At 34.2% G+C, this 72,089-nt stretch overlaps 3 protein-coding genes across 4 annotated transcripts; 2 read left to right on the top strand and 1 right to left on the bottom strand.

Moving 5' to 3' along the window:
* Positions 1-20,739: 20,739 nt before the first annotated feature.
* LOC106669000 (amyloid-beta-like protein) lies at positions 20,740-42,951 on the top strand. The gene is made up of 12 exons (XM_024228166.1): positions 20,740-20,914; positions 21,910-22,036; positions 30,441-30,656; positions 37,304-37,665; positions 37,727-37,824; positions 37,917-38,073; positions 38,131-38,321; positions 38,412-38,572; positions 38,625-38,878; positions 38,941-39,087; positions 40,211-40,322; positions 41,179-42,951. Coding segments are annotated over exons 1-12 (1,959 nt in total). The 5' UTR covers positions 20,740-20,782; the 3' UTR covers positions 41,181-42,951.
* A 1,678-nt stretch (positions 42,952-44,629) lies between these two features.
* On the bottom strand, positions 44,630-50,681 carry LOC106669016 (disks large-associated protein 5-like). 2 transcript variants are annotated; one of them, XM_014398263.2, is made up of 12 exons: positions 50,407-50,681; positions 46,869-46,999; positions 46,769-46,810; positions 46,658-46,702; positions 46,527-46,557; positions 46,080-46,454; positions 45,949-45,985; positions 45,650-45,887; positions 45,416-45,581; positions 45,262-45,354; positions 44,812-44,865; positions 44,630-44,752 (listed from the first exon to the last, which is right to left on the bottom strand). In XM_014398263.2, exons 1-12 carry the CDS (start codon positions 50,462-50,464, stop codon positions 44,646-44,648), a joined length of 1,377 nt encoding a protein of 458 aa, XP_014253749.1. In that variant the 5' UTR covers positions 50,465-50,681; the 3' UTR covers positions 44,630-44,645. The 2 variants fall into 2 exon arrangements, with proteins under 2 accessions (XP_014253749.1, XP_014253748.1); XM_014398262.2 differs by having other exon boundaries at positions 46,080-46,557.
* Positions 50,682-50,980: 299 nt separating this feature from the next.
* Positions 50,981-55,501, top strand: LOC106669017 (26S proteasome regulatory subunit 6B). The gene is made up of 8 exons (XM_014398264.2): positions 50,981-51,238; positions 51,374-51,466; positions 54,007-54,193; positions 54,252-54,398; positions 54,466-54,669; positions 54,731-54,975; positions 55,048-55,272; positions 55,335-55,501. Exons 1-8 carry the CDS (start codon positions 51,206-51,208, stop codon positions 55,446-55,448), a joined length of 1,248 nt encoding a protein of 415 aa, XP_014253750.1. The 5' UTR covers positions 50,981-51,205; the 3' UTR covers positions 55,449-55,501.
* The last annotated feature ends 16,588 nt before the right edge of the window (positions 55,502-72,089 follow it).

The following is a 72,089-nucleotide window of genomic DNA, read 5'->3' as shown; positions in this document are numbered from 1 at the left end:
TGTGTTTACAAAAGGCAAGGAATCGATTTTATGGAATAATCAAGTTATTATTAACATTTACGGTTCTTCTTTATCGTTTATTCACTAATTTCGTGGTCCGCTTGACCAATTACTATATTACAATTAATTAAGGTTTTTAGTTGAGATAAAAAAGAGAGTTTTTATTGAGATAAATTTATCGTTTATATTTAAAATTTGACCATGCGACAAAAGAGGAATTTATCGGACCCGAGCCTTCGGAATGAAAATGTCTCAAAGTGAATACGTTCATATTGGCATTTTAGGAATTCATGTTCATTCACGTGTCAAAATTGACCCGGTTACTAAATGACCAGTAGGCTGAACCGTAAAAAGAAGTCAACTCTATTGGAAATAATCCCTGGTAGATGACCTCATAACAGTTTTCTATTCTAGACGGACTAAGTAGAACGAAGTGGACCTAGGGAAAAGGGTAAATTGCCGTAAGAGCAGGTTATTAAGCCAACAATAAAAGCACGTTGAATATGGCGACGGCGAAAATGTAGAAAAGCCACAAAAGCAAAAGCCAGATCTGCTAATGTTATTAAGGCAATAAAAGCGGACGGGCTTTTCGCGAATTAATTATTGCACTTTTGCTAATCGAAGTGGATGGCAAGAAGCAGGCGTGTGGTGTCGGGCGGTGTTCTGTGCCAATTTTATTAACAGCACCAACCAAATGTGAAAGCATTTCATAACGTTTTTATTCCCCTAATCCGGACGTGGAAAATGAAAATTTATCTCCCTTTTCCATCTTGCTAATTGCTACCTCAAGGGTGTACTCAGTGGGCATGGCTTCCCTGCTTTTTTAAAAGCGAGAATTGAGCCGTCCAATTTGCAGTCGTTCCACAGCCAAGTGGGGATTTTTAAAAAACGTTCAAAAGATTTAATCTTTCGAAAATAATGACTCAACCAGAACTAACAAACGTTTTTTATACTTATTAGACGTTTCAACACCTTTTTCAAAGACATCTAAGGAAATGGTTTACGAAATAATTCTACTGAAAAATTTGGCTTTATTATATTCCTAAACTTAAAATTACGTTCTGAAAACCGTGAATTTTGGTTTCATTTTAATGTTATAAAGTTTAAATAAATAATGCTCTAACATGATTGAAACACACATATGTAATCCTAACGAGTTTTATTACTGATGTACAAAACGTTATGTACTCAGAGAATATAATGTAAAATATGAATATAAAAAAATGATATAAACAAATTATCTTCTGTTAATGTCACAATACCCTTTCGTGACACTTAAATTATGTAATCATAATATTCTAGCCAGTCATTCGACTCATTTTTCCACCACTAAAAATGGAAATACCTTTAGTAGGGCGAGTGTTTCATTTGCGTGCAGTGGGCCTAAACACGTAAAATATGGTGGGGCAGACGTATTGTGACTCTCCTGCTCTGTCTGATGGAAATCAATACCACATTGGATGAATGGGTCTTGCCCGTGAGTCACACGGGTCGATGCTCAGTTTAACAAATTAGAAGAAATGTTAGTTTATGTTGGTAAATGAACTGTCTTCGTTCCCTCAACGGGCTAAACAGGCACAGTTTATCTTCCATAACCGGTGGCACTTCCTACGGCATAGTTGGTAATTTAACTTAATAATTACAGCAGTTGAGTCGTAAACTCTGTGAGAAGTTTCGTCAGTTTCCCATTTACAAGAAAAAATGGGGCCATTTGCCTTCGCCAGATTTTAGGCCACGTGTTTAAGCACCTATACTCCTTTTTTATCTCTTTACTCTTTGTAGTGAAACTTCATATATGAGGATTAAGGGTCAAAATACAGTCAGGTACAGGTTGTAGAAACAATCGCTTTCTATCTTGAGCTGAAGCAGTAAGAGTTGATGAGTTTTGGTCTTCCTGTCGGTGAACTCATGTTGAATTGGGACATGCTTTCCCGTATACTCGGTTGTCCTAAAAAGTACTATGAGTATCTTAACGTCCGCACCTAGCTTATTCGGCCTTATCGGACGTTTTGATTCTCAAAATGAGAGCTGACGCACCTCCACATACTACAGAACGGTGTTACTGCGGCAGCATTGCTGTAGAGGCAGCTCAGCCCCGAAGGCGCAAGACAATCTCGCTTGCCCATTCCGAGAGGTCAGGTCTACATTAAGTATCAGACCGTATGCCGCGCGCATAGGGCTACCTAAGCCGAAATACATCAGCCTGGTCTCCCGCGCACTCCCTAGATATAGAGAAGGCCACTCTATCTCTCAGAGTATTGGGGCTTCTCTAGCGGATCCGCTCTGGCCGCGGTTTTGTTTAAAGTGGAATTGCTAACCACCTCCTAGAGGAGTACCGCCTACGGTAAAAGCCTCCAATCAAGCTCAGCCTATACCTATGTGCAAAGCATACATCTTCGAGTGAGGAACATCGCGACATCTTGAGTGAGGAACTAAGAAACGCGTTTGAATAACTAAAGAAAACAACCCGCGAGTGGAGACAAACCCAGAAGTGACCCTGTCCCAATTCAACATGAGTTCATTGACACGCAGACCAAAACCCATCAACAACCCTTACTGTTTCAGCTCAAGATAGAAAGAAATTGTTTCTACAACCTGTACCTGAGTCCTCACTGTATTTTGGCCCTTTATCCTCATGTATGAAGTTGGCATGAAACAGTATTGCCTGGGTCCTTTGTTTGATGTGACTCAAGCCTTTGATATGATTTGGCATCCGGGTTTGCTACAGCAGCTCAAGTGGATCCATCCTTTCACTCACTCATCGTCCGATCATACTAACTGAACTCTTCATTCAGGTCAGCCAGGGAAAATTCGTCCCTAACTTCTGTCCTGTGAAGGCAAGAATCCCACAAAGTAGTCATCATTGGTTCGATCCTGTATTCAACGTAAACCGCTGATCTACCGACAGATTCATCCAGATGATACCTCTATCCTCTCTTCCTATCTCGTGATCTCGCATCCGTCCCTATATGTTGACCTTAAAAATCTAAAACTTTGACTGAAAAAATGTAGTGTCACGACCTGTGAGGCAGTGAGAATAGCCCAGGGCAATCGCCGATGGTCGATTCTTCGCACTGTAGTTTATTTCATAATTTATTTTTTGAATTAACAGATATGTTTTATTTAATTTTTAAACTTGTACAAATCAACAATTTATAGTGTACTAAAATAGGTAGTACTGCTGTAAAAAAGGTAATATGAACCATTAACTGAATAGCCACAGCCAGCTTTTCGACCAGTTTTTCCTTAAGTTTTGTCGGTACTGCAGAACATCCAGCATGTTCGGGCATGTGTCGTCGCTTCTCTTAGCTTTTAAAATGTATTTATACTGTTTAAAATAAGAAACAAATTTCATGAAGGTGACGATTATGATGCGGAAACGTCGGAAATATTACGGAAGTATTGTTTTCTGAACAAGAACCTACCTCAATTTTTAATTGTTTTGCAGATGAGATTCACGTACTAAATAGGACGTTGCGAAGTCAGTTAGGTCAGACTTCAAAATTTAAATTTTCCCAATAATATTTGTATAATTTCCCTGCGAGATCCATCTTCATCCGATTGGCATATTGAATTAGGTAGTTGCCGTGGAGCTGAGCTGTCAGGTGGTATTTCAATGTAAATTTAGGTAAAGGAATGTTTGAGCTGATGTACCAGCGCGTAAGTGCCTCGGTAAATCTTAGGAGCTGGCAAATCCCTTTTAGACTGGAACGGAAGAGGGTTGTCGTGTCGATTAATGAGCTCGGCCTTCTCCGCTAAGAAGTAAGGGTGATAAAACAGTTAATATAATTGTCCAAATCTGCAGCTGAAGTGGATTAGTTTTAATTACTGCAACAGACATGTCCATCACTTTAGCCCTACGCGAAATCCACTTACCTGGGAGAGCCTTACCTTTCCAATTATGCGAATCAATTTCGACTTTTCGGGAGCAGCACTTTGCTAATTAGGACTTAATTATTCAGCCGTGAGGGGTACTTTCGGCGCTCGCTGAAATTATACGATTTGCTTTTAAAATGCATACCTTGTTTGATTTAGCCATGTCGGGTAGTCGAGGCCAAATCAATCAAGCTATGGGCAGTTTATTCGAAACAATCAAAATCTTTCTACAATTGTTTTAGCAGTAACAGTGGCAGCCCTAAACGAGTGGAGCAGTGTAAGGACAACAGAAAAAAGATCAACGCTGATCTTGGTGCTTTTCTGTTTTTAAAGAGTTATGCGTAATTCACACACGATTTTTTATATAAATCATTTTATTCCTTAATTTGAAAATTAGTTAAATCATTTTGTACAAAAGTGAAAAAGGGTTAAAGAATACACAGACCAACAAATGAAAAGTTACTCAAGTTATAAGGACGGAAAATTATGACTTATGTTTTGTTAATTGCATAGAAAATAAAGAGCTATTTTTTTATTTCTATTAATTATAAACTGATTGATACACGATAATTTGACTCGCGCAGAGAATAGACCCTGAAAAGTGTGAATAGTTCAACAACCACGGAAAACTTCACTAATGAGGATGTATAATAAAGCAAAGAATATATCTTATTTATTGCAGTTGAAGAAAATAAATTCGCAAAAAAGCCCTGTAACCGTGATAGTATTTAATATAACCGTAACTCTCCGCGAAAGGGGGATCGAGGAATGGCGTAAGCTCATGTAAAAGTATATTAGAGGCTCGTCATAAATTTCTTGTAAGACTGAAGTCGGTGTCGGGGATTCGCAGCAGGTGTTCCTGAGCACTCGGCATTCCCAGTGGGGGATGGGCAAAGGGGATGGCAAATATGAATACCACCCCCGACTGTGGCGTAAATTAACCACCTCTCAAAACCTCGGCCTAGAAGGACCATTGGGCATACAGTCGATATTAGCGGACTATCGCGATTTCTCAATTTATTTAAACGATTTCTTCCCCCCCCGAGACCTATGAAATTCGAAATTTCATTAAGATTATAATTTAGCCCTACGACGTCCGACTCGAAGTCCTCGAGCACTGCCATGTCTCTAATTGCATTCTCACTAGCCCTCCTTCACTCCCATTGCAGTGGCTTCAATGACTTGGGCCTTAATTTAGATTTTTCCATCGAGTTTAATTTCGTTTGCCCAACTTTTTCAATTTGCACTAGTGAAAAAGCGTCACTGAACTCAGTGAGAAGTTTTCTCGTAAAATATTTGTCCTGAACAAACTTCTAGAATATCCGATATTTTGAACTCAAAACAAATATTGTTGTTTGTTGAACTTATGATGCCGTATTAAAGTTTATGAATTTATTTATAAACGTCTGTGGTTTAGTGACGGTTAGTCAATGATTATTCGGATATCGTGGGATGCGGTCTGGTGTTACGTAGATTTTGGTTTAGTTTACATTTTCTTTATCAAAACAAACACTTTGAGCCCAGAAGATGATCTCAATAAAGATCGAAACGTTTGCACGATAAAGAAAATGTTTTTCTAAAACCTACGTCACACTAGACCGCACCTCACGATTTCCGAATAATTTTTATATACGCTATCGAAGTAGTTTTTTATCAATTAATTAAGGTTTTTAGTGGAGATAAAAAAGTCAGTGTCACGAGCGGGATTCGAACCCACGACCTTCGGATAGATACGACGCTACTCTACCACTTGAGCTATCATGACTTCGATCATCCCATCTGAACCCAACCTTTTGAATTTTCCCTCCTTTTTGCCATTTTTCGAATCCCGCTCGTGACACTCACTTTTTTATCCCAACTAAAAACCTTAATTAATTGAAAAATATTAATTGGTGAAGCGGACCACGAAAACTAGTGTATTTAGTAGTTTTTTATGTTCATTCCGTAGTTATAGCAGATTAAAAAACTATACTTGCTTTGGAAAAATCATGACGAAACTATTGTATGCAATAAACATTATTTTTTATTCGTTAGAAGATAATAAACGTGTTAAGTTTAGGTGTTATCTAATTTGGTCGTTCTCAGTCATTTTCCTCTGCGTATCCTCGCTGGTTTGGTCTGTTACGCGTCCTCATTCCGCCATATTTATTGTTGCGTCTGTGAGGTGATGAACCTGCCGAAAATATCCATACAAAACCCTACTGGAAAACGTTTGTTTTTGTCCAATAATTTTGGTCTACCTGTTTCTGCTGTTTTTCTTCCGGCAGATTGATTTCATCTTAGTTTCTTTTTTTATCTTCGGGGTCACTGCTGACCCACTGCGACCTAAAAAATATATTGTGTCTTTCTGACTCTTCTTTATTTCTTAACCTAGAAAAATCCAATATCATTAATTTCCGATATTCCTCTTCGCTTATTTCGTTATGCCTTAATATCACCTTTCGGAAGAAGATGTACCATTTCCGAACAATGCTTTGCACTCATTAGAACCTGTTCCGATGTAGGCATTTTGGTCTGCATTTTTCTGCCTTAATGTTTTCTTAATTCTTGCTTATTGAGAGAGAATCGGATTTTTGTTTACCTGGCAGAGATGTTGAGGAACTTCTTCGATCGTTTTGCACCTGGTGAATTCAGTGAGAGGCCATTTCTCCATCCATTTGCTCAGTTCCGCTTTAGCATGCTTTGGGGCGTGCCAATTCACGTTTCCGATGCAAAGGGTGACCTGCTTTTGCTAGTCTGTCAGGCTGTTTGTTACCTTCAACCCTCCGCCGTGTACGCACTCAGAGTTATTACGTTTTCCCAGGAGCTGGATAAAAAGGATATATTAGGCATTTCCAGATTAATTGAATGTGAAAGAGTTTAACAATTTGCTGTCTAGAATATCTGTACAACTTTTCATCCTTTGTTGAAGTATTTCTTGTGTACAAAATTCTATTACACGGATCTCAACTTGGGAAATTAATGGAAAAGCTTAATGGTTTTGCTAGGCCAAAAAAGTAACGGTACGATTTAATTTTATTTATTTATTTATTACATTTAGGCAACTTTAAGATTAAATACAATTTGGTTTGTTAAAATTGTCAATTTAATAAATTAGTTTTTGTTTCTGTTAATCACTAATATAAAATAGGACAAAATGCAATCTTGACACATGCCATTTTTTTTTGCCCCAATGTTTGACAGGGCCATGATAAAATCCCAAATGACACTGGACTTAACTAAGAATGATGTATTTAGTTCTTTAGTATCGACTTTTTTTAATATAGTTCCTACTCACTGTAAGGTTAATTTATAATAAATATTTAAGAGTTCTTGTTCACTGGCTAATTTTAAGTAAGTGGAGGTCGTATTATTAAGTGCGTTATAATCCATTAATGCTTTGACTAGCAAATTAATAGAAAAGATAAATGGTGGAGTGAGTGTGTTGTTCAATCTTCTTAAAAAGTTCACTAATTTCGTGGTCCGCTTGACCAATTAACATATTACAATTAATTAAGGTATTTAGTTGAGATAAAAAAGACAATGGCACGAGCGGGATTCGAACCCACGATCTTCGGCTAGATACGCCGCTGCTCTACCACTTGAGCTATCGTGACCTCGATCCACTCGTACACTAACTTCCCATCTCAATCCCACCCTTTGAATTTTCCCTCCTTTTGTCATTTTTCAAAAAAAAAAATATATATATATATACATATCTTTTTAAAAAGATATATATAAAAAGAAGAGTAAACAAGAACTCTTAAATCTTTTTATAAATTAAGCTTACTGAACTATATTTTGAAAAAGTTCTTTTCAATCAATTAAGGTTTTGGTTGAGATAAAAAAGTCAGCGTCACAAGCGGGATTCGAACCCACGACCTTCCCCTAAATATGCTCCTGCTCTACCACTTGAGCTATCGTGACTTCGATCTACTCGGACACTAACTTCCCATCTCACATTAACCATCCTTAACCACACCACCTTTTGAATTTTCCCTCCTTTTTGCCATTTTTCAAATGTCGTGTATTGTATTTGATTCTCGGCGACAAATGATGTATAATACATTTTACTTATTACATTTATTACGTTTCGTGGTCCGCTTGACCAAATAAATTCTTTTCAGATAATTAACGTTTTGGTTGAGTTAAAAAAGTCAGTCTCACAAGCGGGGTTCGAACCCACGACCTTCGGTTAAATTCACCGCTGCTCTACCCCTTGTGATGGGAAGTTGGTATCCAAATAGATCGAAGTCTCGATAGCTCAAGTGGTAGAGCAGCAGCGTATTTAGCCGAAGGTCGTGGGTTAGAATCACGCTTGTGACTCGACTTTTTATCTCAACCAAAACCTTAATTAATTGAAAAGAATTTATTTGATCAAGTGGACCACGAAACCTAATAAACTTGTTAAAAAGATTGAACAACATACTCACTCCATCTTTTCTATTCTTTTGCTAGTCAAAGCAGTAATGGATTAAAACGCAATTAATGATACTATATGCCAATCTTTGTAATTTCATTATTTGATCCTGTCTTGTTTTCTAAGGCTTCAAATGGGGCCAAAGGTTAAATCGTTGTCGTAGAAAACTAATAGGCTTTGGACCTAATTTAAGTTCATCGGTTCCGATTCGAGTCCAAGTGCCGCAGACCACATAGGGAAAAACGTATCACTCAATATCTCACAATACCTCGGTGACTCCTAAAAGTAAGGTATTTCCACACGTACAAAACCATTTTTCCATAATCACAAGGATTTTGGCTATTGTGCGATCACAATTCAATTTTGATGCTTTGAATTCGGCCCGTTTAAAAAAAATGAGTTTTGTAATAGGAAAAAGTAGGTTGGAGCCGAGATGAAACGACCGCAATGGCATTGGGGTTGACAACTCTTCTCATTAAGTTTTTTAATTTAGGATATCTCCGTCACCGCGTTGGGCTTGAACCCTTTTGATTTCTCCTGTAATAGAGTTGTGGGTTCTTTTTTCCGAGGGCGAAGGCAAAATGGATTTTTCCCCTAATAACACGCTTATTTCTTATTTTCAAAAAAAGACCTCAAAAACGATCAATTGCGTTCAAAGTAACCGTGGTGTTTTCAAAATTAGACTCCATTAATAACAGTGATAAGCATCGTTGTGAAAATTATAATAATATCATATTACACTTATTGTAACCAAGATTTGAAGTAGTACTGTTAAGATAATGGATACTTGTATTAACGCTTTATTTTCATAATAAATTTACATAAAAAATTATCCATTACAACTTGGCTTTTTTAAATCTTTCAAAATACATTGATGTCACAATGTTACAGTTCGTGATATCGTTAAAAGAAATGAATAGATTTATTTTTTTACCAACTATACCTGAAGAATGGAAGACGTTCGTTTTATTTATTCGGAGCTTAAGTCGCCCATGAGGTTGCCATTGCCCCGTTTTATAGTCTTTCCAAATGGCCTTTTTCTCGTCTTGTTCCTAAGACAATTCATTTCAGTTTCCTCAACTTTGCCCATCAAGGTAGGGAAAAATCGCTCCCTGAAGGGAAAATGATTCCATCATCTCAAAGCCCACCGTTCATGAAAGACTAAAAATAATATTTGCTGGGGCCAAATTAAAACAAAATAAGCCATCCACTCTCTGCTGGATAAATAATTTCAACGATTGTTTTCCTTCCTTGGCTATTAGAGAGGCGATTATTTTTTTTTTGTTTAGTTAAGCTTTGGAGATTACAACTAAACCTAATTAGTTTTAAAAAATGCTTTTAGTGTGGTATATATTAGATGGGTTAATCCTTTTAAACTGTACTTAAATGGGTTTAGACCTTTCGTTTTAAACCAGCCACCAGTCGAATACCGTCCTGTAGTTCATTAATTCTTATATCCCATAGACTTACAAATCGTGTACAAAAGAACATATCACAAAACAATAATAAAAAAATATTTTTGCACCTTTGAATCATTATCATACAATTTTTCATTACCACCAGACATGACGTTTTAAATCCAAAATACATTATTCTAACACGACTTACATTATTCTAACTTGGGCACTCTCAACACGACACATAAGAATGGCACAATTACACAGAAGACAAATACTTTGAGCCCTGAAGATGATCTCAATAAAAATCGAAACGTTGGCACGATAAAGAAAATGTTTTTCTGAAACCTACATCACACCAGACCGCATCTCACGATTTCTCAATAATTATTCTAACAAATAATGCTCTTGCTACCTATACACGTATAGGTATAACATTTCAATAATATACCAATTCAATAATATATTATTGATAATATAATATTTCAAAACTTTCCCTATCTAATAACCGCAAGCTGATAGAACTGCTAAGAAAACAAAAGTCTAGAAATATCCCAAGAGCGTGTTGTAAAAATTAACGTAACAAACTTAATTAAGAAAAACTTCGTTTCTTTGCAAGGATGGCTCTATTTTGAAACGTCAGAATTTTAAGTCACCTTTTTCATTTGTACGTACAACGCCATTCGTACCTCCCAGGACTTGTGCGCTTTTCTTGCTTTGCAGGGAAGGGGGTGCAGCTTTATCCATGGGTCTTACCATTCTTACCATTAATGAGGAGAAGGCCAAAATATAAGTTTGTAGGAAACCATTACTTGACCTACTTGAGAGATGGACGCCAAATTAGCTTTAACTTCTTTCAAATTTATATATAATCTCCAATTAATTCCTTAATATTAATTAATTAATTACTTCCTTTAATAACATCTCTTAAGAGATCAGCAGGAGAATCATAGTTGCTAATAGGAGTTAATTTTTCAAAATATATGAAATGCAGCTGAAAACTCCAGGAACACAAAAATCACGCTCCGTAAAGCCATCATCCGCCCATTTCACCATCCCCAAGACAGACGAAAAGAATCACCTGATCGTCGAAAGGTAGTGCCATAATGCGAACGTCGTAATAAGGTTTTCATAGCTGAGCTGGTCATGTTGTAAAGCTGGAGAAGGGGGGAATACCAGCAAACATAAATTGATAGACAACTGGGCACGAGCATAAAGTTGGAATGTGTGAGCTTAGTGACTTGATGGTGTACGCAACGGTGCGAATATTATTCCAGGAGCTCGAAACTAGAAGGCCGCCGCAAATAACTGTAAGTTGAGTTATAACTAAACGGGATAGCCAGGACCCGCAAAGAGTTGTAGCGTCCTTAAAATAAATAGGTAGATTATTTAAAAAATAAAAATAAAAAACTTTCAGCTTTGAAGTAAAGCCAAACAAATATTTCCATAAAATTATGCACAACGAAAAATGTTAAGGATAAATAAGACGTAATTATTCCGAAGCACCTTTTGTTCAGTTGTACACTTGTAAAAGTTTCATGATAGTAAGGGTAAACTTACACAAAAAGTTTGTAAAGGGTATTGAAATTAATGTCGTTCGTACATAATAATCATATCCATAGTGGCATTTTATTCGCTTGTATTAAAATGTTTATAAAAATTATGTGATAAATAATTGGCCGTATTTGGCCGGAAATTATACTAATGTTCGATCTCAACTTAAATGCCATATAAATCAAGAGGTCAAAATGCAAATCGAATCGGAAAACCAGGTTGTCCCGTAAAAATTCAAATAGGTCCGGGCGAAGGTTGGGATATCCTGATGCAGACGATGCCAATATGTGAACTACCCGTCATCTGCCAAAATGCCCAAAGGGGGAATAATTTTTTCTTTCCAATACTTTATAACTTTCAAGCGCGCTTGCGTATGCCTAATCTTCTGATATTCTGCCTTTTACAAGAATCCGGCTTTATACACAAACAGGCTTGTATTTAGCGCAGTTTTGTCTTTGTTCGTCGACTCTTGTTGTGAGGTACAGAACTGTAATACACTTTAAACAATGAACGATAATCTTTCATGCAGAAACAAATAAACTCTGTGTTACGCCGTTTACACTGCCCACCATGCTATCGAAGTTAACGATTATACAGCATAAGACTAAGATCCCTTCTGTACAATTCCCGAAAGTAAAAGTACTTGATGAAATAACTAATTAGGACAGAGACAGGAAAAAGACTCAGACAATAAAGTTAGTTAATTAAAATTTTTTTTATTACATAATGAGATACATACATTCTAAAAAGTAAAAGCAAGGGAAAATGCCTAGGGGCGTTACAATCCTAGTGGCAGAATGTGTGTATACTACAGAATGTATTTCGTTCGTGGTGCTTTAAAAATGGCTGCACTTGGTTTCATATGTACAAATCATCGTTCTAATTTCAATTGCCAGAAAGTTAGAGAGGATGCGGTCATCAAATCAAGTAAGTTTTGTTACTTATCCAAAGCTTTCAACCTTTATTGAGATCTTCAACAGGGCTCTACAAGTAATTACAACGTTTATAATTAATGTGTAGAGATTAGTGCCCGTTAATCGATAGTTATTCAGATATCGTGAGATGCGGTTTTTGTGTTAATGACTTGATGTTTTTGATGCTCATGGTGATTTCTATGTTTAAAATGTTTCGTTTGAAATGTACTGTGGCTTTATGTATGTCGTTAATTCTGGTGTGTGGCTGTGTTAGTGTGGCATTTGTGAAGTTGAAATTGTTCTTGATGTGAGTAGGAAATACCTTGTGTTGTCTGCATTTCAGCAAAAAAGTTCTCTGATTGATGGCCGATGCGAGTTTCTTCTCATTGTTGGTGATGTCCTTCAGAATACTTTTAGCTGCGTGTCCGTATGTAGTTGAAATTTGTTCATAGAATCCGATATTCTTCGTTCTTCTCGTGTAGAAATGTGTTCGATAGTTATTCAGATATCGTGAGATGCGGTATTTATAATTAATAATAAGTAACACAATAATCATCACATAACAATGGATAATTTAATCGTCACAGTATTAAAAGTAAAATATTATAATGATAACTGTAAAAAAAAAAATACATATATATGTAACCAATTGAGGTTATAGAACCAGACAGAATGACTCAACACGGACAGAAAAGGTTAATAAATTAGGCAACTGTAGAGGGCGCTAAGATTATTGATATCCATCCTCAAATTGAGTGAATTAACATCAGATTTAATATGTAACATTTCTTTTAATAACCTTCCATCCATGTCATCAAAGTTTATTTGTTGAGTGGTTTCATGATGATGTCTTGAGAAAGCTGTTCCTGTCCTACTGTGTCAACCTGGTATCCAGGTATTGTTTGGTTGACCATAGGAAACCAAGGAGCAATCTTTACACGGGATAGGGTAAACGAAGTTAGACAATCTTAAAGGTGGATAAACACACTTTATTTTTGTGAAAGCTTTCCTAACCACGTTATTGTTATATTTGAAAACGACTTTTGAATTATTTAGATGGCTCTCCAACAGAAACCTAATCCTTTTAGGAGCACCTCCAATGTATACCAAGGGAGAAAACCTCTTTACCCATCCCCGCTAATACTGTTGTCAGGATGAGGTCGCTTTCTTTGAGACTTTTATTATTAATATTCTGTCTTATGGTGAAACAACCCTCACCAAGACTGGCAAAAGCATTGCTGCAATTGGAAAGGACCAAACTCAGAGGAGTGGTAGGACTAACCGGTCACTGGCATCTGAGAAAACATCTACACAACATGGGTATATACAACGGTGATCCCGTTTGCAGATTATGTAATGAGGAGGAAGAAACAGCCACTCATATCATCTTCGAATGCGAAGCATCAGCTCAATGGAGATTTAACCTAACGTACGGGAAAAACTTACGGAATCAAAATGCAGCAGCAACAGTCAATGACATGATATTTCTAAGGAGAAGGATTGAGTCTATTGCACTGAACTAAGGAACTAGGAAGGTACAATAAGCCAGGCTGCAGTGCCTGGGTAGGGCAAACCCCGCTTCCTAGTATCCTTTTTTACCATACCATACCAGCATTCTCTCTTTGAAAAGTGACAATAATCTTAGCGCTTTCTACAGTTGCCTAATTTAGTCCTTTCTGTCTGTGTTGTGTCATTCTGTGCCTATAACCACAATTGGTCACCTCTCATTTGGTTTTTTACCGTTATCATTACATTTTACTTTTAATATTGTGACGAGTAAGCCATCCAATGTTATGTGATAATTATTGTGTTTCTTATTATTAATTATAAATTAATTAATATTTTTCTGTAAAGTATTGGTTGAAATGAAAAAGCTTGTGTCACGAACGGGATTCGAACCCACGCCCTTCGCCTCAATACGCCGCTGCTCTAACCGCTTGAGCTATCGTGACTTCGATCCATTCGGACACCAACTCCCCATCCCAACCTACCTTTCGAATTTGCCTTCCTTTTTGTGGTTCCTTTTGCGTATTGAGCCGATGGTCTTGGGTTCGAATCCCACTCGTAACACTAGCTTTTTCATTTCAACCAATACCTTGCATAAAAAGATTAATTAATGGAAAGAAGTTATGTGGTCAATCGGACACGAAATATAATGGAATTAATTATAAAAGTGGTAATTATTTGTAGAGCCCTAATGAAGACCTCAATAAAGGTTCAAAGCTTGGCTCAAGTTACAAAACTTATTTATTGCGATGACCGCATCCCTGATCTCTTACTGATGATATCCTGACGGTCGATCATCCTTCATTCGCTAATTTCATCTGATCAAATCGATTTTTCATCAGCAATTATATTGGTTTTCTAAAAGTTATTTTCCAACCGTTATAAACTTTTTAAAAAATCCAACCGAAGCTTAAAGGAATTCCTTAGAATAGTAAGAGGTCAATGTTACTTTTTTATCAAGCTTCATACTCGAGAAAATGTCGTTAATAAACTACTTTAAACATAAAAAGTTGTTTACTGTCTGGTGGAATAAATCATTAGGGCCTAGAATTGACAGAAATGGCGAAGGGGAAAAAATAAATTGTGCCTTGTACGTGAGTTTGCACTGAACGACCCCGAGGGTTGTTCCTTATTAAAAGTTCGCCAAATAAAAATAAGTTGCCGCCGGGGCCCTCTCGATTGGTCAAGTTGTTCATTGACTGGCAGCCTTTTTCGCCAATTGTTGAAGAAATTCCAGCTCGAAGCTATTGTTGCAGTCGCGACTACTAGACGGTGAAAAATTACTTCTGACAACCCTGTTTACAAAGGAGGCCGGGTATTTTTCGCCTCGTTTTCCTACCGGCAGCACAATGGAATTCAACGTTATGGAAAATGGAAACCGGCTCAAACCCACAAAACGAGAGTTTAAAAGGCTACCGTGTTCATAATTAACCTTCTATTTCGGCACTCACTAAACCACTTGTTGCCTCCACTATAGAGCACACTTCATATATTTTCGCTAATTGGTTTAGAGACGTGTCTTCTTCAATTAGTCTAACTACATGATAATTAGCAATAGTACATAATTGCTCGATACTGTTTATAGAATAACCGGTTTGTTTCTTCATGGTTGTTACTCATAAAATAGATATGAAATATGTCAGAAGATACATTTTCACACTACTTTGGATATTAACAAAACAACGAGGGGCGTCGGTGGCTGCAACGGTTTGGACGTTGACACGGCGCTCATCACTGTAAGGTAAAGGTCACGGGTTCGAATCCAGCGGCCCTGCTTTCGAACCGGACATACTTACAAATGGTTTTTTTTCTCCCAAAAACACCGGCACCCCGAGGGTTAAAATACCTCTGCTGTTGCGAACCCTCGTTAAAAAATATATTTTAAAAAAATTATACAATTATATCGTATCTTATCGGGATGCCGCTAGTGTCCCGCTCATGACACTAAATTTTTCATCTGAACCAAGAACTTAGATTAAAAAAATATAATTAATTTAAATGTATTTATTATATTATTAGATTTGTCATGGTCAATTATAACTACTAAATACATATATGAATTAATATAATAATTAACGAAATGCTTCCTTTACTAACAGCTACTCGTGGCCATTTCATAACTCGCCGAGAATCGAATCTTGGTGGCACGATATTTGAAAATACAGCAAAAAGAGAGTAAATTCGAAAGGTTGTAGGTTGAGATGAGGAGTTAAGTTAGTTCCCTTTTTTAATTAAGTACGGGTGGATGGAATTCACGATAGCTTAAGCGGTTAGAGCAATGGCGTATTGAGCCGAAGGTCGTGGGTTCGAATCTCGCTCGTGACATAAGCGTTTTCATCTCAACCAAATCCTAAGTTGAAAAGTATAATTAATTTTATTAAAAAAGTAATTCCTGCCAGGAAACAGGAGGGCAAAAGCCGTAACTTAGTTTTTGACTGGAAGAAAACAAAATCAAATTGTTGTCAGACCACAAATATTGCATCATTTTCCTCTTGCTTCAATCCAATGTAGGTATTAAGGATGGTAAAATACACGTTTGTCTTTTTATTGGTAAAAAAAAAAAATAACAACACAAGAAAAAAATGATTATTCGGAGATCGTGAGATGCGGTCTGGTTTGACGTAGGTTTTAGAAAAACATTTTATTTATAGTGCCAACGTGCACTCTAAACACGACAGACAGAATGACACATCTACACGGAAAACAAACACTTTGAGCTCTGAAGATGATCTCAATAAATATCGAAACGTTGGCACCATAAAGAAAATGTTTTTCTAAAACCTACGCCAAACCAGAGCGCATCTCATCTTCGAATAACCATTTACTAACGGTCACTAAACACCTCCCAACAAAAAATATTGAACGTGGCGATAGAAACCTGTCACATGAAGAAGATTCAAGTTCTGTGACATCGGGTTAATCAAAATCTAGTAAAAATTGCCACTTTTGGTCGTTAGGAAAAGGAAAATAGCATGAAGAGCAAATCTACACAAGCATAACTTGCAGTAGTCACCTAGAAAGATGTCGGTTGTCCAGTTGTAAGAATTATTAGAGCACCTAGGTTTTGGAGAATATAATCCATCTTAGAGAAAATGAAACAAACCCCGGCCGCATAATAAATGGCACACAAAGAAGAAATGGAAAGCTCGTTTCTCATTTTGCACTTTCAAACTACCATCTCGTGCAAGTAATCGTTCACTTACTCAAGTGAATGAAGTACAAATGCAAAAAAAGTAAAAACTGGAATTGAATAATCTCCTAACAAATTACAAAAAGAGGTCTTGGAATTGAACAGTTGGCCATCATAGGCAATTAAGGCAGTTAACCAACTAGTTCGATAAAATAAGGGGGAAAAGTTTTTCCTGATTTGGTAATGTGGAATTGACATTGGAAATTTGTAAATGATTGATTATTCAGGCTATCGACTAATGGCCGTGTCGTTAGGTTGAACTTGCCTTTGGAATCGTTCAGTGAAAACATTCTGCAAACCGTCATAAAATAAAACAAATCATAGGAAAAACCATGACTTATCCTTCCTGGTTTAAATTACAAACAGAAATAATTCAGAATTTGACTTAATTTGTTCGACCATTATTCAAAATAACGAAACTTATTAAGTACAAAACAACTTTTCAATTAATTTGGTTTTGGTTGAGATAAAAAAGTCAGTGTCACAAGCGGGATCCCGCTGTTTTTTATCTCCACCAAAATCTCAATTAAATGAAAAGAATTTATTTAGTCAAGCGGACCACGAAACCTAATAAAATGTACAAAACAATATTTTAGTTTTGTATTTGTGTGTTTTTCTCAGAACTGAAGACATTTATTTTCCATTTGCAGCCTATATCATTTGAAATAGAACGTAAATTATCTCTTTTCAAAATGTGGGATAATCTAAATTTATGTTTATTTTTGTAAACCTTTTATTTGAAGGTGTTTTTTTAAAAAAAATTAATTTTACGAAATGAATACTACGGTATATATAAGATCAAGGCATTTTGTGGACAGAGACAAAGACTAGCCCTGTTAAAGGTGTCAAAGGATACTCGACGACCACAGCCCCCCAAGTAATTGCGTCAGGACCTCCCTTAAACATTGTCCTCAAAACAAAAATAATTAGAAGATAAATAAAAGCGATATTCAACATAGTATTACGGGCATTTCTTTAAAGAATGTTTCCGTGTGTCAATCATTTGAAAAAACAGCAGCAATTTGTTTCGTTGTGGTCGAGACCAAAAAAAAATTATTCCGGCAAGCCGAGGGACTAAAACGCGAATTAAACGGTAAAAGGAGGAAATAAAGAAGTTCCTTGTAGAAATTCATTTCGTCCCCTGTAGGCGCAGCCCTGCCGGGCTTGATCGATAGCTGCCTAGCAACATTCGAACACTTTCGAACCACCTGTTGTACAATATATGCAGTATTAATTATATGCGGTGAAATTAATCGGTTGTTCGCAAAACCCGATATATCTTCCATCGATTTAACGAGAAAATGGATATGAAAACGGCTAGGCGATAATTATGTTATTAATTTTACCTTCTATAATGGGTGTTCGACTGCTCGTGTTACAAACTTTGCCAGTAGATTCTACATTCAAAATGGAACTAAAAAATTCTAATTAACCATGGTCCGAATCTCAACAGTTTCGGAGTTACTCCACTTTTTTTTTTTAAACATTTTACGACCTAGCTTCAAATAAACAGTGATAACTCCAAAACGAATAGGTTTTCGACAAATCTGTTGATAACATTGAAAATTACGTTAAATTTGCAATTAGATATGATTAATACTAAACTTGTAATAAGCGTTTAGTAAAAAATTAAAAATAAACTTAAGAAAATTTTTTGAATGAATTTATTAAACTTTTTTAAAATTTGGGTTCGAAACCGAAATAGTGCAAGTGTTGACTTATTTACCAACACGACTGCAACTTTGGTTAACGGATTATTGTTTTATTATTATTATTATCTTGTTGTTTTTTTTTTGACTGGAGCTTCCGACATCTAGGTCATTTCAGCCCCCTATTAATTCTATATTCCATTTACCCTTTCAAACACTACAAATAAATACATTCATACACATAAATACATCCATACAGAACACTCATTCCGTTTGGTCGGTGGAGTACTTGATATTCCTCCACCGACCGTCCTATACTCAAACTAATCTAGATTGGGGTAGATGGAGTACTTTTATAAATATTCCGCCCGAACACACACTCTTACGCTCTCAACGTTCGAGGGGCGATGATGACGTTATATTTCACCCTCGCCCCTCGCCATTCACGCTAATAAATACATGCACTCAGGCAAAACATATATGCACACAACACATGAGACATATTATATACAATAGAAAACCCCAATTTCCCCTAAAAAGCGGAACAGGAGACCCAAAAACCCGCTGCAGTGCTCGAATACCATTTTCAGATTGGATGGCATGCCTACCCGCTCCCTGTAGAGAGCCAGGGCATGACATGTTTCCAGTATGTGGGACACATCGAGCAACCTTTCTCCGCATAAGGTGCCTGCGCGGGCTTTGGCCCAAGAACGAGTGCCCGTGTGTCAACCGCGTATGGCCTATTCTTAATTGCTTAAGGACGATTCCTTGTTTCCAGCTCAGGTTCTCGGGGAAGTTTTATTATTTTCTGGAATAAAAGAGTTTTAAGATTCAACACGCTTTTAATTATCAATGTATATCTTGCTAACACTATGGCTAGATTTTGTAATGAAGAATACGCTGATACACATCTTATGTACGGGTTTTGCGGGTTTAATGCGACGGCAGCGTGTCGAAAATACATTGGGAGAGTGGAGAGCATTTCGAATCAAAATTTAAAAAAAGCTTAATAAATTCTTTCAACATTTCATCAAGTTTTATATTTTTTATTATTATTAATCTTTTCACCTTACCTTCAACCTTCAACCACGGTTTTTTCCTTTTCTTCATCAATTTCTTCATCTTTGAAAAAGTAATTTAAAAAGCAATTGCACCACTAAAAAGGATATTAAATGGAGTAAGTTTACTGAAATTTTCTGGTCTCTAGGTTTGGAAATACTAGTTTAAAATCACCATATATTTTTCAAATTTGAAAAAAAAATTCAAAGTTCTGACTACTAAAACGCTTATTTCACAAACGTTTACAAGTTTAGCATTGATCACATCTTATTGGAAATTTAACGTAGTTTTCCTTTTAGTTTTGGAGTTACCGTTGTTTATTTGAAGCAAGGTCGTGAAATCTTAAAAAATCAGAAAAAGTGGAATAACTCAGAAACTGCTGAGATTCCGACCATAGTTAATTAGGACTTTTTGGTTTCGTTTTGAACGTTCTACTGGCAAAGTTTGTAACACGAGCAGCTGAACATTCTGCATATGCCAGTGAAGTGAGTGAAATTATAATTGACAGTACTAAGTAAAGAACGATCAACCTGGTTCTGACGTTCATTGTGATAATTTTTACGATGTATTTCATTTTCTGTTTTTGTTGTTTAGTAGATACAATATTTGTAATTCGGTCGTTATCGATTCATCCTAGTCTGCCTATAATCGCAGGGTTGGAGACACGTTGTGGTATTTCGAAAGGTGAAAAGTAAAAAAGCATCAGACATAGAACTCAGAAAGGAAAAGAAGACAAGAATGATAGGTAATGACCGAATCAGTGGTTCATCATTCCGCAGGCAATGATGAACAAGACAAAGAAATCTCACAAGATATATTTGTTTAATGTACTGTATAAAACGGCATAACAAAACGTGCCTAAAATATACATTTTTTACGCACAATACATTTTTTTATTATTTACTTTTATATATTTTCGTCGTACCGACACCACGCTGTCCTGATGGACGTATCTCACAATTTATTGATTTGTTTAGAACATCAGTTTGAATGTAAAAAAAGTCAAAATGTAAATACGAACGATATGTGTATATAACACACACAAAATGTTATTCATGGTTCAAAAAAATGGCGTGAAAGGAGAATTTTAGAATATAGCGTTGCTCGACTTTTAGTTTAAACCATTGGCCAATAAAAATTGTTTTTGTTTCTTTGTGTTTTTTTAAATAAAAAATCTCTTTTGTTTGTTTCAGGGTTCAGGAGAAGTGCCAGTGGCACATTTTGAACCCCAGGTGGCTATGATCTGCCACTCGAAGGATGACAGCTATCACAGCCAATACATGACTGAATCCGGTCGATGGACGACGGACACAACTCACAAATTCACGTGTCCAAAAGAGAAAATGGACATTTTAGAATATTGTAAAAAGGTAATTCAATATTATTAACGCTTAGAGTAGAAATCTAGGGGTTTTACATCGCAGTATGCGGCATGCGCAAACTTCCATTTTTTTCGGTGGTCTGGATATCATCCAACCCTCGTATATAACGTATATTTAGGTGGGGCAGATTCGCAATGGAGTAGCCACATCTGCCCTTTTTTGTTTTTTTCTGAAAATGACATTTATAAATTGTGTTTTATTTTTAATGTAAATAATGATCACGGATAATGTATCAAGATTGAGGTTAGTCTGCCGAGATTATTTATCAATTACCAAGCTTTCGGCTTATACTTGATGTTACTCAGGATTAAGATATAATGTTGAATTATAAATTACAACAGAGAAAATATATTAGTCAAGAGTATGTTGACGTTTCCGTTCAATAACAACAAGAAACACTATCCATCCTATTAACACGGACGTCATTAATAAAAAGGATAATTCAATTAATTAAGGTTTTTAGTTGAGATAAAAAAGTCACTGTCACGAAATGAATTCGAACCCACGACCTTCGGCTAGATACGCCGCTATTCTAACACTTGAGCTATCGTGACTTCGATCCACTCGGCACTAACTTCCCATCTCAACCCCACCTTTTGAAAATTGAAAATTCTCCTTTTTACTATTTTTTGCCAAAGGAAGGAAAATTCAAAAGGTGGGGTGAGATGGAAAGTTAGTTCTTATCGAATGAAAACGTCAACATACTCTTGACTAATGCTTTTCTCTGTTGTAATTTATAATTCAACATTATATCTTAACCTTAATTAATTGAATTTAACCTTTAAAAACCTTAATTAATTGAATGATATTAATTGGTCAAGCGGACCACGAAAAAGTAGTGAATTTAAAAAGTATAATATTAAATTTTAAAAAACCTATTTGAAATTTTAATCCTCCCAAAAATTATAATTTGATACATTTTCGGCCACCGTTCATCCAAACGATTCTATATTGTTTTAATTTAATTTAATTTTGTTTTTCAGGTTTACCCAAAACACGATATCACGAACATTGTCGAATCTAGCCATTTTGTCAAAATCTCAAACTGGTGTCGAATCGGTCACGCAAAATGCAAGCACGCAGCGTGGGTCAAGCCATTCCGATGTCTCGGTAAGTTTGGTTTTTCAATCGTTGATCAATTGGTTTTCAATTTCTGAAATAACAGGGTGACAAATCCATCTGAATGACGAGTTTGATATTTCAATATTCTACTTTATTAGAAAGCACGACTAACAATTAAAAATATAATTGAAAGTTGACAAACTTTTAGCACGTAATCATCAGCCTGTATAATTGCTTGATTGTATAATATAATTACTTTTTACTTTAGCTTTTAATTTAATTATCCAAATCTGTTTGTTAAAAAAGGTCCAGGTTTTTTTCTTAATTGTTCATTAAAAATATTATTGTTTTTTGAGAATGTAAAAACAAAATATATCGAGGTGTCGATTGAAAGGTGTTCGAAATGGTGAAATGTGGCAGTTTCAAGTGGAGTCTGTATATATGCCTCTCGGGCAAGTGGTTGGAGAAAATCGATCGGGCCCTTCGCTCTCCTCCTGAGTAGAGCATGAAATACAGGGTGCACCAACTTTTAATGAGATTCCCGTCATTACCGATCGAGAATAAAATGATGTTTAAAAAACAGTCAAAACTGTAGTCATTATTGTTAACTTGTTAGATCGACTGTCCAACTCGTTTTAACACTTTCAAGTGAACAATTACAATTTTACAACATATAAATTTTAAAAATTTAAACGTGTGGAATTCAACCGTTCATTAAATATACAACGGAATAATTATTAATAGAAGAGAATACAAGTTAAAGTTCATGTATGAAATGGCAAGATTCGCAGAGTTTAATTGACTATCGATCAAGTGGATTTATGTTGCTGTACTTGTACCTGGATTTATGGTATAGCTCTGTACCATTTATTATATCGCTGTTTATCTGCAAGAGTGACATTATTGTATTAGGAATAAACGATGAGCTATACGATGACAGCCGCAGTTTAGTTTTTTAGTAATTATAGACATAGATTCCAATGGAATAATTTATTTTGGAAGAATAATTTATGAATATTAAGAAAAGATGGATCTAACTAGTATGTGTGATTTTAAATATTGTATTTCGAAGTTTACAATTTTGCCAAATATTTTGAATTCCATTTTGTTTTTTTGACTGTTAAAGAGCTGCATGTTAGAAATTCCTGAAACATGAGAATGATTTTCTTATTGTACCCATTATGTTTATCTGGATTTTAATCAACTTGTAATCAGTACCAGCTGTTCCAACAGTCATTTTGAGTTTAACTTACTTAAGCAGTTCTTCTGTTAGTATGAAAAACTTCCTATCTGGGAGTTGTTCTCGACCAAAGGTTAAAGTGGAATGTGGAGCGCAAGAGAACTCGCTGAATGTACAATAAGCCACTGTTTCTGTGGTATAATGTAGGTATTAGTTCTAACATAACCTTATGATGGTTTAGAATTTGATGACGAAAAATTACGTACAACAGCTGACGAGCTGCTCCGAAGAAGTTGTTCTATCACCAACTCACTTGCTCATGTAACCATTGCTTAAAACCCTTTATCACATGCTCCTTCAATGTCCAATATTTCGCTATTTCTTGGTTATTCAGAGGATCTATTTTTACAGTTATTTGACATAACTCTAGATCGCAATATTTTCCTTTTTGTCCGAACTGTTGATAATGAAGTAATTTATTATATTTTTAGGAAGCTGGGTCTTATTTGTTTTTCAACTATGTCTTTGCCTCAGTGTAATTTTTACCTGCAGGTTTCGGAGTAACAGCTATTATTACAGTTCTTGATGAGCATGGAATAAATCTCATTGCTAGGCATCTTCTTTATAGTTTTACTACACTAGTAAAAAGATTAATGCTGTTTTCCTTTGTGTAAATTTCTGTGTATATTACGGTATGTTTCTGTAATAATAGTGTGGAAGGTTTAGGGCCGACAAACAGCTAAGGTCCATCGCCAGTCCTCTGCGTATTTTTACTTATTTTTCTGGTCTTTCACGCTTATCTTTCAGCCTGCAGTCATTTGATCGACTTAATCTGCTACTGACTATGTTTTTATTCGAAATCGAAGTCAATATCCGAAAATGCTAGCCTCTTTGTACCTCAGGTCACCACAAGTCTGGCCACATCCACTAACCCAAAATACTCGATATACCTCGGGGCTAAACAACCTCTTCCTTTCACGCTCATAAATTACGTGTGTTTTTTAGTGATCGTTTGTTTAATAATTTGTTGCATTCGTAAGGATCGGTCAAGAATGAAGTATTTTAGAAAAACACCTTTTTTATTTTTCGCCGATGTTTCGACCTTCATTCGGGTCCTCTTCAGGGCATAACGTGTGGTGTATTCTTATGGTGTCATATTTGTGTTATTTGAAATTGTACAAAAAACACACATTTACACAACAATTTCACACAAAACCAATATGACACCATAAGAATAGCACCACACATAACCCCAATAAAGGTCAAAACGTTGGCAAAAAATGAAAAACGTGTTTTTCTAAAGTACCTCATTCTTGACCGCTTCTCACGAATCCAACAAATTAATAAATTACATTCGTTAAAATAAATTAACATAACATCTGACACAAACATAGAAGTCTCGTCACATTCACTCCCCAGAATACTCCCTCGATATTCCTGAATACGCGGTCGAACCCTTTTTTTCAGATTCACAACAGGAGAGGTCATATCAACCCTCGGAGTGCCGGTGTTTTTGTATAAACAAAAAAAAAACCCTTGTAGGAAAAGTATGTCGGGTTCGAACGCAGGGCCGCTGGTTTTGAACCCGGGATATTCACCTTAGTGATGAGTGCCGTACAAACGCCTTCACCGTTGCGGGCACCGATGTCCCTCGGAAAAAGATGGTTTCGGCATCTAAAACCCCAGTATTGAAGATAGCAAAATTCCAAAACGAGTCTGACTGACAAAACCAGCGAGAATAATCAAACCAAAATTATCGGACACAACCACACTGCATATGGTTTCTCTGATGAGTTACTGCAGGTTTATTACCTCGCAGACTTCATCATACCTGTTCACAATTTTACCAAGACTTATACTATAAATTAAAGAAACAACTAAAATTAAAAGTTTTTTAAAAACTTTTTGGAGAGGGTAAACCGAGCAGTTAAGCACCCCTCTGAATATTGTGTAGGTATGATTTTATTTATCAAAGCCACAATCCTTTTTTAATGGAATCAGAGCCTGAGCAGATAAAATACACTGACAGGCAAAAAAATTCCACCCACTTGTATTATAACTTAATTTGTATATATTTTTATATACTAATCAAAGTTTCACATTTTTTAACGTTTAATAATTGAGTCTTTGTCTAAAAAAGTCTCTTTTCTTTTAAAAATGAAAATTTAAAAAAATAAGACGGATAGATAAAATTTGTTTTAATTTTGTTTTAAATTTTTAATTAACATTTCAACATTGCGTATTTCTTCCTTTTGCCTTAATTACATCTCGAAGATGCCTGGCATAGTTTCTACCAGTTTGGAATGGTTCGTTTATGTTCGATGTGGTTCAAGTCTGGAGAACGGGCTGGCCAGGCTAAGACCTTGGCTGTAGAAGAATATTTGTACTATGAAAGCGACATATTGACGGGCATTATTCGTGCAATAGAATAGGATTGTCGCTGATTTCATGGAGAATACGCAACGCATGATGTTCCAAAATGTCATCCACATAGCGAGTGGCTGCCAAGACCCTCCACGAACAACAGCCAGCTCTGTGCGACCTCCATTCCCAAATTCCCGCCCTCACCATCACTGACCTACGTTGGAAAGGTTAGCTCTGGGAAAAAGTACTGGCTTCGTACTTTTCATTTCGCCTTCTCCACACTCTTTCATGCCCATCTGCAGATGGTAGAGCAAATCTACATTGATCTTTAAAGGTACAGCAGACCAATCGTCCAAAGACCAATGGCTATGTTCTCGAGCAAATGCGAGCCGTGGAACTCTGTGGGTTCTGATCAATTCTAGTCTTCTTACTGGGCAAAAAGCCATCAGTCCATACTGATTTAATCTTCTTCGAGCAGTGCGTTCAGAAATTTGTACACCTTGAACTTCCTGGAGCTGATGAATCGCTTGAACAACGGTGCCGGTTTCACAAAATTCTCAAAGTCAAAAAACGTCATCCTGCAGTTCTGTTATCCTAGGGCGTCCAGATGCGTTTTTGTTCTCTACGGTAGGACCCAGTTTCTCGAAAACATCTAACGGCGTCTCGCAGAGATTCTTAGGGAACTCCCACGGCAGTAGCCGCATACTTGATGGAACGTCCATCATCAATAACTGCCACAACACGCCCAACATCCTCAGCACTAAGTGGCATTTTTTAATTTAAAAAGTGAAATTAAGAAAACAAAGATGGAAACTAAACAGTTTATTGCTTCAGAATTCCAATGAGACTGACATTTTAAATTCCGTAAAAAGTAAACATTGAGAAATCCTTTACACTTGTTTTGGATTAAGGGTTAAGTGTGTTTACCTCTAATTGATATTCACAATTTAAAACATGAACATGAACAAACATTTATTGGTAAAATCAATGAGACAAATTAAATACAGAATTTTTTGCCTGTCAGGGCATTTAGTCGACGTTGATTTCGAACTCGCCGGCTCATTCTACGTGGATTATCGCTTTATTTCCGCCACGAGTTAAATGACACCGAGAAACGGAGTTCGGTTATTTACGTAAATGGAAAAGAAGCCGAGGGAGAATTCACTTAGAAACCGATCGTTCACTTTCACTCGAATGCTTAAACCGCCGAAACGATATTACATTGAAAGATGTATCACGTGGGGTACCAATCTTACAAAAAGTTTTATCTTAGTCTGTGCTATCCTTTTACGGAACGCGGATATTCACGAAGGCGTTGTTTTGACTCTCGGTTTTCTCGACTTGGCGAATATTCGAATATCATCGTTTATCCATGCTATTGAAGATGAATTGTAATACTTCTTTAGACAAGAGCTCCTCTGTCGGTAAAAGGTTGAGGTTTTATCAATTTAAAAACCATTCGATGAGAGAACTTGGCTATTCTTTTCTTTTAATAAATTATAATACTTCTTTAGACAAGAGCTCCTCTGTCGGTAAAAGGTTGACGTTCGTCAATTTAAAAACCACTCGATGAGAGAAATTGGCTATTCTGCTTTTATTTTATTACTCATCTAAACGTATTGGTTTAATTATTGAGAAATCGTGAGATGCGGTCTGGTGTGATGTAGGTTTCAGAAAAACGAGCCAACGTTTCGATCTTTATTGAGATCATCTTCATGGCCCGGGATTTACAAATATTGTTTACATTTAACAAATACATGCAGGATGTGGAAAAAAGTGAATGTAAACAATGCAAAATATATTTTTTTTATATTCAACCAAAGTATTTCTACTCACTCAAAGTGTGTCTTCTGTGTAATTGTGCCATTCTTGCGTGTCGTGTTGAGAGTGCCAGTGAGATCTTGCTGTTTTATGTTTATATATGTATTGGTTTAAGAAATTATGCAAAACAAGTCACCACTACAAATTCTATTGTATCGGTCTTCTCTTCATCTATGTAATTTATTATACCAAGTTCAGATAAAATTCTTCACTACTAGATCATTGATGCGGGATAGAAAGTGGATTCTTTATAGCAAGATGTTTCCTCAGCCACCAGGAAAATCCATTAACCACTTTCACGGCTCTCCAAGAAAATAATTCTATGCATTTGTCCGTATCGAAATAGATTGAAAGGAAATGTTTTCTACGCACTCAAATAAATTCAGCTTCGAAGAAAAATCGCCCTGCATCGATTTTGGATTTTTTCTCTCCACAAGGCAAATCCAGTAATTTATTATAACGGGTGACGAGACAAATCTTCATCGTTCACTATCTGTTAAAAATTGTTTTAACTAAAACCTGAAAGGGGGCGTCGGTGGCCGCAACGGTTGACACGGCGCTCATCACTGTAAGGTGAAGGTCCCGGGTTCGAATCCAGCGGCCCTGCATTCGAACCCGACATACTTACAAATGTTTTTTTGTTTTTGTTTTTTTCAAAAACACTGCCACCCTTCAAATCATACGTCTATGACCTCTGCTGTTGCGAACCCTCATAAAAAAATTTAAAAAAAACGAAAACCTGAAAAAAATTTCATGAAAAAACAGGGTTGAATCCTAAAGCATTTTCAAAATAAACGTATTTTACATTAATCTTTGATGGTTATTGATCATATTATGAAAATAATTTAAATATTATGCAAACATTACTTCTGCTTCTAAATCAAATTTGGTTTCCAATATTGAATAAATGTTTTCACCTGTCTAACTGTTCAACTTCTGGAATATAAATCCCATTGAGGTCAAGATGTCAAATCCTATCGATTAATCTCTCATTAATTAATTATTTAAAGAAAAAGCTCAATTATTACCTGGAATAACTTGCAAATTTAATTACAGTTGTGCACTATTGTATAAAATAATCCGATTGGTAAATCCGTTCTAATAGAGTTTCCAAAGAGTGATAAAAGTGGACTGTTTTCAATATTAATCAACAAAGAAAATTTGATCTGAACTTTCCATCTATCAATACAAATACATAATTAATATCTCTCTAGGTTAATAGTTATTTAAGTGAAAATCCGGATTTACATTTGATGCTGCGTCATTATTATAATGAGGTACAAAATTTATCTTCTTAGGAAATTATAACAGTAATCCTTTCTTCGGTTCCATTGTCGTTTTCATCACTTAAGAAAAATAGGAGTATGATAAGATAAATTGAGATACGAGAATAATTTAAGCAATGTTTCTTCAGGTAATTCTTTTTCAGCGCGTAAAAATCTCAACTCGAAGCCAATTTTTCAATCTTTTTCACTCTCCCCATCTCTCTCATTCTGTCTGTCTCTCTCTCTCTCTCTCTCTCTCTCACTCTCTCACTCTCGCTCTTGCTCTTGCTCTCGCTCCCGCATTCTCTCATGAGCTTGACATAGAACCTACCTAGTTAAACAGTCATCATACCTATGTGACCATTTAGTACGCAGGATACCTTCAATTTACTGACATTTTGTTGGATGTTCGATCTTTGAAATGACACCAAATCTAACGAATTTTACAAATTTGTCCCGCAACCCTTCTACGAATCACTATTATAACTCTTGGATCGTTTTTATCAAGCAAGAACCACTTCACCCATTAAGATTTCTATTGTCAAATAAATCAATGACCCGGCCAATTATAGGGTAATTTCTCAAAAATATATTCGCTGTTCCATCTTTTAGAATTGTTCATTACATTTGATGAATTTAGTAGTAAGTCCCAAGCTGTTTCAACAATCATTGTGTCTTACTCAATATTATTAGATGAAGGCAGAAGAAGATGAGGGTAAAGCTGTTTGATTTTTTTATAGAAAACTTTAAAAATTTAAAGATTTTGATTGTGAAGGTACAATTACTTACTATTATGTCCTATTTGCAATAAAGCTGTCATTGGGTGAAAATAGGTATTGGTTTAACGTGTACTTTAGGAGTTCAGTAGGGGAGTATTCCTAGTCCTCTTCTATTTTCCATTTTTCTAGATGGTTTATCTAAAACCCTCCATCGTGTAACTCGGACAATGTAGTAACTTAGCAAATTATCGTTACTTTTGGAAAATTTGGTTAATTTAAATAAATCAGAATATTGTTTTCATAAGAAGAAACCTGGCTTAAAGGAATATTGATTTATCATAGGTTCTCCACTGGAAGTTGTAAACGAGTGCAAATATCACAGAGTGGCATTTGCTTCTTGTTTGTAACTCAATGTACAAATGAAAAAATTTGCAATACATTATCGTCTGACTTTATCAACCACAATTCCTCTTATATTGTAAATTTGTATTGTTCCATTTTGCTTTCTTTTACATACGAAAATTCGACAGAATCCTCTGTCTTCAGTTGGCCAGTGAGAAGCCAGAGGAAAGAATTAATTAAAATTAAAAGTTTCGTTCCCTATTCAAACTTCGCAGCTGTTTATAACATAAAAATACAACTTGAGGATTTGTGAAGTTTGGAGAAAATGTTTTCATGGTAAAACAACATAGTCAGTTTATATAAACGGAAAAACATCGTAATGAAATATATTTTGTTTACCTTTTTTATGTCTTTTATTTATTCTTTTTATCTACTTTTATTATTTCATATTACTTCTTATTAGGTTAATTACAATTTTATACGCGAATTTTTTTTTTATTGCTGTATTTTGTTGTTGGTTTTTTGTTTTGTTCGGAATCGGTTCAATTTCATTATCAAAATGCGTTAACTATCTGCAAGTTTCCCCATTTCGCACATTCAATCTGATAAAATATTAAATGTACACTTCCACTTATCGCTACGGCCACTATCTACACCACCCCAGGTTAATTCCAGTACCGCGGATACGTATTTAATGAGATTTCAACTGTTACAAACTGATGGCCGGTTGAAGATTTGAACCGAAACCGTTTCCATTGCAGAAGGCCCTTTCCAAAGTGACGCCCTCCTGGTGCCTGAGAATTGCCTCTTCGACCACATCCACAATCAGACGAAATGTTGGGAATTCGAAAAGTGGAACATGACTGCCGCTCAAGCCTGCCAGGAAAGGGATATGAGTCTAAGGACATTTGCCATGCTACTGCCTTGCGGCATCTCGCTCTTTTCTGGCGTCGAGTTCGTCTGCTGCCCAACGAAAGGTATGTTACATTTCACTCAATACTCAATTTTATAATTAGAAAACGTATACATACAATATTTTAAATAGAAGAGCTATTATATGATGCTTCTGTTTATGGAAAGTCACCAGAGAAGACCTGAAAAGGTTAAAAGATAATTTATTTCTATTGGACCGTAGTGAAACTTGTTTATACTGTCTCGACGAACTAAGCATTTAGCAGGAGCTTTGATAGGGTTAATACATAAAAGGAAAGAGCAGTCCGGAGTAGAATGAATTTCATTTGCAAACAAAAAGAATATTAAGGTTCCAAGGTAGGAGCAATAATGTCTGAGGCTAAGTAGATTTTTATTAAATTCACTAGTTTTAGTGGTCCGCTTGACCAATTAATATATTTCAATTAATTAAGGTTTTTGGTTGAGATCAAAAAGTCAGTGTCACGAGCGAACCCACGATCTTCGGCTAGATACGCCGCTACTCTACCACTTGAGCTATCGTGACCTCGATCCACTCGGACACTAACTTCCCATCTCAACCCCACCCTTTCAATTTTTTAAATGGCGAAANATGCAAGTGAATGTTCAAATGTCAGTTCTAAAAATGCATGTTTATATTTTGTGTTTCATTATTTATGATTAATTAGATATCGTGAGATGCGGTCTGGTGCGATGTAGGTTTAGGAAAAATTTATTTATCGTGGCGACGTTTCGATCTTTATTGGCGACGTTATCGTGGCGACGTTCAGGGTCTAATAAACATTGTTTAAATTATACAAATAACATTCAATTAATTAAGGTTTTTACTTGAGATAAAAAGTCAGTGTCACGAGCGGGATTCGAACCCATGGAAAAAGGGCGAAAAGGAGGGAAAATTCAAAAGGTGGGGTTGAGATGGGAAGTTGGTGTCCGTGTGGATCGAGGTCACGATAGCTCAAGTGGTAGAGCAGCGGCGTATCTAGCCGAAGATCGTGGGTTCGAATCCCGCTCGTGACACTGACTTTTTGATCTCAACTACAAACCTTAATTAATGGAAAGTAGATTTTTATTTTTAACTACTTGCGATCTTTCAAATAACTACGAATCAGTTCAGCAAAGAACCAACCAACCGTAAGCCAATAGTTTAAAAATCAAAAACCGTATAATATTTTATTAAATTTAAAAACAAAGTTTCTTTTAATTTGGCAACCTTTGCCAAACACTCAGAACTGTTCATTACCTCTAAAAGACATTTTTAGTTTCAGTCTGGTTTTCGTTAAAGATATTGGGACAATCTTTAAATAATTAAATGCAAAACAAATTTTCTGCTTAAACTTTGACGATAAGCTCTACAGGTACATTCTCCTCTCAGGTGTGTTATTACCGGCGACATGTAAGATAATTGAACTCGGTCGTTTGACATCATCTATGTCTAGTTCACGTGGATAGGTTTAATTAGGGTCAATTTCCCGAGGATTATCTGCAGTTGTGCTTTCGCCATGATATCGAGTTTTCGATAAACCAAGTCAAATAGTAACTTGAAAAATCTTTTTCGTTAAAACAAAACGGATTCTCGCCTAATAAGAAAAGTATGTACGATGATTTGATTCCCAAGTAAATATCGACGGTACGGAAACAAAAAGCGATATGTGGTCAAAACGTCCTATGCAAGTGAATGTTCAAATGTCAGTTCTAAAAATGCATGTTTATATTTTGTGTTTCATTATTTATGATTAATTAGATATCGTGAGATGCGGTCTGGTGTGATGTAGGTTTAGGAAAAATTTATTTATCGTGGCGACGTTTCGATCTTTATTGGGATTATCTTCAGGGTCTAATAAACATTGTTTAAATTATACAAATAACATTCAATTAATTAAGGTTTTTACTTGAGATAAAAAAGTCAGTGTCACGAGCGGGATTCGAACCCACGACCTTCGGCTTGATACGCCGCTACTCTACCACTTGAGCTATCGTGACCTCGATCCACTCGTGCACTAGCTTCTCATCTCAACCCCACCTTTTGAAATTTCCCTCCTTTTTGCCATTTTTCAAGAAGTTAGTGCCCGAGTGGATCGAAGTCACGATAGCTCAAGGGGTAGAGTAGCTGCGTATCAAGCCGAAGGTAGTGAGTTCGAATCCCGCTCGTGACACTGACTTTTTTATCTTAACTAAACATTTTAATTAATTGAATGATATTAATTGGTCAAGCGGACCACGAAAAATAGTGAATTTATACAAATAACATGTAAGATGTGAAAATTAATTTATACATTGATGTACACAATGTAAAATTTTAGGTTTAATCAAAGTATTTGTACTCACTCAGTGTGTGTTTTCTGTGCAGATGTGTCACGGTTGTGTGTTGTGTTGAATGTGTTAGTGAGATATTTATGGTTTTTGTTTACATATGTTTGATTTTGATATGATTGAAAGATAGATGTTGGGCAATTTATCTTTAATTGTGTTGTGTTGTGTCTATTGGAATGTTGGTGAATAATGGTGAAATGTCCACAGATGTGAGAGTATTATAAAGGGATGTGAATTCTATCAAACACAGACGAACCAATGTACATATCCATGCCATTCGTTCACGGCCTATCATATAAATTAAACACTTTTTTCTCTTCTGATAATTTTAAAATAGCTTGCAAAACTATAAAACTATTCACACTCTTTTTTCCAAAATGAAAGATCTTTTTTTCGCAATCATAGATATGTTGTTTTACCCTCTTATCCAAATATAAAGACGTAATTCCGATGTAAGTTACTGGATAATTTATACAATTGATTTTGTAAATTAACTAGATTTAATTGTTATTAGTGTGCATCTGTAATGGACAAAAGGGTGTGAATAGTTTTATTGTTTTTGAAGGCTATTTTAATGATATCAGAAGAGAGAAAAGTGTTTAATCTGTGCGTTACGTCACTAAATACCACACTTTATTATTTATTATGAAAAATATCAAGTATTTGTGTTATTCTAATCTTGACAAACAATAAATCTTTTGAGACTATGGCCACTGTTGAAACGATCAGGAGCGATCCGTCGTATAGACTTTGATCCTCAATTTTTGATCATTTCTTTCAACCTCGTCAGAATCACGATGAATCTTCAAATTCAAAATCCTTTCTTCAATTATATTGTAATATGTTCTGACCTAATATACTTGAATTTTTCACCCTTTAAATTGAATTTCCATAAAGTGAACCTACGTTTTCGTCGAAAATTAAACATATTTAGTCTTTTTAATTAAGGTTTTGGTTGAGATAAAAAAGGCAGTGTCACGAGCGGGATTCGAACCCACGACCTTCGGCTAAATACACTGCTGCTCTACTTTTTACTCTCGAATCCCGCTCGTGACACTGACTTTTTTATCTCAACCAAAACCTTACATAAAAAGACTAAATATGTTTAATTTTCAACGAAAAAAGGTTCAATTTCAGAATTTCAATTCAGAAATTCAATTCAATAAAAAAGTCAGTGTCACGAGGGGGATTCGAGAGAAATGAGTCAAGTAGCGGCGTATTTAGCCGAAGGCCGTGGGTTCGAATCCCGCTCGTAACTTTTTTATCTCAATCAAAACCTTACATAAAAAGAATAAATTGAAAGAATTAACTTGGTCAAACTAAAACATAAATGGATTAAACATAATATTGACAGTATAATGAAGAACGTAATTGTGTAAGCAGTTTTCACGCAGAACCACCAGTGCAGAAGTAGTGAGCCCATCACCACGACGTCGGTGGTGTTTGAACGATTATTCTATAAATATACACGGCCTGCAAAAACCCTGGCGCAGGGTTAAATGTCAGAGGCAAACATCTACATAAAATCCGCCTCTGGTACCCACTCGGCACAATTCAAAGCCAGCTTTTCAACCAGGGCTCGATTCATTTAATTGCCGCAGATGAAGCCAGGATCAGCAGGACCCTTTCTGAGCTCTGTTTGCTTTTGATTTATTTTTTTCCCGACTCGAAAGTGTAATTAAACGGTCACACAGAAGCACATGCATAAAACCCCGGCGGTGTTGTTACGGCTCACACCACTGGACTTTAAAATGGAAAAAATATGATGTCTATATTTCACTAGAAACACAGTAAATTCGTTTGAATGAGGACGTTTAGAAAAGTTGTATTGCTCATTCAACTGCGCAAATATTTTTGCCTCACACTCGTTATAATCAAAGTGCCTTTGTGTTGTTTCATTCATCAAAATAAAGTGCACAGACATAAACTGGAAATTTATATAGTCTTTTATTCAACTACGGCGTAAATATTTTCGCGGGGGAAAAAATCTAATATTCCGCCGTTTGGTTGGATCCATTTGTTTTGAGGGCATAACTACTCGTTTGGCCTCTTTTGGTAAAAATACAAATGCTGAGTCTGTAAATGTTTAGTTTATTTATTCGTGTTAGGTGTAACAGTTTGTTTGCTTTTTGCTTCGCCTTGTTTTGTTTAGTTTCGTTTAAAGCGCAGGAATTCTAGGGGGAATGAAGTGGTAAAAACTGTCTTGAATACAGGGTGATTCCTTTCTATTTAAGCACTGTTAAACACTTTTTTTCTTTTTAACGAACAAAATGCCAACGTGAATTTTTCAATAAAATGTTAAGTGAAGTAAATTTTGTCTAGGACAAAAATTTGAATTACTAGATTAACCCCACTCCCACTTTTTCACACCGTCAACACTTTTCCCATTTAGGATAAAATTTCATTTTGATCCGATGTAATTTAAAAAAGGGTATTCCGGTAGAAAGCATATTAAACAAAGAAATTTTTGTTAAATCTAATTTTTTTAACTAGCGGACCTTCTTAAAAAAAATACTACGAGTGCTACGAGTAGATTTATAATTAAAACCGCAGATAGTTTTAATAACCATAAAATATACAATATCTACGAAAGGGTTGAGCATCGGACCATGGTTCATATACTGCACTATTAAAACTTTAAAATTAAGCCTGAGCATAATGGTTAATGAATTCAAGTTAATTTTGATGAGAATACTGTGCACAAAAAGACAACACAAAAACAGGACCAAAATATTTGAAAAAAAATTAAATGTATATCAACATTTGAACTTATATTATTCAGCAATCGTGAGATGCGGTCTGGTGTGATGTAGGTTTCAGAAAAACATTTTCTTTATCGTGCTACGTTTCAATCTTTATTGAGATCATCTTCAGGGCTCAAAGTGTTTGTCATTGTGCCATTCTTGCGTGTCATGTTGAGAGTGCCAGACTTTGAACGTAGTGTGGTTACCATAATTATATTTATATACTTTTAAATAATAAACAATCATTTACATAATAATAAATTAAAAAATAACATGAAGCCATGCTATATCATCATTATTTCTAGTAATAATTTAATTTTTTAATTAAGTACATAGTTTTACTTATTTATGTAAACAATGTTTGTAAATCCCAGGCCCTGAAGATGACCTCAATAATGATCGAAATATTGGCACGATAAAAAAATGTTTTTCTGAAACCTACAGACCTACCAGACCGCATCTCACGATTTCTGAATAATTAGTTTTACTTATTGTCAATGCAACTTTTGAAAATCGACAAAACTCATTCTAAAAAAATAAGTTTGATATTTCTATAGTTTCTGAAGAGAAACCCAAGAAATATAAAATTTCAATCTAGTTTTAATTATATTTATATACTTTTAAATAACGAACAATCGTGTACACAATAATAAATAAAAAAATAACCAGAAGGCATGCGATATGACCATTATTTCTAGTAATAATTTAATTTTTCAATTAAGTACATACTTTTACTTCTTGTCAATGCAACTTTTGAAAATCAACAAAATTCACTCTAAAAAATGAGTTTGACATGCCTACAGTTCTTACAATTGGAATACACTTAGGAAAAAACTTTAGCCGATGCAAAGCTCATTAGACAAATAAATGTTTAAATAAATTAACATGGAGGTATGATAGGTTAGGAATGGTTAGATCATGTAGGGTTAGGGAGGATCAAGGTTAGGTTAAGTAATGTAGGGCTAGGGTTAGGATTAGGGCTAGTGTTAGGGAAAGATTAGTTTATATATCCACGATTCAATATTTTTTAGATGTGAAAAATATGGATGAAAGGCAATGGAGTAGATTGCCGCCAAATGGGTCTTCTAACACTGTGTCTAGAAGATAGGATTTGTTAAATTTTTACAAAAAAAACGGACTTTGTTATACAAAAAAGAAAACGTCTGTTACTCATGCTAATAAATAAATCCATATTTAGATCTATTTAGCAAAAGGCTTTTTTGTGAAACAAGCAACTAGATGATATGAAAATTCACTATTTCAACAAAAACACAATGATAGAAATTTGCTGACGGCAGGTATGAGAGATTTTCATTGTGCAAGACACATAAGCAGGCTTTTACTGAAAAATTATATCTCCTTATATCAACCTATTCATAGTCAACTGGAAATGACAATTATTCTTCAGTTCGATAGGGCCAGTAAAACCAAAATTCTTTTTGAAAATATTGTGTTTTCTAAAACTCAGAAACGACAGTAGCTAATATGTAATCCTTTGAAAAACTTAACAGAATGAGCAAATTTTGAAATTTATTGAACTGTAAGGAATAAAAATTTGACACATTGTTGAAATCGAGCATTGAATGATCAACTCTTACATGATAATTTTCTAATAAAAGCCTGTGATTTTTGTTCTCTAGCTGATAAAGCATTATTGAAAAAGCCTGCAGTACCTGCACTGCCCATGGGAGGATCGGAGATATTTGACAATGTCGATGATACTGACACTGATGACATTGATTCTGATGCTGATGATGACAGTGATGCAGATGACGACGACGAGGAAGACGAAGATGATTATGATGGCTATGATGATCTGACAGCCACAAGTAGATCGACAACCCCTTCGACCACTACGACGACCACGGAACTGCCCAGGCCGACCACCAATGTGCCAACCCCAGATCCATACTTTACAAACTTTGACCCTAGAGCTGAGCATCAAGCTTACAAGGAGGCACAGCAGCGGTTGGAAGAACTTCACCGGGAGAAAGTCACTAAGGTTTATTGTTTGGCAATTTATTTATTACTATGAAACCTAACTATAACATTTTTAACACCAGGTAATGAAGGACTGGTCGGATCTTGAAGAAAGATACCAAGATATGAGGACTTCTGACCCTAAAGTTGCTGAACAGTTCAAACAAAGGATGACTCTGAGGTATTTCTAACTCAGACAACTGTTTAAAAAATAGTTTTTACAATTTAATATGTTTAAAAAACTAAAGTAATTTTAATTATAAAAAAATCCAGATTTCAGCAGACAGTACAATCTCTAGAGGAAGAAGGAAATGCTGAAAAACACCAGTTGGTTGCAATGCATCAACAACGAGTCATGGCACATATTAATCAAAGGAAGAAGGAAGCTATGACATGTTATACTCAAGCTCTCAATGACAGTCCGATCAATGCAAGTATCTCTCTTAATAAAAAAAATAACAATAGTTAATTTTATTTAATTTTGTAGACCCACCGAGTGCAGAAATGTTTGCAAAAATTGCTGAGAGCTCTTCACAAGGACAGGCATCACACTATCTCTCATTACAGACATTTGTTGACATCCAGTCTTGAGCAAGCCGAACGTGAAAAATCAATGACTTTGGAACACCTTGTAGACATTGACCATATGGTCAACCAATCTCTTCAGATGCTTGAAAGGTAAGTTTTGTAATTTGTGAATGCTTGTACAACTTATTCCTGTTAATTTTTTTTTTTTTTAATTTTCTAATAAAATTTATTAATCTTTAGATTCCCTGAATTGTCATCTAAGATTTCTCAGCTAATGTCTGACTACATGCAAGCACTCAGAAGCAAAGATGACACCCCAGGCTCCCTCTTGTCGATGACCAGAGATGCCGAAGCAGCTATTTTGGACAAATATCGCGCAGATGTTACTGCCATGCAAGAAGGTAATTTCAGCCATTTCAATTATGACTTGACATTTTAATAATGCTATTGTAGACAAGGAAAGGGAACGTGTGCTTGAGAAAGAAAGGAAAGAAGCGCACAAGAGGGAGCGAGTTGAACTAAGAGAAGAAGCTAGGAAAATGGGAGCTCACATTGACCCTGAAAGCACTGATGAAGAGCATAGTACTGAAACTGTTGGTGCCAGCTCTGAGCCAAACAGCAACAACAGCCCTGTACCTCTATTGTCAGAGCACGAACCGCAGCCTTATGCCCATGCATTGACACACGACATCAGCCACAATGAGCCAGTATGTCAAATTTAATGATTCCTATTATTTATCATAATAAATATAAAAAAATTTTGTTTCAGACATATTCTGTAAGAAGGGAAGTATACCATCGGGACTCCAAGAGTGTTTATTTCACTTTAGCTTTTGCCGGATTAGTTTTAATAGTGGTTGTTCTGATCGGAGTCGCTGTCCTTAGGCGTAGAAGTGCAAGATCGCCTCAAAATCAGGTAAGCTATCACTGTTGACGAATTGTCAGATAAAAACTAATAGTAGTTAGCTCAATATAAACACATTTTTAATCTTTTACTTGTGGTTAGCCCCAGTATATGTCCTAATGACTAACAAAGTGCAGAAATTGACTTAAAAAAAAAGGTTTATTTTTCTGACGGACATCACCAACTCTGTAAGAAGAGATTTACAAATATAATGTAAATATTCAGTAATTAAAAGTGATTCAAAAACCCAACAAACATACCCAACATCCAAGAACCAAGCATCCTGCCAGTGTCTACAACAAAATCCTTGAAAAGCTCCTCATAAAAAAATTGATATCAATTGCTGAAACGACTAAGTTACCTCACCACCAGGTTGGTTTTAGCCCATTTCACACCACTATAAAACAGGTACATCAAGTATTTTGGTTGTAAGCTGCAACCTCTCATGGACAGAAACAGTATTGCTTGTGTCTTTCTTGGTGTGGGTCCAGTGTTCGATCAAGCCTCCTGGCTGCTTTTACAAACCATTTAATATTTAAATTCTATCTAACAAACCAGCTGCATCTCTAAGTAGACTGCTTTTTTTTTCCTACATTCCCCTTAAAGCGAGTGTTCCCCTGGGCATTATCCTACGGCCCTTTCTATTCACAATGTACACAATCAACATTACATTCTTCCTAAGAATATTATATGCCTTTTGATGAGGTGAACTATCCTGTCATCTAGACCCATCACCTATACCCTACAAAAGTCCACTTGTTCTAGTCATTTTAATGGACCCCCCCCCCCCAAAAAAAAACCAACCAAAAATACTGTAAAGCATATGAATCTACATTTCAAACCAAACTATCCATTTTTTAATTTATATAATTACATCTTGATACAAAAACTTCTACTAGATTTAAACCTGCACCCCAATCAACTTGTCCTTGGATATCCCACAATCATTTTAAGCGATAGCAAAGATATTTCTTGAAAGATTGTTTGACTCAATATGAGGTGTCACTGCTAGATCTTCATTGTGTTAATACATTTGGTTTTTGCAACTGAAAATCACAGTTTTAAAACTTTTTTTTAAGTTCTTGTATTTAAAATTATAATGCTCTGTAAAGGCTAATAAATATGTTGTTTTTAGGGTTTCATTGAGGTCGACCAGTCAGCTACTCCTGAAGAGCGTCATGTCGCCAACATGCAAATCAATGGGTATGAAAACCCGACCTACAAATACTTCGAAGTGAAAGAAAATTGTACGTAACAAATCATTTTATATATTTAGTGTTATACCTTCCTTACTGCGGTTGCAATGTACATTGGTTGGTGGTAGCTCAGTAGACAAGGGGGATTTTGAAGGAAGTGACAAGTGATTGTAGGTGAGAAGGGGGTGCAAATTAATTTACTAAAATGATGTTAAGTTGGGCGTCATGGTATTGTTGTGAAGGGGTTAAAAGCACCCCCCCCCAAAAAAAAAAACAAAAAAAAACAGATATGGTTTGAACCTCACCCTGTAGCACTTCTTGCTGATGAAACACTTCCACCTTCGTGAACCCATCTCAATAGATTACACGACATTTGAAAAATGGCAAAAAGGAGGGAAAATTCAAAAGGAGAGGTTCAGATGGGAAGTTAGTGTCCAAGTGGATCGAAGTCACGGTAGCTCAAGTGGTAGAGCAACGGCGTATCTAGCTGAAGATCGTGCGTTCGAATCCTTCTCATGACACTGACTTTTTTATCTCAACCAATACCTTAAATACAGATTAATTAATTGTAAGATATTATTTGGTCAAGCGGACCACGAAAACTAGTGAATTTAATAAGTTAAATGAAGTATATAGTCACTAAAGCTCTCCGTGGCCATTTCATTTGTCGCTGAGAATCAAATAGTTTGCATGGATCGAGGTCATGATAGCTCAAGTGGTAGAGCAGCGGCGTATCTAGCTGAAGGTCGTGGGTTCGAATCCCGCTTGTGACACTGGCTTTTCAACCAATACCTTAAATACAGATTAATTAATTGAATTCTATATAGGGTTTAAACTATTTAACTTTATTTAAGCATTTGTTTTACTTTTACAACCTTTTTAACAAATAAACTTTCTTCTGTTTCAGAAAACACTAAAAACGAGTTGAGGGATACCTCAGAATATCATAACTTCGGCCAATTTGTATATTTTCCCTTTTGGTTGAGTAAGCCAGTAGCTGATGGGGTCCTTGTATTTTGATACCTAGTTCTGCATAGAGGAACCAAGTACTTAAATTTAATACTAGCTACTTAGTCTTTGTGCCATATTTTCGTTGAAATAACTTTTCTCAGTTCTTTTAATAATATATTTTTTTAATTATAATGGCTTACTGTATTAGTTGCGTGTAACCCTCTCCTCACAAGTTAAATAAAATTTAGTGTGCGTAAATGTAATTCCAATTTAAGAAGATAATGGTATATATATATGTATACAAATAAAATATACATATATGTATATAATGTATCATAGAATGTATCAACTTCTGACTTTTAATATAAAAACCACTTTAAACATATTGTGATTTCGCTACATAAATGAGGTTTTCAGTATTATAAAAATTATTTAAATAATTCGTAGCACCTTGAATTGAGGTTGTTAATACTGCAGTCTTTACACTGGTCGGCTTTAAACGATTTAACTATTTGCATTTTTGTTTGAACAACCTGTTGACACTAATTCTTTTGGAAAAATTTTATCAATAAGTGTGTGTAAAGAAGATATTTTTTCTTGTGAGCTGCACACTTCGCACAATTCAATGTATCCTCTACTACAAACGGTACATAAAAATATTTATATATAAAAAAACCTTTTAAACCTAAGACTAAACGTAAATCTTAAAAATGAAGAGTAGTTCTTATATTTGTACAGGAAATTTTTGCTTTCAACACTCTTATGTCGGTTCCTCTATCCAGCTTTTATTTTATACAACAAAATTGAGATAATAATTAATATAATTAAAAATATTGTAAAGTTCAAAGATGTGTTAAAAAAATTTTACATGTAAGACATTATCGTCTAGTAATACCAATGTTGTATGTGACTGTTGCTTTAATTGATGTAGCTTAAGAATATCTTCTTTATGTTAGAAGCATGCATATGTAAATTTACCAACTGCTGCTATTAATAATTTATGTTGTACGATATAAATGTAAAACATATAGTATAAATTATCTTGTCAAAAGTAAAATGCTTGAGGGCAGACAAGTTAAGTTTAAATGTAAATTTTATAATAAATTACATATTATTCCTTTTAATAACAAAAAAATTATAAAGCATTCCAAAAGAGGCAAACAAGGCAGAACAAAACTTTTATGAATATCTGAACATTCTTAATAATGTTTTATATATATAATGAGTTTGTATTTGTAACAATTTTTAATTTTGCATTTTTGCTATAAATAGTCTCATAGATTAGAGGAAAAATGCTAATTTCATGTACCACTATTTCTAAACTACATTAGTTTAATAATACATGTATAGACATGATATATATACAATTATAGAGTACACGATAGATTATTTATCTGAATATACATAATGAATAATTATTAAAAGAAATATTAAAATTAAAAAAAAAAAAAGAATAAATGTGTGAAGTTTCCCTGATCACTACAGATTTATACTTTCTAGCCCTATAAGTACTATAGAAAATCTTTTTCTTTTTTCAAATTATGATTCATAAAGATTTGAATAGAAGAAACTGTATGTGTATTTATTTGTTAAAATTTATGAAAAAATGAGGGAGATCTTGATGCAAATAACATGTCCACTAGTAATGTCCAATATAAGAGTGTTATTATCAATATTTTAATTACTGTAATTTATTTATTAAATAAAACTTAATACCTTTGATGTATTATTTATTGTTTTATCAAATTCCTTGGCTTTCTTACAACACAATATATATAATAGGTCGATATGTTATACCCTCCCCATCAAAAAAATTCCAATGTCTTGCAATTATTATATTTTACAAGAACATCTGGTTTTACACAAATTAAAAACTCAGAAGTAGAAAATAAACATTTTAGTATTATTTTTATCTTTTAAAGACTTTTTTTTAATGGCATTTAATAAGAAGTATTAAAAAAAAGATAATGTGACGAGCGGGATTCGAATCCACGATCTTTGGCTAGATACGCCGCTGCTCTACCACTTGAGCTATCATGAACTCGATCCACTCGGACACTAACTTCCCATCTCAACCTCACCTCTCGAATTGTCCCTCCTTTTTGCCATTTTTCAAATGTCGTGTAATCAATTTGATTCTCGGCAACAACTGGAAATGGCCACAGAGAGCTTTAGTGAAGGTATACTTCATTTAACTTATTAAATTCATTAGTTTTCGTGGTCTAACTTGATTTGGGAAGTTGCTGTCCGAGTGGATCAAGGTCATGATAGCTCAAGTGGTAGAGCAATGGTGTATCTAGCCGAAGGTCATGGGTTCGAATCCCATTCGTGACACTGACTTTTTTATCTCAACTAAAAACCTTAATTAATTGAAAGATGTTAAATATAACTTTATTTTTCCATGCCCTGATGTCAATGTCTTTAAGTGCCACATTTCTTATAAATTCTAAATCATTTTTTTGTTTTTAACCTGACAAGATCAATGGGAAAAGCAATAATTTCAATGTGGATGGTAATTCTTTTATTTAATAATTTTGAGCAACGAATTGAACAACAAATTCCAAAACGCAGAGCCACAACACGATTCCTGAGGACAGCCTTTGGCTAACTTTCTTCTTGTTGCAGAAGCATTTGTAATGGTGCTTTTCTTCAAAATAAGTTTATGCAAGTACATATAAATTTCTGATACTTTTAAGTTCTCTTTGTATACCAGGTCAAAAGGAAGTATCAAATGCTCCCTTTCACATCTAGGGATATCATTAGTACTTCATTGTTTCTTTTGATCTAATCCAAAAGAGATAAAAAGACGCAAAAGGCAATTTTTGACAACAGGGGCATCGTGTGGATGCACCAGTTGTACTGTCAAGTGCTACAGTTACATCTCACTGATTATCATGAAATGACAAACATACATAAAATAATAAGCAGAAGGTTGAATAACAACAAATTGTGATGGCCCTGAACTATTGCCTGAAATTTATGTAGGCGTCTGTCTAGTGCAAAACCAACAGTACTGCCAAAACTAGCTATGAATTCTGCATTAGACTCATATGATGTACTGGCGTACTCATCCTTAACAGACAACCTTGAAAACAGATAAAAACATTTCTGCTTGCATAGCTGTTATATATGGATTTCACACTTTTTTTTATTAAATAAATTTATTTTAGTATTATATACTATTGTCATAAAACAAAATGTTGATTGTAGACAATATGGAAAAGAGTTTGAAATGCTGGATAATAATCTTCCATACAGAGTATCAACTACATTATACAAGAATTATAATTTATTTTTGTATACATATAAAACTTAGAATTAAAAAAACTGATGTACATGCATCTTTTTTTCTTGTTAAAAGTTTTTTTTTTTAATTATCTTAAAATAAAGTGATTAAAAATAAAATAAAAGGGAAAATATGTTTTATAATAATTTTCCTAATAATGACTGCCTAATAATAATTCCTGTTGAGGAGCGCCTAGACAGTTTGGCAGCCATTATATTCTTGTTGATTAAAGGAGTTTTGATACCTGTGGTAGAAAAGAAAATTTTAAAAAATTTTACTTTAACGGATAAATATATTACCTACCTTCAGTCCTAAGTATACTTTCAATTTCGCCATCAAATTTTTCTTCCTGGTGTGCTAAAAGTTTAAAAATATATATTAAATCAAGCCTTTATTGATTCATGTGTAATATTGTTTCAAGAGTAAACAATCAAAAATCCCTCCCCCCATTTTCGCCAACCCCAAAGAACAAGGGTCACCCTAGAGCCTAGAGTAAAGAGACCGAGGGAAGAAACTGGAAGTGTAGATTTTGTATTTTCAACACATAATAAAAAATTACAAATAATGTTTTATTTGTAATTTGGTCTTTGCCATTCATTCTGTCAGCTTATTCTCACTGGATCCATCTATCAAATTTGTTTTGGCTGCTCGCCAATTCCAAAGTCGAGGGTCTGTGTGCAATATATTTTCCTTTGGCTGTGTTTTCTGTTTAAGGTTTGCTTATTCACTAAATGGTTAAATTTATTTTTTTACCTTTGCTTGGTGTTTGAATAACTATATTTCCATTATCGTTTTTCACACTTTCAAACTCATCTAGTTCCTCGTTAATTTTCATTTCTTGTAGAGCTTAAAAAATGAGAAATATGTTTAATAAAAATGATCAAAATAATAATCTATAAACTAATACCTTTTGCCTGTCGAAATCTGGATTGAATATGGTTGAATTTGTTCTTCCTTTTTCTACCTCCTCTTTTACTTCTCTTTCTAGTCTGTTTACAATTTTCTTCATTCTCAAGCCAGTTATTTTTTTCCAACTGTTCCAATTTGGAAAATTTATCATCCAGTTGAGTTACCTAGTTGAACATCATTAGAGGAAAATCGATAAATAAGGCTTAAAAAGGACTCAAATAATCCACATTACCTGCAGATACATCATTTCCCAAAAGCCGACTAAATCCTCAGGTCTGAGGCACCCTGTACTGTATGTGTTGATCAAATTTTCAAATTGCTTGAACTTAGATCTCAATAGAAGCCTCGTCTGTCCGACAGTCGAGTCTACCTCATCCAATACAGAAATTGGCAGGTTGACATTTTCCTGTAAACGTTCCCAAGTATTTGCTTTTTCTGAGAGTCTTTCTATTTCTGAATTCAACCTTGTTCTGCAATTGTAAAAAGAAAGTTATCTTCATGTAATGAATGTCTAACGTTTATTATTTTTACCGATGAAATGATTCTACACTATCTTGCTCACCGACTTCTATAAAAAGAAATTGTTTTATAGTTTACCAATGTGGTTCAAAAAAATTTATTTTCCAAAATTTGAGCCTAAAAAATTGTTTTTTGTTTTATACCTGCATTTGCATTTTTCTCATGTACTTCTGAGCTGGGATCTATATCATTAGAAGTCACATTATTTGAACTTGAGTAAGATTGGCATTCCGGTTCGACAGAACAAGTTGTATTTGCATTTAAGCAGTCATTGTTTTCGTGAATAAAAGAAGTGCCCAAAATAACTTCTCCTTCATTCGTATCAGAATTATTCCCATCTTGTGTATCCAAGTTATGTGAAATACAATCTCCTGACGCCTCAGAAGTCGGAGTTTGGGAATAAAAGATCTGACTGGAATCTTGACAATATTCTACTGAATTTGGCTTTGTTCTAAATTCATAAAGTGCGTTCGGGGTCGTTTCTTCCTCAGAACTTGGTGTAGGAGTAGGATTTTCATCTGAGGGTAGATTTTCTAATAAATTGCTATTATCTCTTTGTAAAAAAGGTGTGACTATTGCAGACAGTTTACATTCATTTTTTGGATTCCGTTGTTTTAAAACCTACAAAAATCAATAATTGAGATCAAATGTTTGTTAAAAATTGTAGTAAGAATAAATTATGAACATACAAATTACAATTAATATTGTTATCTGAACTTACCTCCTGGGCTGTTTTTTGTACTTTATTGCTGCCCAAATCTGGAACCTAATAAAGAAAAATACAAATATGTAAAATAAATATTAACTAAGTTTGTATATCACTGAACTGTACCTGTTGATCATTTTCTTTTCCCTTTTTTCTCTGAAGAGGGTCCTCAAAACACAAACATATTTGAAATCAATGAGATTATTTTCATATTTGTTTGACAAACCTTTTTGGTCGGTTTCTGGATTGTAAATTTATTTGGAAGTTCAACATTTTTATTACTAAGAGGCTCCGTCTTCGATGTTATTTTGGTGTTCTTCACTTTCATCCCCAAATTGCTTTTGTATGGAGACAACCCTGTTAAAAAGTATATCTTTTCAGCATGTCTGTGAATTTTTTCTCTGCTTTGCCTTTGTCATCCAATAATTTTGCAGGTAAAATAATAGATAAATAACTATCATCAAATCCTTAAATAAACAGATAAATAGACTAACCAAAAAGTTTTAACAAGTAAAATATAAACAAGTTTGTTGTTGTGCCTCAAGGAAGCCGAGAGCCCACCCACAAAATGTAAATCATTGCCCCTGGTAAGCTCTCAACCATGTTTTTTTTTTTTTTTTACATTTACTTGGAAGTTTCCTTTCCCTATGTTACAGGTGTATCAGGAGGATGTGAATACAGGTAATTCAGATTTCAGAAATTTCACTCAGTAATTTGAACTGATTTTGAAAGTAAACCACCACCGATTTTCGAAAATTTGCTTCTTACGGTTGGAAATAAAATACGCAAGCAAGAAACAAGATTCAGAGCAACCATTATAGTCTCTCTGAGGCAAATGCTGCGCAACATGTCTCAAATTTTCCACCAAGCTGGGAGGCCATAGACTTGCAATTTTTGTCTACGGATAGTTGCAGAACAAGCAATTTGTTCATGTTGAACCAGCATATGGCCACTTACTAGGTCTGTCTCTATTCGCAGATTTTTTGTTCGAGTTATTCAAACACGTTTCAGCAATGCACCACCTTCATGAGGAACTGTCTGTGACTTTGTCCGAGTACGGTTTACATATTATTGGGTCCGCAGACCAAAACCCACCTATAAGCAATTTGTTCCCGATTTTTCTATAGACAACTGAGAAATTTGTCTATAGATAAAAGTTTGATACAGTTTGTTAGTTTTTGAATTTGGTGAGTTCAGGTTCTTTGCAGACGACTTAAAAAATTTTTAGTTGGTAATAATTGTGATATGCTTCAGCAAGAGTTTTCAAATCTAGTCAATTGGTGTGATATAAATGACATGTCCCTAAATATTGAAAACTGTAAAATTGTGTATTATCATAAAAAATCAAATCCCATTAGTTAAAAGTATAAAATGATACTGAATTGTTGGTTTTAAATAGTGTTAAGGCCCTTGGTATAATTTTTAACTAGTCTCTATTTCAGAGAATTGAAAGTGTGCAAAACATATTCCCTCCTCAGGTATGGAGCTTTCAAGCTCGGCCTAAATTTGGAATCTATTTCTGATAATGACTTTAGGTTGTTGATGAACTTATGTACACTAGAAAAGCATAGAAAAGTTGGCGACGTTAGTTTGTATCACATTGATAAATAATCTACTATGTTGTCGCAACTTTCAGAAGGAATTAAATTGAATATACTGGGGGAAAAAAGATATACAAATTTGTTTCAAGTTCCTATTTTAAAAAAAACTACATGGCCAACTCCGATGCTCAGAATACGCACAGATGCTAATAATGTTCAGTTGGATTTATTTTATAATTCATTGTGTTCTGTAAAAATATGTTAATTGTACCAAAAAATGGCTTTCCATAAATATATTATTAAGTTGTGCAATTTTGCACAAGAGGATTTTTTTTAAACAGCAATCCTGCATCCTTACCAGCAATTTAGCATACCTTTACGCTCATTTTTTCATCCTCAAGTGCAACTTGCTTGCTGATTATGAACACTGTTGTAATAGTTTTACACCACCAATACAATAGTGAATAAAGACATTTTTAAAATTAAATTAAATTAAATGCCCTTGATGATGATTTAAATTGTGGAGATTTTAAATCAAATTATGTATTAAGAGGTTTTGCCTCACTATTGGCGACAAAAGCAAATGATTTCCATCTATCTAATCGTAATGACTAAATAATTTTGAAAGTAGTAAAACAACAACTATGGCCAAAACATTGCCAAATTTAAAAAAATCAAAATTTCATTATTATTATTTTTACTAGTTTTCGTGGTCTGCTTGACCAATTAATATCATTCAATTAATTAAGGTTTTTAGTTAAGATAAAAAATGGCAAAAAGGAAGGAAAATTCAAAAAGGTGGGGTTGAGGAGATGGAAAGTTAGTGTCCGAGTGGATTGAGGTCACGATAGCTCAAGTGGTAGAGCAGCGGTGTATCTAGCTGAAGGTCGTGGGTTCGAATCCCGCTCTTGACACTGACTTTTTTATTTCAATTAAAAACCTTAATTAATTGGATTATTATTTTTATTTATTTTTTTTTTTTTAAGCAGTTGATTTGTATTTTTTAATTTTAGATGTAATATGTATGACCGTACAGGTTAGGGGGTCATCACCCTGTAATGTAGGACCACGGTAACAATGAGTGGTAAATCTTGGTTGGGTATATCCTGCAAATATGAGCTTGGTTGGGCCTCGGCATGTCCTTTTCTCTCAATCCAATTCCCAAGACTATGCAGTGAGTGCTTCAAGGAGACTCCAACAGATCCTTCCCAACCCTTGATTGCAAGGAGGATTTCCAGGCCCAAAATAATGGTGTAGCCTTGAGAACGTGGCACACTCTAAAGTACAGGCTGTATTTGTGTTTCCTGGCGCGTACGATCTCCTTAAGGACCTCTGCATACATTTGGAAGATAGGACGAAGGATGCATATAGCATGTGAGGATGCAAAGACGCCTACCCTGTCCCACGAAATGTGTTAAGGGAGTTGTTGGCTTGCAAGCTGGCCACGGCCAGCGGGTCAGAGACACATGGGGGTTAAGGTCCCCAATTCTGTCTGTGTAGACGGTGCAGCGAAAAATCATTCCAGTCCAGCTGTATGGGAATTGACTTGTAGTGGCTTAATGGTGAGGCTCCTGGCAAGTACTTAGAGAAGAGCCTGTTCGGTGGTGCCTGTATGGTTTACCCAACGACAGGTCCTCTAGGAGATGGTTAGAAATTCCACTTTAAACTAAACCACAGCCAGAGTGGATCCAGTAGTTGCAACAACAGAGCCCCTACACTCGGGGGATAGAGTTGTCTATGTGAACATGTTGGGAGACCGGCTGATGCATTTCAACCCTTTCAAGTATCCATTTATGTGCAGCACACGGTTAAATACACAATGTTGACCCACCTCTTCGTAAGAGGCAAGCAAGAGAAGGCTTATCTGTATTGATTAGTCTGTGGATTTGGTGGTTACTACACTGAACCTCACGGTGTTCACACGATCTACCGTGAGCAGAGGTGAATCGCTCGTAACTTGAGAATCTAATTGTGATAGGGCCTAAATTCAATGGGAAACATATATGACCCCTGTAATGTACTAAAATAAATAAACCCTGTAGCAAAGAGATCCTGGTTCAATAAAATTATAGAAACAATAACTGAAAACATCTGGTATAAATTATTCTATATAAGAGGATAAAACACAAAACGAAGGGACAAAGGTCCTGATAAGGAAACTACACCCAATGCAGTCCCAATGTAAAAAGCGGTTCAAAATGAAAATAACTTTGATCTACAAACCTGTGTGACGGACTCGAACGTACGAGACGAAAGGCGGCCTTTTATCCTTGTTATTCATTTTTCTTTTTTTCTTAAAGTAAAACCACTAAAACCGACATGAAAATTCGTTTAAGTGGTAAACAGCGGGCGACGCTCAGACACTGGTTGTTACTTGTTCTCGTACCTGTACGAGCGGGAAATACGACCGTTGTGTGAAACCGTTATATCGGTATCGATTCCAACACTCGATTGAATTTAATAATTAATGACAATGAGGACTTAAAACGCATAAACATATGTAAATGATAAAACATGTTATTTTCTTAATGAAAAACATTTAATACAATATATTGTGATATTTCTCCATGTGGTCTGATGAGTGATGAACCATATACATATTTCATAGCGCCCCCTCCAAAAATTCAAAAATTTTACCTACTGTGTCATACAAACAATTATTATTATTTATCATATGTTTTTGCGTCTTTTATACGCAATAATAAATTATATAAGTTAAATATAAAATAATTGTCGATTAAATCATGTTTGAATAAAGAATAATTTAGATAGCGTACAGTATGTAATGTTTTATTTAAAAAAGTTAGTCATAAAGTTTGTACAAGTAGTTTTGTTGAATGGTTAAATTGAGAATTTATGAAGGTGTAATTAAAAACATTTGAGAGAAAAAATGTAGTGATAAACATTTTCATAGAACAAACCTGGTCTATTGGACGGGCTCTGGTGTCGTTAAAGGTAATCTTGTGTTTGTGCTTGTTCCCTGTTGAGTGACATTGCTTTTTTGAAGAGGTTTCTCGCAACTATGGAAGAAATTGGTATTATTTTACCCGATAAGGCAAGTTTAGCTGTTTTCCAACGGGAAAAACGACACAAAAAAAACATTATTTTTATTATGTACAAATATAATGATCTAGGTTATTCACCTAGCCATGCTAGTCCAAAGCTCGTACTGATTTTTTTTCTATCGTAGGAGGAGAACAGCCAAGATGCTAAACTCACAACAATATTGGGCCCCAGCTTAACTGACGACAACGAGACACACGATTTGTTTACCAAGTTTAAAGTAATTCACGTCAACTTTATTTTTTTATAGCTTTTAGGCTTGACATGTACGAAAGAACGTTGCATTATAACTGATGTCATTCTTGGCTTCATCATAAGATTTTACCACAATGGCTGTTTCATATCTCATCTCTTAGCATGCATTTGTGCACAGATCTTGAATTTTAACAAGGCTGGGTAGTACATATTAAATATAATATTTGCCTTGTGAGAACAGTTTAGAGTTGATTTGAGGCAAAATTGGTGATTTGGGTTGTGAAAATCGCTATCACTTTTTACCCATGGATTTTAGTGTTCACTAAACAGGCTGCATCAAAGAAGCAGGAAACAACTTTGGATCCTGATAGGATTAGCAGGACACTGAATCATCTAGTTGATATAACACAACATGACACAAGCATATTGTTCAAAGAAGCAGAGGTGACACTAACACCTTTTAACAAACAGCCACACTTGCCCTCAATTGGGATGTACAACATAACAGTAGAAAAAAATTTAAGCACTGAAATTAGCCCTAATAATCAAGTTCCTTGGTGAACTAGGACTAACCGGTGTGCTATTATGGTGATGCAAAATTAATGCAGGGATGTGTGGTGTTTAGTGACCGTTAATTAATGATTATTTAAAGATTGTGAAATGCAGTCTGGTGTAATGTAGATTTAGAAAAATATTTTCTTTATCGTGCCGTTTCGATCTTTATTGAGCACTGGCTACCCACCATTACCCTGACATGATTTTGACTTCAACAGTCCAAAAATATTACATACAGAACAAAACAAACATAACAGTAACTTTTTAGAAATGAGAGAAACATAGCATCAGTTACAGAATGGACACATGCAAACTCAGTCGTTGCTGCTATATCATTAATAAAATTCATTATCAATAACATACATATAGCATACAAAACAATCATTAAATTCCACACATCAAATATTTTTACATAGTCTAATTCTTCAACAATTTGTCTTAACTTTCCCTAATTAACCCTGTCTATATAATCCTGTAAGGATAATCTGGCCGAACCATTACCCATTTTTTCCCTTTGTCGGCTCCTTTCACCTCAAAGAAGCTGACTCATATAAATATGATTTTCTATCCCAACTTCCTTCCCCACCCCTTCAAAATCCAATGTATAAACATGAAACATCAATATCTCATTGGCACTCTCAACACGACACACAGAAAACAAACACAATACTTTTTAAAAGGATAGTTCCTACTCACAGTAAAGTGAGTTACTGTGAGTAGGAACTATCCTTTTAAAAAGTATTGAACACCACACTCACTCCATCATTTATCATTTCTATTAAGAAAACAAACATTTTGAGTGAGTACCTTGATATTAAATACTACTATTAAATTAATACCTTGATTGAGTCTAAAATTTCTATCATTGTATAAATTCATTTTTTCACATCTTACATTAAATTTGAGATGAAGGTTTACAAACTTTAAAAAATAAAAAAGCATATATTATTGTGTAACAAAATGGGCAAACACAAAATTATATACGTACATAGAAATAATAAAATTAATTGGTTTACTGAAAAATAGTAATGTTACTTTCTTGTTTTGTAAATTTAAAGCATGTTTGGTTTTTGTGATGAGTTTTTTAGCAGTATTTTCATTCAACTCCTTCGCCAAATCAGTATTACAAACCAAAAATTTATTAACAATGTTCACCGCTGTAAACGTATTACACTTGGGCAAGACAATTTATCGGAAACTTCTTAACTGGCATTCTCATCAACATTATTTTCCCTGCCAGAAATTTCTGCACTTGTTCCTGCAATAATTTCTTCATCCGTTATATTCCTATGAGTTTTAAGATTCAAGACTAGAACATCCTGCTCACTTAGCAAAGCTTGCATCCAGCCTTAAAGTGATTCTTCACTAACTTCTTGAATTTGAGAGATGGAAAGACTGTCAATCCTGAATCCAGCATGTCAGAAACAATTCAAAATCAATTTACACAATCCCTTGCCTTTTTTAGCATCAGGATACTATCCAGTACAGAGTTATTCGATTCTCTCTAATTTTTAGTGTGATCAATGATTTATAAAACTATGTTTTCTGAAATTAACTTTCAACGATTATATCACGCCGTGGTTCATTGGTTGTCACACCAGCTTAGTGTTGGGACTGTGCAGAACAAATGTTGCACTGTTTAAATGATTTTGGAAAAATCATTTCGGATGTTATTAACTTAAAAATGTTTTCTTTTTCCATCCATGGTGTGATATTTCAACTATTGTTCAGAGATTTTTTCCTAAGGCCTGGGTGATAACGAACCTGCATATTGTTCATTTCTAATCATTTTGTACTGTTTATTCATTGCAACTGTGTAACGTTTGGTCCCCCAAGACACCATCCCAACCAACAACTGTTTTGAAATCTCTCTTTGCATCGTTTAATCCACTATAAAAAGTTAAAATAAAGATAATTAAAATTAAATACCAATAAACTGAATGTAAATAATAGTTCATTTTATATGAGAACTAAATTCCACGTATCAATTTTTAATTTTTTTTTTCTCAGAAACTCCAGAGGCAGTTGGAATTTTTAGCAGTGCAAGAAGAATATATTAAAGATGAACAGAGGAATCTTAAAAAAGAATATCTTCATGCTCAAGAGGAAGTAAAGAGGATCCAGAGTGTTCCGCTTGTAATTGGACAGTTTTTAGAGGCTGTAGATCAAAATACTGGCATAGTCGGAAGCACTACTGGTTTGTTTATAAATGAAAAATGTCGTTGTATATCTTTTGATTGTTTATTGAATTTCAGGATCGAACTATTATGTAAGAATCTTATCAACAATTGATCGAGAGCTACTTAAACCATCAGCAAGTGTTGCTTTGCATAAACACAGTAATGCCCTTGTTGACGTTCTCCCACCTGAAGCCGATTCGTCTATTTCTATGCTTCAAGCAGGTATTGTATTTGTTTACCGTTAATAAAGTTTAAACTTTGTTCATTTTTTTCCTTTGATTTTGTAAAGATGAGAAACCAGACGTTCAATATGCTGATATTGGTGGAATGGACATGCAAAAACAGGAAATTCGAGAGGCCGTCGAGCTACCTTTAACACATTTTGAACTTTATCGTCAAATTGGTATTGATCCTCCTAGAGGCGTTCTTATGTATGGTCCACCTGGATGCGGGAAGACAATGCTTGCGAAAGCTGTAGCTCACCATACAACAGGTACCTTTGCTCAAATCAAATAAAAGGATTTTTTCTTAATATTTTCATTCTATTTTTCCAGCTGCTTTTATCCGTGTTGTTGGATCTGAATTCGTTCAGAAATACCTAGGGGAAGGGCCAAGAATGGTAAGAGATGTGTTTAGGCTGGCTAAAGAGAATGCTCCAGCCATTATATTCATTGATGAAATAGACGCTATTGCCACAAAGCGGTTTGACGCGCAAACTGGTGCAGATAGAGAGGTTCAAAGGATTCTTTTGGAACTTCTTAATCAAATGGATGGTTTCGACCAGACCACTAACGTCAAAGTACTATTTTATGATTTATAATTTTTATGCTGTTTTTTCCTCCCTATAATTTTTATAATTATTATTTTTTAGGTCATAATGGCTACAAACAGGGCTGATACTCTTGATCCTGCTCTCCTAAGGCCAGGTAGGCTTGACAGGAAAATTGAATTTCCTCTCCCGGACAGGAGGCAAAAGAGATTAGTATTCTCGACCATAACTGCTAAAATGAATCTTAGTGAGGAAGTTGATCTTGAAGATTATGTTGCAAGACCAGACCGCATATCTGGAGCTGATATTAATGCCATCTGCCAAGAGGTTACTTTTAACTATGGTTTTTTCTTTTATTTGCCAAAATATTAATAAACCTTTATTTTCAGGCTGGAATGCATGCTGTTAGAGAAAACCGATACATTGTACTTGCTAAAGACTTCGAAAAGGGATACAAAAATAATATTAAGAAGGATGAATCAGAACACGAGTTTTATAAATAAATTTGAAAAGTTTAATAAATTTGTAACTATTATATGGAATTATTTGGCTTTAATTTAATATTTTCCTTAACACTAGTTTTTTTGTAAAACTCAATAAATTGTTTAATCGTTAAAATGAAATCATTACCGAGTTATTCAAAAGTGTCATTTTTATTTTTAGCATTCACCTATTTGAACCCAGCTCATGGAAAAGCTTAAAAATAGTGTAGAAATAAAATTAATTTAAATTATAATTTATTATATGATTTTTTAAATGGTGTTAATGCCCTGGGTCAGTTGTAAATTTAGCTGTGTTCAGCTAAAAGTCATTGTGTTGTGTATTTCTTGGCTGGCCTTCTTAGAACTGTCTAGTAGTATAGACTGAGGATCATCCATAACTAAATAAGTTCCCTCTCTGAGATGTCAAAGTTGCTTTTTTCTTAATTTTAGTTAGAAAAGTATTGTGGGCTTCATTGCCAGGTTTCTATCCTTAAACCGTTAGTTAGCACTACAAACGCATATCAACTTTCTACACCACTTTTTGTTAGGTAAGTTTGACCTTTAATCTAACTAATATCTTCTAAAGTTAAAAATTAGGTTTCTCAGTTTGTATATATTTTTTTATGCTTTAGTAACTAGAAAAAAAACTTTATTTCTCTTCTACATGAGATTTTTTTTAACTTACTGATTTTGTCTCCAGATTTGTTGGAAACCAACATTAATGAAGTTCATAATTATAGAAGCTATTCTCTTCTACATGAAAGATTTTTTTTAAACTACCTATTTTGCCAACAGTTTTGTTGGAAACCAACTTTGATGAAGTACAACATTTTAGAAGCAAAAAAAATACTTTGTTTCTCTTTTACATGAAAGATTTTTTTAACTTACCTATTTTGCCTAGAGTTATGTTGGAAACCAACATTGATGAAGTACATAATTATAGAAGCAAAAAAAATGACTGCTCTTCTACATGAAAGATTTTTTAAACTTACCTATTTTGCCTCCAGTTTTGTTGGAAGCAAACTTTAGTGAAGTTCATAATTATATTGGGTTGTCCGGAAAATAATGCAGGATTNTTTTGCCTCCAGTTTTGTTGGAAACCAGCTTTGATAAAGTTACAAAATTTTAGAAGCAAAAAAAATTACTTTGTTTCTCTTCTACATGAAAGTTTTTTTAACTTAACTATTTTACCAACAGTTTTGTTGGAAACCAACATTAATGAAGTTACAAAATTTTAGAAGCAAAAAAAAATACTTTTTTTCTCTTCTACATGAAAGTTTTTTTAACATAACTATTTTGCCAACAGTTTTATTGGAAACCAATATTAATGAAGTACATAATTATAGAAGTGAAAAAAATTACTTTGCTTCTCTTCTACATGAAAGTTTTTTAACTTACCTATTTTGCCTCCAGTTTTGTTGAAAACCAACATTGATGAAGTACATAATTATAGAAGTGAAAAAAATGACTGCTTCTCTTCTACATGAAAGATTTTTTTTAACTTATCTATTTTGCCTCCAGTTTTGTTGGAAACCAACATTGATGAAGTACATAATTATAGAAGTGAAAAAAATGACTGCTTCTCTTCTACATGAAAGATGTTTTTTTAACTTACCTATTTTGTCAACAGTTTTGTTGGAAGTAAACTTTGATGAAGTTCATAATTATAGAAATGAAAAAAATTACTTCATTTCTTTTCTACACGAAAGATTTTTTTTTTACTAACCTATTTTGCCTCCAGTTTTGCTGGAAACCAACTTTGACAGGGTATATAATTATAGAAGCAATATAATTAAAATTTACTTACTTAAATATTACATGACTAATTTAACTACTTACTTAATACGTGACTAATTAAAATTTACCTCCGTTTTCACGTAATGGAAGGAAAGATGACCCAGGTAAAATATCATTTTACAAAATTCATCAACTGTTTCTGTTTATGAAATTATAATTCATATTTTTATTTTCCTACAATGTGCAATAACCATAATATTTTTCCAGAATCACAACAGCCGGGACCATTTAGATATAAACACATACTCCAGGAGGTGCAGCGATAAGTTATGCATTCCAACACGGTTTTTTGAATTTCACAAAACCAAAAATTTTAAACCATGTAAGTAATAAAAATATTTTAATATTTATTATTTTTATTGTAAATAGTTTTGTTTTTAAATTATTTTATTTAAATTCTTTCTTAATTTTATACTATACAAATGGGTGAAAAAATTGTAAATATATAATTTTATTGTTATTATTATTTTTGTTTTTAATTAATTTTTGTCTCTTTTTAAATTCTTTTGTACAAATTAAAAACATGGATAACTATAAATACTAGTGAAAAAATAAATTGTTCTTATCTAAAACAACGGGTTTTTCTTCTTTTGTTTTCAGCATGGAAATATTTTTTCTCATCACCCATTGGTGAATAAAAACTCAACAAAATAGGTTTTTCAAATGAAATAGAATACGAAAATTCTAAATAATTCAACAACTCAATTTTTCAACAGCGGAATCACGCCAAAGGGATTAGATTAAGTACATTGAGTTGCGGGTTTGCATACCTCAAGGGGGCGATCAGGATGGTGTATCACGGATTTGGACCAAACCTTTTTCGGTGAATCTCCACTCCAAAATATCGGACACGTATGCGTGTCCAAAAAAAATGCGCAATTTGAAAGTTGAAATTTTCCGTTTTTTATTATTTTTATTTCGCCGTTCTCCTTACTCAAATCAACTTGCAGATATATCATTTTTACAGCATTTTTTATGTAGATTGCAAAAAAAAAAGTAAACGCTATATATCAATATGTATATCAATAAACAAAGATTTTCTAAAAACCAAATATTTTTCAAGTAAACTAGAGTATAAAAAATTTTTCGAGAAACTAATAGATGTTTCGATTTAGCACCTCTAGAGACCATTAAATATAAATTTTTGTTTTAATTTAAATTTATTGAAATGTAACATTACTGGACTGCACTATTCAACGTTAAAATAACTAAATCATTGCAGTTCGTGGTCCGATTGACCAATTAACATTTTTCAATTAATTAATATTAATAGAAGGTATTGGTTGAGATAAAAAAAAGTCAATGTCACGAGCGGGATTCGCACCCACGAAAAATGAAAAATGGCAAAAAGGAGGGAAAATTCGAGAGGTGAGGTTAAGATGGGAAGTTAGTGTCCGAGCGGATCGAAGTCACGATAGTTCAAGTGGTAGAGTAGCGATGTATTTAGCCGAAGGTCATAGGTTCGAATCCCGCTCGTGACATTGACTTTTTTATCTCAACCAATACCATACATAAAAAAATTAATTAGTTAAAATAACTTATAACATTAGCTTGCTAACAAAGTTAAGGAGTCTCTGTTGTCAATTGAGAATAAGTAATTTCATTAATACCCAACTCTTACAATAATAAATGTGTAAATTATTTTTTTGACGGATAATTTCGACGACCTTCTTGCCTGACTGACATTCTTAATGCAAACTGTAATATCATTTTTCTCAATACCTAAGAGACCGGTTTTCATTGTTGATAATTCGTTTTAAAGTCAAGTGCATTTTATAACTTTATCCAACATTAAAATTGGACTATTATTTCTATATAAAAACGAGATTAATTTCTAATCCATGTATGTGAAATGGTCAAAATTGACCGTTGAAATGATTAATTTGTAGCAAAAATATTTTCTGATTTATTGTATTTTCTTTTAGAAATCTTATATATATTTTTATCGTACATACTTCGTTAAAAAGGTACATTTCTCTTTTTTCAATTGGTATGTTTGACATTAAAATCCTTCCAGCCGTTTTTGCATTATAGCCGTTTCAAACATATATACATATATTCCGAGAACGACTTTAAAAAACGGAAAAATTTTAGGGGTCAAGAAATAGATAAATTTAAATTCAAACAACAATTTATAATTAAGGGTCTTTAGAAGTGCTAAAACGAAATTTCAAATTAGTTTCACGAAAAAAAATTTATGACCTAGTTTACTTGAAAAATATTTGGTTTTTAGCAATTTTTTGGTTTTTGGCCAACTTTCATAGCTTTTACTATATATTTGTATTGCAATCTACATTTTTAAAAAAATGCTGTAAAATGGCTGATTTGTGTAACTAGAAGGACTATATAAAAATATTAAAAACCGGAAAATTTCAACTTAAAATTTTTTTGGTTAAACCAAAAAAAAAAAAAAAAATGGTCTAAATCTGTGACACACCAACCTGGTCGTCCCTTTGTCAAACTTTCGCCGCNAATTAAGGGTCTTTAGAAGTGCTAAAACGAAATTTCAAATTAGTTTCACGAAAAAAAATTTATGACCTAGTTTACTTGAAAAATATTTGGTTTTTAGCAGTTTTTTGGTTATTGGCCAACTTTAATAGCTTTTACTATATATTTGTATTGCAATCTACATTTTAAAACAATGCTGTAAAATGGCTGATTTGTGTAAGTAGAAGGGCTATATAAAAATATTAAAAACCGGAAAATTTCAACTTTAAATTTTTTTGGTTAAACCAAAAAAAAAAAAATGGTCTAATCTGTGACACACCAACCTGGTCGTCCCTTTGTCAAACTTTCGTCGCTTACGGCTGATTACAATGTGGAGCAGCGGTCTAAAACCCTACAATAATGCCCTTGTGAGTATTAAAACATTATTTGCTATTAATTAGAGCATAAATACGGTCAACCTATCTAGTTTCATAAAAAGACAATTCCATAGCTGGGTGAAGGTTTCAGATTTTGGTCACGCGTTGAATAAGTTAAACAGTCCAGGCGTTGCAGCTGTCTTCACTTTTACAATAGCCTGATCAGCATTCATTTTTCGAGAAATTTCATTACGACTTAACACATGTTAGTGGTCTACTTGTCTGTTGAACTTGTTCATTTTTTGTGTACATGTGAATTCATTTAATTTTAAGTGTGTATGTACATTTCTAAGGTATAGGTTCATCTCTTGACTTGTCACAATAGGTAGATTGTAGTTATTGAAAGTAGATATATTAGGTAGATATTGAATACTGAAAGGTAGCGTGGATTTCAATAAAAAAGTCCTATTTTATTAAATAGTGAAGGTAATAGATAATTAACTTGGTTATTTCAAAATTGGGCACATATTAAATTCACTAGTTTCGTGGTCCGCTTGACCAATTAATATTTTTCAATCAATTAAGGTTTTTAGTTGAGATAAAAAAGTCAGTGTCACGAACGGGATTCGAACCCACGATCTTCGGCTAGATACGCCGCTGCTCTACCACTTGAGCTGTCATGACCTCGATTAACTCGGACAGTGGACACTAACTTCCCATCTCACCCCACCTTTTGAATTTTCCCTCCTCTTCGCCATTTTTCAAATGTCGTGTAATCTATTTGATTCTCCGCTTGTGACCCTGACTTTTTTATCTCAACTAAAAACATTAATTAATTGGGCATATATTAAAACCTAGTACCACCCCATTCAAGAATGTCGATATGACCTGTCCTGTATGTAATCACTAATCAGCCTTACGAGGGTGAAAATATTTTTCACTTTATTGTTGTGTTCCAAGTTTGAAGGAATAAAGAAAATGGTACTTCGGTACTTCACAGACAAACGTGAAAAATGTGCTTACTCTATTCAATTTTTGCCTAGACGCATATGCTATAATATCAATCCAAGTTTCGATGGTAATATATTCGTTATTTTGTACCTCTTTTCTTGTAGGTATTTCCTTTTGTTGTGATTTTTGGAGCTGACTCCGCTAACTAACCATATGCTATAATACTTCAAAAACCAGTAGATCGCACAGTTTTTCTAAAATCGTTCCAAGTTTAGATGGTAATGTATTCATTATTTTGCACATCTTTTCTTAACTTGTATATGTTTACCCATTTTTCATCGCTCTTTCCGTGAAAAGAAAAATCTAAAGTTACTAGGGCTTATACGATCACGATGGCTGGCTCCACTGGCGGTATTATTTGATAGATGTGCATAAATATGTTACTTAATTATTTGTTATAAATGTAAAACATAATTGAATAAAGACTTTAAAGAAAGAAACCCATAAATATTTAAAAACAGAAAAAGTAAACAAAATCAAAAATATTTCGATTATTTCCCAACACGACTGAGAAATAATGGCTTGTGTTCCATTATTTAAGTATACCTGAACACCCTATTTATAAACATACTTCATACTGTCTGGAGGAAAGTGTGAAAAGGCGCCACATATATAAAGTTTCACAAAAACAAATGAAAAAAAAGAAATGTCAGGGTACGATAGGGGCGAGGGAAAGCACGCGCCTTTGCGTCAAATGTTATTTTGGTCGTTGGCGCTGTCCTTTCAGATATATATTAACTGTACAAATCACTAGAGGTCAAACGAATCCATTACGTGATCGTATAATAAGCCGTAGTAAGTTTAGATTTTTCTTTTCACGGAAAGGGCGATGAAAAATGGGTAAAACTGATCTTTCCTACTGTAAATTACACAACATAAATTAAGAAAAGTTGTACACGTCCAAAGAACACCTTGTATTGGCCTTTTAGTAGTATATCAGTAAAAATTCAGTTTTTATAAATTTTCAAACTAGGTTGTTTTTCTGATTTGGTCTTTATTGATCATTTCCCGTCTGCCTCCCTCGGCCGTCAGAACAGCTCACAGAGGATGGGCAGACCGAAAATGAACGGTAACGACATAAATACAGGTTCATCACCCCGCAGACCACCCGTAAAAATCTCACAATTATTTTTTTTTTTTTTTTTTAATGTTCATTGTCGTTTCATTTTTATTCTTATTTGTTGGTCTTGGGTTGGGTTTGGGTTTGGTTTTGGTTTTAGATTTTCTTTATCGTGCCAACGTTTCGATCTTCATTCGGATCATCTTCAGGGCCAGGGATTTATAAACATTGTTTAAATTTTACAAATACATGTAGGATGTGAAAAAAAGTGAATTTCTAGCATTGTATTTATGATTGTATTTTAGATTAGAAAAAATGAATTTATACAAGGCTAGAAAATTCAAAAACTATAAAACAATTCACGCCCTTTTTCCAAAATTAAAGATCCCACACCAGTAATAAATAAATCTGACGTAATTTACAAAATCAATTGTTTAAATTATCCGGTAACTTACATCGGTCTTACATCCCAATATCTGGATAAGAGAGTAAAAACATATCAATGATTGCAAAAAACCCAAGCAAAATCCTACAGCATTGGCTACCCACCACTTTGAATACCAACACAATTTCGACTTTAACAATCCAAAAATATTACACACAGAACAAAACAAACACAAACGTAATTTATAGAAATGGTTTACATCAACAGAGATAAACACAGCATCAATTACAGGACAGACACATGTAAACTCCAGCACATTTTCGTAATTTAAGGGCACTGGCGCTTGTGACACTGGCTTTTTTATCTCCACCAAAACCTTAATTAATTGAAAAGAATTTAATTGGTCAATCTGACCACGAAACCTAATCGATTTTATAGCAATGCATAAATTCTTTTTTTTATCTAAAATTTTCTACCATTCTATAAATTCTTTTTTTTCACACCCTTCATGTATTTGTAAAATTTAAACAATATTTATAAATCCCAGGCCCTGAAGATGATCTCAATAAAGAACGAAACGGCACGATAAAGAGAATGTTTTTCTAAAATCTACGTCACACCCGACCGCATCTCACGACCTCCAAATAATCATTAAGTAACGGTCACTAAACACCACCCACAGTCATTACAGTAGTAAATGGCAATTGTTTTAAATCTAAATTATTAGCTAAAGTTGCATGAAAAATTATTAAAATGAACCCGATAAGATTTTACAAATGCTTCTTTTCATTTTGGTCACATGCCACTGCACAATCTAAAAATTTCACATTTGGTTCTCAATATTGCCTCATATTTTATATTATTACTGCGAATTAGTCTAGATTTCTAGAGTGTCATACTATAGCGGGAAGAAAAATTTCGGGAGTTATACAATTGTTAAAATATGACGTAAAGTAAATAACCACAAGTACTAATAGGAAATCAAATTCTAATTACTTTGGTAAAACTATGTCTTGTACCATATTTAACAACACTATGAATGTTTATCTATCTTATTTTTATGGATTATGAGGTTGTAAATAAAGTCTGTGTATTTATTAATCATGCGTTATTGGCGATAACAATAGTTTGTTTAAATGATATATATGATAGCAATAGAAAATATGATAAAAAAAGATGTCAACTTCGTTGGCCTATAAAACGCACGATTAGACTTTTGAAAACATAAGCTTCTAAAGGAATCGATATCAGCCGACCCAGAATAAGCCATACATGTTTGATCTGCGGTTTATTCCAAAGCCTACGTTTTCATGCAATAAAGGGAAGCTAGATTCATCCAAAAATAGAAGGACGATATGTCTTTGCCATATATAGTGAGGTTAAATAAATATTGAAATACTCCTGTTTTATTTTTAAATGTTTTTCAATTGTTTTCAAGCTTGTCAGCAAGTGGATAGCGGAATTAAAAGAATTAATATATTTCTCTGCGAGGTTTACGGGGTGAAAAACCTATCCTAGATGTGTTTGGTCCGTCAGGCGGGATTCGGCCTTTCGCCATCTTCAGTGTTGGGTCTGAGTGTTTTCTATGAAGTCAAGTCTCTTGTGTAAGGACCTGAGGTGGATTAAGTCAGGGGTTTTTCGGGCCGGTCTTTGTGATCGTCGACCCGTTCTTTTGCATGTGAATTCTTAATTAGTCTGAGCTCAATGTGTTATGTTTGTACATTCCCATGTTTTCAAGCACGCTTATTTTTCTTCTTTTCATGCTAGTTTGACACATCATGTAGTTCATCTGTATTGCTGAGGGTGCGCGAATAGCTTATATTACACTGTATTGTATTATTAAAATTAGATATATTCTTATATCTTTTGTACAAATATTTTATTGTTCGTACTTTCCGTCCGATGTTCTTGACCCGGTATTTATATGTTATGGTGTATATGTCATTTTGTCTAGTGGGTTGGGTTTGTCAATGTTTAGTTTTACTAGTTTTCCGGTCGTTTTCGTGGTAGTTTCAGTGGTTTTTATGCTTCATGTGTTGATACATTAGTTAGTTTATATATTTATTTCTCTATATGAATGTGGTTCATCCAGTGTTCGTTTTTGTGGTGCGATAGTGTTCGTGTTTTAGTTATTGCATGCTATGTTTTTTGTTAGTTTTCATCGTCAGTCGTGTCTTTAGTCAATGGTACTGTTTTTAGTCTACCTTTCGGGTATTTTAGTACTGTTATTTTGGTTTGGGTGATTGCTGACGGCACGATGATTTTCCTCGATATTCCTCAAGGGAATTGGGGAGACCCTCTATTCACGCTAATAAATAACATTCATGCACCACATTTCGTACAAACTACCCCAGACTATTCGATATTCCTCGGGGTAATTGGGGTTAAGCCTCTCGATTCACGCTAATAAGTTACATTTACACATTAATTCTACCCCAGATCTGTAACTACATCAATAATTATGCCGGTTATATAGTGCGTATATTACAATAGAGAAATTACATCGTTAGAGTACTTACATCAATTTAAATATGGATGAGAGATTGATTGAAAGGGGATGAAAGGATGAAATGACGTAATCGTTATTACGCTTTAGGCTAACTTGGTCGTGAGTAACAAACTTATCCTCTACGGATTATTTATTACAACTAAACAAGTAAGTCTTTTCATTTAGAGGATATTTATATTGCTATTGATGGATTAAGTCTAAACAAAAAATAAATAAATAAAAATTAACATTTTGTCATTAATTTTGCAACAAACCTTGGACTTTAATTTTAACTATTCAGAAATCGTGAGATGCGGTCTGGTGTGATGTAGGTTTCAAAAAAACTTTTTCTTTATCGTGTCAATGTTTCGATCTTTAACGAGATCTTCTTCAGGGCCTGGGATTTACAAACATTGTTTACATTTAACAAATACATGTAGGACGTGGAAAAAAGTGAATTTATACAATGCAATATATATATATTTTTAATATTTTCAATCAAAGTATTTCTACTCACTCAAAGTGTTTGTCTTCTGTGTAATTGTGCCATTCTTTCGTTTCGTGTTGAGAGTGCCAGTGCGATATTGCTGTTTTATGTGTATATACGTTGGATTTTGAAGGGGTGGGGAAGGAAGTCGGTATAGAAAAGACATTTTTGTATAAGACGTCGGCTTCTTTGAGGTGAAATGGCACAATTACACAGAAGACAAACACTTTGAGTGAGTAGAAATACCTTGATTGAATATATAAAAAAAATATTTTGTATTGTATAAATTCACTTTTTTCCACGTCCTACATGTATTTGTTAAAAGTAAACAATGCTTGTAAATCCCAGGCCCTGAAGATGATCTCACTAAAGATCGAAACGTTGGCACGATAAAGAAAGTGTTTTTCTGAAACCTACATCACACCAGACCGCATCTCACGATTTCTGACTAATTATCGATTCACGGTCACTAATCACCACACATTTAATTTTAAAAGCCAGCAAGATGTTTCTGCGGAAATTATTTTACCTTAAATTATTTTTGTTGTGTCATTCGATTACTCGTTGTTTTTTACGGGGTACATAAGCTATTCACTTAAAATATGGATAATTATTTACACATTGAATCTTTATATAAATTTTTCTCGGGTTTAATTTTTAGTGTTATACGTACAAAACGTTAATCCTTTCAAAACTCTCAGATAATTATATTGATAATGTGGTCTGAAAAAAAAAATTAATTCCTCATGGTATCGCTGGTTTCTCTATCGCACGATTCTTTCTGTTTCAGAAACGTTATAAACATCCTATAAATCTTTTTCCAACGTCTGCCATCATCCGAAGAACATGTCTGAACGTGGGACAATTCTATTCTGAATTCTAGGCCACTCTGAGTCCACTTTGTCTCGGTAGAATTTCCGTCCGGCAAAGATTTCGTTTTTGACGAGTAAACCGTCCAGCAACTGAGAATTAATGATTTAGAATAATTCCTCTTAACCTGCTACCCTTTCAACACCATCAAACTATCAACAATATTTAATTGAAGGACTGACGTCAAGAATGTGTCATTTTTAAATGATCTGAACAGTGTTAAGTCATATTAATGGCTTGTCTTTTAACTATAAGGGCAGGCCAAGATTTTAATTGCCCTTGTAAATTTCCCTTCGTAAAAGGTTATTTGGTTAGATTATTATTTTTCATAGTTTTCGTATTAAAGTAATGAAGTTGTAATTAATTGTTAATTAATGTATTTTAATCGACCAATGAAATTAATTAATCTGTTAATTTAAACCGATGAACGAGCCTGTGCTTTAATATTTTTTTAACATAAATGTACAAAACACAAATCTCATAAATTTCAATTATGTTTTCAAATACAATTGCAGATGTATTTGTTTCAAAAATTTAAAAAAAGAAAAAATATGTGATCTGGTGTTTTTTTTTAAAGAGTACATCATGGTCCCTGGACCGTCAATGGATTCAACTTCCAAACATAACCATATGAAAAGAAAATATTTGGAACATACAGCAATAATGTAAAAAATATTTTCATTCTCTTAAGGCTAATTACATATCGGACAAGACATATCAACATGATTTAAAAGAGATGTATTAAGTTTTAACACAAGAGTTTAGCTTTACGCTTTAAATACCCAAAGTTTATCACCTACCCAAATAATCTCATAGAGTAATAACCTTCACTTGTCGGTATAAATTATCAACCTAATATAATCATCATGGGATTTCTCCGTGTGGTCTGCAGGGAGATGAACCTGTAATTTGGTGGTTACCGATTATTTCCATTCATTGTGTTCTCCACAGACATGCTTTAACTATTAAATAAACGCCAACTTTTAAGAAAGTTTTGGATGAGTTTGTTCAAATTATCAATTATATCGTCACGGCCATTGGAGTCGAGGCTTTTCATAATACCATGATGATGACGATATGGAACGCCTTCATCATTTTCTTATTCACCATACAGAAGTGAAGTGGCTTTCTCGTGGGAGAGCAATTTCACGATTATAGGAATTACATATTATGAGTTTTTGAATGATGAGAAATGTACACTTTCGTATTTATCAGATATTTTCATTAAAATGAATGAGATGAGTGTTTCTTTGTATGGGAAGAGTATCATAACTTTCGATGCTAATGACAAAGTTCACGCCTTTAAAAGAAAAATCTAGTTTTGGGTTGAATCTGTGGAGAAGCAAGAGGTAAAGTGTTTTCCTGTGTTAAATGATTTTTTTCGAAATAAAACGAACTGGAGCTTGCAAACGTCACGTTGTTCGAAATAGGTGAACATATTCGAAGTTGAGGGATGTCCTTTGAGCACTACTTCCCAACAGCTCGTTGGGATTGTAAAATGCTGCAAGACCATGAATGGGTAGTCAAACCGTTTTCAGTTTTGACAAAGCCAGCCAGTCTATTTTCAAGAGAATACGAATGTTTGACAGACATTACTTCAGACTCCACCTTGAAATCTACTTTCGAGTCCGATACTTACCCCCCATATTTTTCTATTTCAGGAAAACAAAAAATTTCAACCGCCCGTTGAAAAAGCAAAATGTGTTCTTGCATTTGTCAAAACTTACCTAGCGAATCCGGATTTTCTGTTTATATAACCAACATAACAAAATACCGAAGCTGCCCAGATGCTGAATCGGGTAGCCGACCCATCTATCAAAATTTAAACCCAACATAACCAAATTGTGTTGGCTAAAGCAGACTCATTCTTCCTATCAGATTATTATTCATTAATGTTCAAATTACTTTTGAATAATTAGGTTTCCTGGTCCGCTCGACCAAATAAATTATTTTCAATTAATTAAGGTTTTAGTTGAGATAAAAAAGTAAGTATCAAGAGCGGGATTCGAACCCACAACCTTCGGCTTGAGGCGTATTTAGCCGAAGGTCATAGGTTCGAATCCCTCTCGTGACACTGACTTTTTTATAACCAATACCTTACTTAAAGATTAATTACTTTTGAATTTCGTTCGTTTTACATACCTATTGTCTTTCGCATTTTGTGAATAAAGTTAAGTATGTCATTGTAATATGTGTTTTCATAGTGACATCCCTTTCAATCACCTATTTAGGAAGTTGGCTAATGAAAATTTATAAAACATTTATTTAGAAATCGTGAGATGCGGTCTGGTGTGATGTAGGTTTCAGAAAAACATTTTCTTTATCGTGCCAACGAATATATAAATTGAATATATAAAAAGTATTGTATAAATTCACTTTTCCACATCCAAAATCTAATTTTTATATGTAAACAATGTTTGTAAATCCCAGCCCTGAAGATGATCTCAATAAAGATCGAAACGTTGGCACGATAAAGAAAATGTTTTTCTGTAACCTACATCACACCAGACCGCATCTCACGATTTCTAAATAAATATCGATTAACGGTCACTAATCACCACACATTTATAAAACTTTAATTTACTACATATACTATAACTATCTAATTTTAAATACTTGAATGCGATGGGTCCGCCCTGGATTTTGTCCTGTGAGAGGGGTCCGCTAAAAAGTTTGGGAAGCCCTGGTTTAGAACAATCAATTTTCTTTTTCCACAATTTTCCAATGAAATATTGAATTTTCTACCTATTAGCTTTACAAAATGGAAAATGGTTTGTTTATATATACAGTTGAAATTCTGTAATAAAAGTTTTAGTACAAGTAACTATTAGTTATCGCAACGTTCCAACTTCTGTAGTCAATGATTCAATGATGCTGGGTGTCTTTGGGACGGCAACCAAAATTTGTATATCCCGTTTCACCTACCAAAATTAGAGCTTTGATTCCGACTGTAAGAAGCTCTTTTAGGAAACTGTATTTTTTTAAATAATATTCGGTCTTGATTAGATTAATAGCGTGCCTGATTAAAGAAAGAAACAATTACCTTTAAAATTCCAAAAATTACACTTTTTGATATTTACAATTTTTTTTTTCGAATTATACTCGGGACTCTAACTTTTTCTTCTCGACCAAGAACTTACATACAAAAATATAAAAAAATAATAATTAATTGAAAGATGTAATTTGGCCAATTAGACCACTAAACAAACATAAATGGATTATTATTTCTAAATGTGTGGTGATTAGTAACAGTTAGCCGATAATTATTCAGAAATCGTGAGATGCGGTCTGGTGTGATGTAGGTTTCTGAAAAACACTTTCTTTTTCGTGCCAACGTTTCGATCTTTATTGAGATCATCTTCAGGGCCTCGGATTTACAAACATTGTTTACATTTAACAAATACATGTAGGATGGGGAAAAAAGTGAATTTGTACAATGCAAAATATATTTTTTATATTCAAAAATCCCAGGCCCTGCAGATGAACTCAATAAAGATCGAAACGTTGGCACGATAAAGAAAATGTTTTTCTGAAACCTACATCACACAAGATCGCATCTCACGATTTCTGAATAATTATTTCTAAAGTTAAAATAAGTTGTTTGTACAAAATAATCTTATCCAAGTTGCGTTTTTCGTTTAGTGAAACTCCCAAGTTGCTTTCAAATCTTGAGTCTGTTAAGTTTGATATGGCTAATCCCTGACTCTCAAATTGATACTGAACAGCTCGAAAATCTATATTTTTCTACCTTTGCAAAGCAATCATCAAGAAGAAAATTTATAATAATTGTAGCCAAACAGCCAAACCCACCACTGTAGATGGCGAAACGACAGTCTAGCATTCCAAACCAGCTTGGATATTTAAATCTAAATCAAGGTCCTAACTACAAACATAAAATTCTATAATGTTAAATTCCTTACAGCTATTATAAAAGTTAAATCAAACTATGCTGTTTTTAATAATCCTTTATCATTTCTAACCTTATGTTATGTAGTAAATAAAACAAAACTAGTAAGGTAGAGTAAGTAAAACTTAACTGTTTTATTTTTGTTTTATGTATTTGATATTATTAGTTTATTTCATAACAAACTCTTAAATAAATAAATTTTCAAAAAAAAGAAGAAAAATGTTGTGCCTTTCCTTTTGAACTGTTATCGTAATCGCCACGCTAAACGATCTTATAATAAAGAACAAATATCAAATATTATATGTCTCTGACGCAATTGCTGTGGGAATCAGAACGTTGACGTAAGTCGGAATGTCACCTGGGATGAGATATAATTGCCCACGGACAGCCAGCAAAAACGGAATATTTTCAAAAAGGAATCAACTTTTCACGGATGAATCAACTACGTCAGTAATGTTAACAGTAATGCCAATTGAAACACGTCTTGACGCACATTATGGCTATTTTAATTCGCTGGGTCTAGATTGGTGATGCGAGGCGGTGAACACGTGTTTGGCATCAATTTAAAAACAAAACTAAATCACTGTTTCCAACTAGAAAAAAATTGAAATATTTTGAAAATCCAGTTTATTTACATAGTTTTATATTTATGGACGGGTTTTCTCCAGGATGAAAGCATATATTTTTCCCATTTTTTAATTTTTAAACAACATTTAAATGTTTTAATTATGAAAAATTATTCGTTTTTCTCTTTCTTTCTATTATATTCGATCACTAATTGTTGACATTACCATTCATTCTATCATTCTCTCTCTCTTTCTCTCTCTCACTCTCTCTCTCTCTCTTTCTCCCCTCTTTATTTATACATTTTTTTCTTTACAATATACTTATCGAGATCTATGTATGTACTGACATCATTCTTTCGTCTCTATATCTAGCCATACATTCTTGCTCTCTCTCTCTCTCTCTCTCTCTCTCTCTCTCTCTCTCTCTCTCTCTCGTCTTCTTCTCTCCTCCTCTCACACAATTTATTTATTGTCTGGTCATTTATCATCGATTTTGGAAATGAGCCTTTGCTAGGCGATAAAAAATTACAGTAAGTATTATTCAGAAATCGTGAGATGCGGTCTGGTATGATGTAGGTTTCAGAAAAACATTTTCTTTATCGTGCCAACGTTTCGATCTTTTATTGAGATCATCTTCAGGGCCTGGGATTTACAAACATTGTTTACATTTACCAAATACATTTAGGCTGTGCAAAAGTGAATTTATACAATGCAAAATATATTTTTTATATTCAATAAAGTATTTTTACTCACTCAAAGAGTTTGTCTTCTGTGTGTCGTGTCGAGAGTGCCAGTGAGATTTTGCTATTTTGTGTTTATATACGTTAAATTTTGAAGGGGTGGGGAAGGATGTCGGTATAGAAAAGTCATTTTTGTATAAGGCGTCGGTTTCTTTGATGTGAAAAGAGCCGACGAAGGAAAACAATGTGTTGGTAATGGTTCGGCCAGATTACCCTTTCAGGATTATATAGAAAGGGATAAATAGGAAAAGGAAAGCTAAATTGTTGGACAATGTGTGGAATGTAATGTAATGATATATGTATGTTATCTATAATTGAATTCGATTAATAATATTGGCGTAGCTGCGACTGAGTTTACATGTATCTGTTCTGTAATTGATGCTGTGTTTATCTCTGTTGATATAAACCATTTCTAAGAAATTACGTTTGTTTGTTTTGTTCTGTACGCAATATTTTTGGATTTTTGAAGTCGAAATTGTGTTGGTGTTCAAAATGGTGGGTAGCGAGTGCTGTAGGATTTTGCTTGGGTTTTTTGCAATCATAGATA

This window comes from Cimex lectularius, unplaced genomic scaffold (assembly GCF_000648675.2).
Source record: "Cimex lectularius strain Harlan isolate CLEC.00 unplaced genomic scaffold, Clec_2.1 scaffold249, whole genome shotgun sequence".
NCBI classification, from domain to species: Eukaryota; Metazoa; Arthropoda; class Insecta; order Hemiptera; family Cimicidae; genus Cimex; species Cimex lectularius.
The sequence above is the reverse complement of the archived record's forward strand: the minus strand, read 5'-3'. Positions and strand labels throughout refer to the sequence as shown.

Coding starts and splice junctions, on each gene's coding strand:
- LOC106669000 (XM_024228166.1), top strand. CDS start 20,783: ATGATCTGCCACTCGAAGGATGACAGCTATCACAGCCAATACATGACT. Junction 30,657..37,303: donor CGTCTGCTGCCCAACGAAAG/GTATGTTACATT, acceptor TTTGTTCTCTAG/CTGATAAAGCATTATTGAAA. Junction 38,074..38,130: donor TCAATGACAGTCCGATCAAT/GCAAGTATCTCT, acceptor TTAATTTTGTAG/ACCCACCGAGTGCAGAAATG.
- LOC106669016 (XM_014398262.2), bottom strand. CDS start 50,464: ATGAATAACAAGGATAAAAGGCCGCCTTTCGTCTCGTACGTTCGAGTC. Junction 45,986..46,079: donor TGAGAAAAATGCAAATGCAG/GTATAAAACAAA, acceptor TTCTTTTTATAG/AAGTCGGTGAGCAAGATAGT. Junction 45,355..45,415: donor CAGATTTCGACAGGCAAAAG/GTATTAGTTTAT, acceptor TCATTTTTTAAG/CTCTACAAGAAATGAAAATT.
- LOC106669017 (XM_014398264.2), top strand. CDS start 51,206: ATGGAAGAAATTGGTATTATTTTACCCGATAAG. Junction 51,467..54,006: donor ATTTGTTTACCAAGTTTAAA/GTAATTCACGTC, acceptor TTTTTTTCTCAG/AAACTCCAGAGGCAGTTGGA. Junction 54,976..55,047: donor ACCAGACCACTAACGTCAAA/GTACTATTTTAT, acceptor ATTATTTTTTAG/GTCATAATGGCTACAAACAG.